Source organism: Dermacentor variabilis, unplaced genomic scaffold (assembly GCF_050947875.1).
Source record: "Dermacentor variabilis isolate Ectoservices unplaced genomic scaffold, ASM5094787v1 scaffold_20, whole genome shotgun sequence".
Taxonomy (NCBI): Eukaryota; Metazoa; Arthropoda; class Arachnida; order Ixodida; family Ixodidae; genus Dermacentor; species Dermacentor variabilis.
In genome coordinates this window covers 2,674,257-2,736,287 of record NW_027460368.1, presented here as the reverse complement: position 1 = coordinate 2,736,287, position 62,031 = coordinate 2,674,257, and the positions used below count along the sequence as shown (strand labels likewise).

Below are 62,031 nucleotides of genomic sequence, written 5' to 3'. Positions count from 1 at the left end.
TTGTTCCCGCACAATTTTTCCTGCTACCATGAGATATGCTAAAGCACATTATTTGTAATCAATTCTGTATTTTGTTCTGTAACCATTCTTTTCTTGTTGGTTGTATACTTCCTTATTATATGCTACTGTTGCTTTGAGATGTTAACTATAATAACTGTTCTTGTACAGGAGGTCTCCATACAGTCTTTGACTATGGGACCTCCTTCTGCATACTAAGTGCTTGTAATGTGACCCAACTTCTAATAACAAATTCTGATTCTGGTACTATCCATGCTGGCTGTAGCAGTGCACCTAATAAGCATGCCTGGCTGAAATACTGCAACAAATGTGCGATTCTATGTTCCACATGCCATGAGTAGATTGTACTGCATGTGCATTTTATGTGCCAGTAGACATGCACCTTGCATGAAAATGCGTGGATCCATAAGCAAAAGCCACATATGCCGTTTCCATAAGCAAATACAGCCAATAAATACCACTATCACCTCAGGTAAGCCACACTCTAAACGGGTGCATGCAGCACTAATGGCAGCAGAACTGAGTGCAAGTGCGTGGAGAGCACATATTAAGCAAGGTAAAACAGCATGCAGAAAGGCTGTTTCCCGTCTCTACACAGACGCAACCTCCCATGATGGCTCAGAGATGCCTAAGGGAGCAGTAAAAAAATTACCGACGATTACGTTACTTCCTAATGCGAAATTTGAGCGCAGCAAATAAGCTGTTTCACCTTTTCGATAGATTGAGGCAAAGAAATCGAGCAACACATGTATGCGCTATCACAGAATTTTTTTTTATTTTTCACACGTATTCCTTTAACAAAGACTCCACTAACAGTTCTTGACAGTCATGAAGGAAGCTTTGTGGTCGGAGAAATAGACTGATATATGTTCGACTTGGTACACCAATGCTTGATTCTCAAAGACGAGATCTATACAAGTGCCTCGCGAGGTTGTCACAGCCGTGGGACGCGTTACGAGCGAGAGGAACGGGATGTTCTCCCGCATAAGTGTTAGGAAATTGCTGTTTGTCTTTATGTCAAGCCGCCACCGATCTGGCTCTCTGATTGCCACCGCACAGGGCGAACGGCAGCGGCAATTTCGGCTCGGGCGGTGCACATATACAGATCCGCCGCCACCGATCTGGCTCTCTGATTGCCACCGCACAGGGGTTGCATTGGAGGAGGAGCGAAGAAAGGAATTAAGTTCGAGCCGGCGCTTTGACAACCGGAGACTCGCAGGAAGAGGGGGCAGGGGGGCGGCGTGTACACCCAGCGGCAAACGATGGGGGCAGAAGCGCGCGCAGCAAGCGGACAACACGATAAAGGGAGGAGGGAAGAGATAGCAGCGACTGACTGATGCCGCTGACGCCGATAGTGAGTCAACCCCAGCTGCGGAGTTGGTTTCAGGGAAAACGCCGCCGATGCCGACACAAACAATATGATACCCTCGCTTCCGCAGCGCTAAGAACCAGGTCTAGCCGTGGGAAGGTGGTCACGTATTCGTCGACGTGCCGGGGCCTACGTGAAATATCCGGCGCGTCGGCAACTGAAGAGCACCCTATCCGCCACACAAGAACAGGGGGGGGACCCTTTCCTCCTCTTTCTGCATGGCGGCGACGGTGTTCTATGCAGTCACGTTATCTTGACTCTCTAGCGGCGTCAGCGGCATCCAGCGGTATCAGTCGGTCGCTGCTAGCGCTGGGGGGATGAAAGGGGGGCGGAGCTGGTTACGAGGCCGACGACAACGCCGACGACGACGCGAAACCCAGGAACGGACGCCAAAGAGCTGCGCTCTAAAATGCAGTTTATTTCATGAATACAATGTGATTGAGTATCGTTGGTATGAATATGACTAATACAGTGGGCCCTCAGTAAATGCAACTTCTTTACAGAGAACTCAGAAAGCCTAATTATCAATGAAAAAAACTTGTCTTAGTTAAAATGGTAATTCAATTTTTTATAAAACTGGCATCACGAAAGCATCACTAAATGTAGTAGTCTTCATTTTCAAATAAAGCAAACAGTACAGAGAAAGAACAGGCTAAGACTTAGACAGAATTATGAGCTTAAATAACAGCAAAAGGTGCATTCACAATGCTCGCTTGAAGAAATATTTCCAGTAAACAAAAAGACTTATTCTGCCTAAATCATAGCTGCAAAAACTATGCAATTCTCAAAAAACACACATAAAACCGATTTGCGATACTTTCAAGAATTAATAATTAGAATTACAACTAAACTAAACTACCACAAAAAGCTTGTTGTGAGCCCTGGAGCCATGTTTTGATCAAGAGGCCAGGCTTGATTTTCACCCTGTAATACTTCGTTGCAATGTTCTACAGACAACTGGGACTCCCATGCAAAAAGTTGGTCAATGAGATCACAGCTACGGAACTTCCTTCTTCGTGCCACCTCAAGGAAAGATGCAGCTGCTTTCACAGGGATTGGCGGGATCAATGGTTTCTGGTATTCTGCACGAGTTAAAACAAGCCATCAACAGTGTAAAACAAATTATGCATCAAAATTATTACTCTCTTTTAAAATCAATTAATGTACCTAGGAGAAATTAATTAAGGGAGTACTGGCAAAAAAAATTTCGTGCCCCACTTTTGCACTTTGTTAGTTGACAATCCCATAATTATGACACGGAGCCACAATTCCTTGAGCAGCACAAATAATTATTAATGTTACGTCGCATTTTATGCAGCTAGGTTAAAATGTACTCCAAGTGCAGCTCTAGTTTAGACGCTGTGGGCTCAGGGCCATGGCTTCAGAGCCAGTGGCTAGTTGAGGTTCTTAGAGATGACAGAGGGGGCAAGAGCCATTCAAGGGCCAACCCGTACTCCGCGGGGCAACCTCTATTTATTGGTGGGTACTGACCACTTTACGAGGTGGGCTGACTTATATCCATTGTGTGCACTTACTTCGCGGAAAATATGGCACTGTTTCCTCGATGTCTTCTCACATTTTGGTTTCCCACCACACGTGATAACCGACAATGCCACTTAGTTCACGAGTTGCACGTGTTCTGCCTTTGGCATCAAACACAAAAAGACAACGCCATACTATCCACGGGCTAAAATAACCAAATGCATCAACAGAAACCTAAGGTCAATGCTTATGGCACATACCACCAATCATACAGAACTGGAGGCTAAGCTCTCGGAAGTGGCATTTGTGACATTTGTCAACAGAACCACTGGTTTTACACCTGCATATCTGAACTTTGGCAGGGAAATTTCATTCCCATTAGCCTATACCTTGGTACTGTCACATTCGGCCCATTCCGATAACCGCCATTTTGCGACTGCACGACGTAAGAGGCTTACAACCGCTATCACTGCTGCTCGTGAGCAATTGCACAATGCTCGGCTCGAGCAAACACGCCAATATAACTCGCACTGCCATGACGTTCAGTACGAACTAGGTGAACTAGTATTTCGTCGTACGTATTGTTTGAGCAACTCGGCTAAAGGTTTTTCGGGGCCCTTAGCACCTCGATGGGATGGTCCATTTGCTATGTCACGGAGGCTTGGTAATTTATCTTACCACTCGAAAGACACCGCAACCGGCACCTTAGTTGGACCAGTACATGACTCCGAAGCTCAAACGCTATAATTTTTCGCTCCCTTGTTAAGCCTCATGGTATGCTCGTGGCCCCCTTTGCTGGCTCATTCGACACTGAAGCTGCAAGATGTCAAGCGCGACTTATGAAGTTTCCTACTAGCAGTGCCATGCTAGTAATTTCATGCAATGCGATGCGCATATTCCAGATGTCCCGCTCTCAACGCCAGTATCCCTTGTGTCCAGAGGTCCACAACTGGTGCACCCTATACCCCCATCCTTCCCGCTGTTCACTGCCAGGTGGCCGCCACACTGTCACAACCTGGCTGGCCCTTGATCATACAAACAGTTCCGTTGGTTGGGTCTCATAGCTGCCTTGGGAGCTGCAGCCACGGCCCTCATCACGGGCTCGCCAGAGCTGGTTCCTGACCCGTTCCTGGGCCTTTTGCTCATAGAGAGCTATCCCTCCGAGCAGCCTCCAGTCTACACGCCAGAGGAAGCCAGCATACTCTGCTCCTTATGCCGCGTTTCGGAAATATCCCAGCGCGCTTATCAAGCGGGATCTCTCCGCCGGGACAGGCTCGCCGCCGCTGCACTTCGCAATCCTGGCCAATTGCAGGGGCCATGGTCTCCTCCGGTACTTGTGACCACAACTTCTTCGAGAGGAGGCCTCTGCTGTTCACCAGGAGCACCCGCTGGATGCGGAGGCATTTACTCCACCTGAGCCACAAGCACCCATGGAGGACCCCCTCGACCTAGACATGGATCTGTGATCCGCAGGGAAGGGGTTAGTATGGGGATGCCGGCTGCATGGCTGCGCCGCTTTGCCGCCATCGTCACCGTCTGGGCCTAGCTCATGTGCCTGTTCCACACGCAGCCAGCCTAGGGACAGAGCGCAAGGGGCGGCGACAGGGAGCGGTTCAGTTGGCCTGGGGCTTCGGGCAGTAAAGGTTGTCTCTTGAATGGCTCTTGCACCCTGTGTCGTCTCTGAGGACCTCAGCTGGCCACTGGCTCTGAAGCCATGACCCAAAGCCCACAATGTGAAGCAGAAGACTATTCACATCACTTAAACCATAGTTGGCATTCATGTGGTGTCACAAACAGCTCAAGCACGAGCCAGTTGGCTCAATGCAGTAGACGATGGTGACATTGACACGTGTAATTATCGTTATCGGGCGACCACGTTTGGCCGCCTAACAAATGTTATCGCACAGCGCGTTACGTGCCTGCATGTATCCGAAGTTTCTGGAAAGTTATCGATGCTTCTATCCGCTGTCTGTTGTCGCCGAACCTTATGTTATCTGATTTCATCACCTGACGCGAATGGTGTAGAACTTTGCGGAAGGCACGCGGGTCCCAACGATTAGTCTGGAGCATTCGACGATTGATGTATGAAAACCGACGCGCTTGACCCTTTGATCAGATTTTCGACGATCGCCGACCGTGTTCGCCGCTATCGTTGTGCTATAAGTGTAGCCTGTTTTGTGGGCACAGGTTCGCCCAATAAAAGTTAATTTTGTCGTTCACAGTATTGCTACTGTGTTTTTTGAAGTCACGACCACGTGAAATCTGGTGGAGGTGCTTTTCGTCCATGTACCGGACGCCCCCGACAAGCCGTGATCCAAGCCCGGACCGCAAAGAGAGCACCAATGCAGTCCTGGACCATAGAGCAAGTCGTCGTCTACAACAGCTGCCCCCGGAGCACGGACTTCTACCTGAGAAGACCAAGAAAATTCTGGCCAAGACAACCACAATGGCTGCCCCAGTGTCACCCATCGTACTTCAACAACCCAGGGAGCCCCCTACTTTCCGTGGAGCTACGTCAGAGGATCCTGCAACCTGGCTCGAAACCTTCGGAAGGATCTCGACCTTCAATAACTGGACCTCTGAGGATAAGCTACGACACGTGTACTTCTGCTTGGAAGATGCCGCGAGGACTTGGTTCGAGAACCGGGAGTCCACCCTAGAAACATGGGACCTGTTCTGCAGTAACCTCCTGAGGACGTTCACGAGCGGTGTCCGAAAAGAAAGGGCCGAAATTCTACTGGAAACCCGAGGCTAACTACCCAATGAAACCATCGCCATCTTCACAGAAGAGATGACCCGTCTTTTCCGGCACGCCGACCCGGAAATGCCCGAAGAGAAAAGTGCGTTTCTTGATTAGAGGCGTAAAGCAAGAACTTTTCGCTGGACTAATCCGAAACCCACCGAAGACCGTAGCTGAGTTCCTGACAGAGGCTACGACAATTGAGAAAACGTTAGAAATGCGCACCAGGCAATATAACCGCCAAGTACTCACGCCTCAGTGCGCCATCCAAGCGCTGGGCTCCGTTGATCTCCAGGAAACCATCAGCGCCATCGTGCGCGAAGAACCGCGCAAGGTCTTGACTTCGTCTCTGCCTCAAGTAGCCTCGATCGCTGACATCGTGAAAGAAGAAGTGCACCGATCGCTTTGAGTTCCTGAGGTGCAACCACAATTACCGCAGCCCCAGCTAGAAGCGATGACTTACGCCGCCGTCGCACGCCGTCAAGGTCCCCCTCCGCGACCGCGCCAGGGCCCTGTAACGCTGCAGTTCCGTCGTCCGCCGCCGCCAGCACGACCACCCGTCGCCCAGCGCACCTACGCGAGGAAGACGGACATTTGGCGCGCCCCCGACCACCGCCCGCTCTGCTACCACTGCGGCGAAGCCGCCCATGTGTACCGCCGATGCCCATACCGCGACCTGGGATTGCGAGGGTTCGCCGTCAACGCACCGCGCCCTCGGGTAGGTGAACGCCCTCATGACATCGCCGACTACCTGGCGGCCACTCAGTGGAGCTCTCGACGACCGTCCCGTTCGCCGTCACCAGGCCCCTACCTGTCGCCGCAGCGCCGACCATACACCGGCCCAGCCCGGGGCCGCTCTGCGAGCCCATATCCGGAAAACTAAAAGCAGCAACCGATGGAGGTGCGGTTGCTGTTCGTCGAACTGACGAAGATCCTCCGCCGCCGACGAAGACGACGAAGAGACCATCTCGACGACAGAACGACACGCCACTGTCCCGTCGAAGTCAGGAAGCCAAGACTACACCGACGAAAGACGACTTGACAACGCGACGTTCCAACTTCAGTTCAACACGACGCAGCCGTGATCCGACGCTAAGACCTAACTGCAACGCCAGACAAAGAACCACCTTCCTCGACGTGCTTCTCGACGGCCACGCAGTTACCGCCTTATTGGACACAGGGGCTGATTACTCCGTAATGAGTGGACACATCGCCGCCCAGTTGAAGAAAGTTAAAACTGCATGGGCAGGCCCTCAAATTCGAACCGCTGGAGGACACCTCATCACGCGACTGGAATCTGCACGGCAAGAATTACCGTTCATGACCGGACTTGCCCTGCCACCTTCGTTATCCTCCAACAGTGTTCACGAGTCGCCATTCTCGGCATGGACTTCCTGAACCAACAAGGCGCAATCATAGACATGAAGTCAAAATCGATAACGCTGTCGGAAGGTCAAGCGATACCGCCGAAGAGCTCTCGTAGTCACCACGCCTTGAGTGTGTTCGAATATCAAGTGAGCATCCCGCCTCGCTCGAGCATTGTTATTTCGGTCGGCACCGAATTACTCGCAGACGTAGAAGGCGTCACAGAAGGCGACCAATGTCTACTGCTCGACCGTGAAGTTTGCGTCGCTAGAGAAATCGCTCGACTGCGCGGAGGAAACACGAAAGTGTTGCTGGCAAACTTCAGCCAGGATTTCAAGCACATCAACAAGGGCACGACGATCGCATACATCGAGGAAATTCTGGGAACCAGCAATGCGTTTGTCCTCTCGGATTCTGCTGCATGTACCCCCACGACCGTAGTTCCCGAACCAGACTTCGACATAAGTCGAAGTCTCCCCATGATTAAGCAACAACAGCTGAGAAGCTTACTTCGAAGATACAAAGCGTGCTTTTCGGCGTCATCAAGGATTCGACAAACGCAAGTCGCAAAGCATCGCATAATAACCGAAGAGTGTGCTCGACCCCTGCGCCAGAGCCCTTATCGAGTTTACGCGAGAACGTGAAGCTATAAGAGAACAAGTCGACGAAATGCTGCGCGACATCATCCAGCCGTCGAAAAAAGCGCGTGGGCATCCCGTGTTGTCCTGGTGAAGAAAAAGGACGGAACCCAATGTTTCTGCGTCGATTATCGTCGTCTGAACAAGATCACGAAGAAGGACGTATACCCCCTCCCACGGATAGACGACGCATTGGATCGGCTCTGCAACGCTAAATACTTCTCCTCGATGGACCTGAAGTCTGGCTACTGGCAAATAGAAGTCGACGAAAGCGATCGCGAAAAGACGGCGTTCATCACCCCAGACGGCCTCTACAAGTTCAAGGTTATGCCATTTGGACTGTGCTCGGCGCCTGCAACGTTCCAACGCGTGATGGACATGGTTTTAGCAGGATTGAAGTGGCAGACCTGTCTCGTTTACTTGAATGACGTCGTTGTCTTCGCCGGAGATTTCTACGATCACCTTAGGCGGCTTACAACAGTACTAGAGGCCATCAAGTCATCAGGGCTTACTCTGAAGCCAGAAAAGTGCCGCTTCGCTTACGATGAGCTTCTGTTGCTAGGCCACTTCATCAGCAAGTCTGGAGTCCGCCCCGATCCCCAGAAGACAGCTGCCATTGCAAAGTTCCCGCAGCCCATGGACAAGAAGGCAGTGCGTAGATTTCTTGGCATGTGTGCCTACTGCAGGCGATTTGTCAAGGACTTTTCACGCATCGCTGAGCCGCTGACAAAGCTAACTAAATGTGACGTCGAGTTCAAGTGGGAAACGCCGCAGGCCGACGCATTTCAAGAACTCAAACGACGCATGCAGTCGCCGCCCGTACTTGCGCACTTCGACGAGCACGCCGATACCGAAATCCACACTGACACCAGTAGCCTAGGCCTCGGTGCCGTCCTAGTCCAGAGAAAAGATGGACATGAACACGTGATAGCTTACGCTAGCCGGTCGTTGTCAAAAGCGGAAGGCAATTATTCTACAACGGAAAAGGAAAGCCTCGCCATCGTTTGGGCCACAGCGAAATTTCGCCCTTATCTATATGGCAGGCCATTCAGAGTGGTCAGCGACCATCACGCGTTGTGTTGGCTAGCTAAATTAAAGGACCCTTCAGGACGTCTGGCACGGTGGAGCCTCAGACTACAAGAATACGACATCACTGTAACATACCAGTCCGGACCAAAACACTCATATGCCGATTGCCTATCACGCGCCCCCATTGACCCGCTGCAGCAATGTGACGAGGACGACGACGCCTTCCTTGGAATAATAAGCGCGGAAGACTTTGCCGAACAGCAACGAGGAGACCCGGAGCTAAAAGCCCTAGTCGAGTATTTGGAAGGGCACACCGACGTTGTCCCTAGGGCCTTTAAGCGGGGATTGTCTTCGTTCACGCTTCAAAATAACCTACTCGTGAAGAAGAACTTCTCACCATCCGCGCCAACTACCTTCTTGTTGTTCCGTCGGCGCTGCGTCCAGAAGTACTGCACGCCCTACATGACGATCCGACCGCTGGGCACCTCGGTATCTCCCGGACGCTACCGAGGATACAAGAAAGGTATTACTGGCTGCACCTAACCGCCGATGTCGCCCGTTACGTCAGGACATGCCGAGACTGTCAGCGACGCAAGACACCAACGACAAGGCCAGCGGGATTACTACAGCCGATCAAGCCTCCTTACCGACCTTTTCAGCAGATCGGGATGGACTTGTTGGGACCGTTTCCGACATCAACTTCCGGAAATAAGTGGATCGTCGTGGCGACGGACTATCTCACCCGCTTCGCTGAAACTAAAGCTCTACGGAAAGGCAGCGCAGCCGAAGTGGCGAAATTTTTCGTCAAGAACATCCTGCTGCGACATGGTGCTCCAGAAGTCCTCATCACCGACAGAGGAACGACATTTACAGCAGAGCTCACGCAAGCCATTCTGCAATACAGCCAGACAAGTCACAGGAGGACAACTGCCTACCATCCGCAGACGAATGGTCTCAAGGAGCGCCGGAACAAGACCCTCGCCGACATGGTAGCAATGTACGTCGACGTCGAGCACAAGACATGGGATGCGGTCCTGCCGTACGTCACATTCGCTTACAACACGGCGGTGCAAGAAACAACACAGATCACGCCATTTAAGCTGGTTTACGGCAGGAACCCGACAACGACGCTCGACGCCATGCTGCCGCACGTCACTGACGAGGACAATCTTGACGTCGCTACCTATCTCCAGCGCGCCGAAGAAGCCCGCCAGCTCGCCCACCTGCGGATCAAGAACCACCAGGGGACCGACAGCCGACACTATACAACCTCCGACGACGCTTCGTCGAGTACCAGCCCGGCGACCGTGTTTGGCTATGGACCCCGATACGCCGACGAGGACTCAGTGAGAAACTACTCTGACTATTTCGGACCCTACAAGGTCATCCGACGCATTGGCGCTCTGGACTATGAGGTCGTGCCAGACGGCATTTCGCATTCACAGCGGCACCGCGCACGATCTGAAGTGATCCACATTGCTACGAGTGCTTTTCTTTATTACTTTCGTTTGTTTGCAGCATCGGGTCGATGCTTTTTAAGAGGGGGGTAATCACACATGTACTTATCGTTATCGGGCGACCACGTTTGGCCGCCTAACAAATGTTATCGCACAGCGCGTGACGTGCCTGCATGTATCCGAAGTTTCTGGAAAGTTATCGATGCTTCTATCCGCTGTCTGTTGTCGCCGAACCTTATGTTATCTGATTTCATCACCTGACGCGAATGGTGTAGAACTTTGTGGAAGGCACGCGGGTCCCAACGATTAGTCTGGAGCATTCGACGATTGATGTATGAAAACCGACGCGCTTGACCCTTTGATCAGATTTTCGACGATCGCCGACCGTGTTCGCCGCTATCGTTGTGCTATAAGTGTAGCCTGTTTTGTGGGCACAGGTTCGCCCAATAAAAGTTAATTTTGTCGTTCACAGTATTGCTAGTGCGTTTTTTGAAGCCACGACCACGTGTCAATATAATGACCTTGTCGCTAAAATCCATCAAATTGACTCTTCCAAATGCACGCTTTTTCTTTTTTAAATGCAAGAGGACCCTCTGCCCTGTTATGCTGCCGAGTGTTGAATGATCTCTGTTCTTGCAGCATGGTCATAGTAGAGTGACCTTTCATAGTGCATGTGTATGCATCAGTTGTGTCCGGTACCACGAGACCGCCTCACTGAGTATTGGTGACATGAATAAACTTGAATTTCACGTCTGAAGCCGCACTACACTTCGCACACGTTTTGAGCTGTCACACTAAAAGTTCACGTATTACTAATATTTCCGTGTTATGAAAAAAGTAATAGAGGCTCCATAGCATAATCATACTGGGTTGACAGCTACCCATTCTTTGTGTAAAAGCTAGACAAAACTTTTGTGGTATACTCCTAAAAGTGCTAAGTACTCTCTCGTCAGCATAAATGGTGACAAGCAACCTTATTATCATTGTTCTGACCAATAAATGGAAGTATAGCTCACTTTCATATATGCAAGAAAACACAGCAATAATTCTATGCAATAAGGTTATAAAGTGCATTACATTTACCTTTATGTCGCAGATGACGGTCAAGCAGCAGTTTGTCAGGCGATCTGCCACTGTTTTGACAGAGTGTGACAGCATAAGTTGGGCAGTTTCTAGCAGCCTCTGAAAATCATACGTTGATCAGCTGATGCAGGTAGTACAAATGAATATTTAAATTAGGTTAGCAAAATAATAGCACATTGGCTATTAGCAGCCTTAAAGAGGGCATGACGTCCAATTTTCGATCATAAGCTGTATTGTGTGAGGTAATCTTTGTGTGTTCAAGAACACGTTGGCAAAATTTTAGCGCATTTGAACAAGCATGTAATTTGTAATTGATTTTTTTATATTATGCTCGAACGGCTAACAGTCGATCAACACTGGTACAGTACGCTTGCAGAGTAGTGCAAGCGTACTGCAGAGTATTGCAGAGTACATGCAGTTGATTGAAAAAGTGAAAAGGAACTCAGCTGTAATGAAACACAAGGCACTATGGAACTATAATAGGTACGAGGTGGTTAGAGGGGTATGGAAAGGGGTTATGGTACCTGGCCTCACATTTGGAAATTCAGTACTGTGCATGAAAATCGGAAGTTCAGGCATGCATGGAAACAAGACAGAGAAGTGTAGGCAGGTTGGCCTTAGGAGCGAACGGGAACACCCCTAATGAGGGAGTGCAGGGGGACATGGGATGGACGTCATTCGAAGGTAGAGATTCAATAAGTAAGCTGAAATATGAACAGAGACTCGCAGCACTGAGGAAAAGAAGGTGGGCGGGAGAAGTGTACAAATATCTATACATGAAATGTTTGAACACAAAGTGGACACTCAGAACTAGGAAGCTGAGGATTAGATACCTACAGCCGAGGGAGGGGGTCCAACGTGGTACTAGTGTGGGAAAGGAGGTGAAGGAGACGGAAAGAAAGATGTGGGAAGAAAGAAGAATGCTCGGAAAGCCAGCGTTAGCTATGTATAGGACGCAAAAGCAGGAGATAGAGAGCGCTTATTTGATAACTCGCGGGGCAGCTCACTATTATTCGAAGCTAGGACGGGGGTTTTGAGGACGAAAACATACAGGGCTAAATTTGAAGACGTGGACCTTTTATCCACAGCTTGCGGAGCCGAAATTGAGAGCACAGAGCATATAGTGCTGAGATGCACAGACCTTCGCCCGACTTTGGCTGAGGGAACAGTGACAGATATGGAAGGTGCATTAGGTTTTCCCGGGGAACGAGGGCAAATAGACGAGAAAAGAGTGGCAGTAACGAAGGGGAGGCTAGAGGATTGTTGGAGGAAGTCAAGGGAGAGATAATACCATGAATCGGGGAGCTAATGTTTTCTATACTATTTTAGATATTTATTTTGGGGGGGAGGAGGAGAGTGAAAACTAGTTTAAGAAGAAGGGGATATAAAAAAAAAACAGGAGGCGGAGCAAAAGGCTAGGTGGCGCCAGCCGCCGTCTGTTACAAAGGGTGTAGCCGCATGGGTGAAATGCCTTTCACCCATGCTTGGAAACAGCACCAATGCTTGGAATATAGGGACCTTCGGAATCGTCTAGATTTCTCGAATTGGGTCCTCACAAAACCTATGAGTCACCAGACTTTTTGAGCAACATCATGTGCACAGATAAAGCCAATTTCTGCAGAAATGCCCAGGTAACTTTGCATAATGCACGCTCTTCGAGTGACTCCAATCCACGCTGGGTAAAATGCACTCGGAACTAGCACCACTGCTCATTCAGTGCTTGGTGTAGAATTTATGCCAGTGCTATAATTGGTCCCATCTTCGATCACACACTGGCTGGACAGCGTTATGTGGACGAAATTCTTGAAGCAGTGGTAGATGAGTTCCTCAGCGAAGTCCCGCTGTCACGTCCTCCACCTTTGTAGTATCAGCAAGATGGGGGCGCCAGCACACAGCAGCAGCCGAGCACGAAACTGGCTGGATTAGACTTTTCATGCGCAATTGATTGGAAGACACGAGCCTTTAAATTGGCCGGCCAGGTCACCTGACCTCTCTCCACTCGGTTTCTTTCTTTGGGGTTATGTGAAGTAGCGCGCTTACATGATTGAGACGGACGTCAGATTAGTTCAAGGCAAGGATAACGGATGTATGCCGTAGAATTCCTGCGTCGGTCATCAAGAAAGCTGCAAAAGCAGACCTATTCGAGCACATCCTCTAGGCAGCAGGTGGTGTTAAACGGCTCTTACGAATACACAGATAGTAATGGCACACTGAAATCTGATGTATTTTTGTTTGTTTGTTTTTCTTTTGTGCAGATGTCCCGATTGCCAATTGGAAGTGCTACATTTACTTCATTGAACGCATTGGTTTTGCCTTTTCTCTACGCATCGGATGCTTCCTCGTCTGTTTATTTCACTTCTATTCTTTCACGAACCTGTTTTTGCAGCCAATATATATATACACTCTCATGAAAAATAAAACCATCACTTTAATTTGGCTTTGGTCCGAAGCAAGTTTCTGGCACGAAATATCGCTGCGCGCGCACTCTTTCGATATAGTGCGAGCAGAATCGGGATTTTGAAACATTCTATGTCTATTCCATTGCTATTCGTGTTTCGTGCGTGGTCAGAGAATTTGCGCTCCAGCCACGTTATCAAGGGGCTTTTGTTATCAATGTGATCAGTCAGCCTTTAAAGACAGATAATGAATGTGATGAAGAAATGAGGGGAAGGAATAGCTGCAAAGGCACAAAACCTGCTGTTGGTGCTCCTCACGTACCATTATCGAGCTGATGTGCTGTCTCTTCAGGTTTGCGACGGGTAAAGCAATTGCTTTTGATCGTCTTATTTGACGGCGCTGCTTTACGATGTGGGTGGGAGCGCAGTTACGTGGCATTTTTCTTATTTCATGGGGTTTCTTTACCAGTCGGAAAAGATTAGGACGAAATAAGTACGTCGCTGAAAATACCGCATTGAGATTTCATTTGGGGGTGCCTGCAAAAGCCTCATTGACATTTTGATAATTATGGCAGTACTTCTTGAGTTAGATAATTACAATTATCTTACTAAATCTTTGTAACAAAAAATTAATGGTGGGTACTGCATATTGTACTAGAAACAATATGCACAAGGTTTTCTTCAAGTAATGCAATTGATCTTTCTTTAAATCTTGGTCCATGACACTTGGGATGCCCTGTATGCCCTAATTCATTCAGTAACCGAAATGAGGCCACGCTGGATTTACTCAAAATCAGAATCAACAGCAGTTATACGCAGTAGCGCTTATGCTCAAACTCGCACACACACCAAAAAAAGAAGAAGAGGTTGCACTTTCTCCGAAAAGGCAAAGCAGTAATAATGATAGTGAAATATAATATAATTATGCCAAGGAAGGTTACACCACCGCGAGATGCCTGAGGCTGTGAAATTGAACTGTGTCCTACTATGAGGTCTTGTAAATACTCATATGAGGCCGTCACTCCAGTGAACAATTCTTTGAGGTCACATGAAGTTTCTTCAAGTACACGTGTTATAAAATCATATATATATATATATATATATATATATATATATATATATATATATATATATATATATATATATATATATATATATATATATATGTATGTGTGTGTGTGTGTGTGTGTGTGTGTGTGTGTGTGTGTGTGTGTGTGTGTGTGTTCGTGTGTGTATATATGCGGTTCGCGAAGCTAGTCGAGCCCCAGCTCCACGGAGGACAAATGAAAACTTTCCGCCTGTGCTTGTGACTGTACGGTGTATGTCTGCAGTATTGACCTCGTCTGGGTTCAGGACCATCGTGTTCAGGTAGACAGTCTCTATGGCATGCACATATAAAATTCCACCGATAAATGTTGGGTGCGTTGTGATGCAGACTCTGCCTCACATCTTGGCATGGACATTGGCAATGCTATGGCAGCAGATGTTTTCTGTGGCTGTCTCCATCTGCCTGTACTGGCCACAGTGACATCTGAAATATGCAATATTTTTACCAGGTAGTATACAAATCCTCCTGCCATGCCTTTCGTCAAGCTTTACTCAGTGCTTTTCTTTGTGAGCTTGCTTTCAAAAATAGATAACTTCTGTTGACCCAGGGACAAAAGTAAATGAGGCATTGTTTTTTTTTAACCTGTAAGAGAGCTTTTTTTTAAAAATCTTCTGACATACCTTTATTTTGCCTCTCCCATGTGGTCACTTAAAACGGCAGAGCCCACATGTTTGACGAAACAGCAGAAAGACGAGGAGTTCATGTAACATGCTGATATCGCAGAATTGTAGCGTGTATTCTAAAGTGACACCTGTTTCAAGGTATACATGGTATAAGTGTGTGTATGAGAGGAATGATTCTCTCAATTACTTTGGTCTTGCTCTGCACACTGCTGCTGGAGGAGAGCAACTGGAGCATTAATGCATTATGTTGCACATTTCGAGCATTCATATCTCTGGACTGATGCTATTACAAAGTTCATTGTAACTGAAGATATTATGGACTGGCTACAACTCTGCCATTGCAACATATGCCCTGTGGTTATTAGTTAAAACGGTAATTAACTCATATTTGTCAGTGACTTTCTCACTACAATTTCTCGAGCTTGTGATCTCCACTGCCTGTTGAACTAATCCAACTGAAGAGGTGAAATGGTATTGCAGCTGGCGATTTTTTTTTATTTGTAACGCCGCCGAGTCAGCTGTAGAGCGAGTATGCTCTTGGAGGCCCTCTCTTGATAATTCTTGAGGCTGCAGGCAGGTAGTGCCCCGGCTAAGCGTTATACTTGCTATTCTTTTACCGATATCGGGTGCAATAAAACAACTTCAAGTAGAGAGAGAGAGGAAAAGGGAAAAGCAAGGAGGTTAAGGTTCACCCAAAGCATACACGGGGCAAAATCCTTGCGCTGTGAACGTATGTGCGCGGGCATTTGTTTACATTTGCCGCACGCAAATACGGAGGGGGAAAAAAACGCTGGTAGGAACGTGTGGCAGTTTAACGAAATCGTACTTTTGTTGAGTGCGGATGCGAGAGACATGCATGCATAGAATGCGTGCCAGCAAACATTCTACGCGCATAAAAATTTGCATAGCGCGAAGTAGCGCCAGACTTAGTCTCCCGTGAACGGCTGGCTAAGCAGCGCTGCACGCATGAAATGGGATGAAATGAAGCTATAGTACTCACCAGTACGGAAGGGCAGCGCCAGCGTTTCGCGCAACACCAACGTCGTCATCTAGACCTTGTGCTGAGCGGTCTTCGTCGCTTGAGCTGGTGGCGATGGGGTCAAAGTCAAAACGCGCAGCGTATCCGACGCCATCGCTGCTTCTGCTGCTCGAAGGTTCGTCGCGTGCTTCACGCGAGGTTGTCGGTGTCGGAGACATGGCACGGCGATATCGAGCAAATATCGAAACAAACGGCAGCTATGCTCCGGCCTCCTGTGGTGCAGTGGCCGATTTTGTAGCAGACGACGGCTAGCAGCCAATGACGTCACACAGGGCATGGCAATATGGCGGTCGGTGCTGGAGGGCGGGGCTTAGAGCCAGATGCTTCTAGCTCGTATTTCGGAGGGAAATATGCTTTCACAGCCCAGTTTTTACATGCGTATAGCCATAACAGACCCTCTACGACAATTTCTCGCTGAAAACCACAAATTGTTGGGTGACCGTGTCATGCTCCCTTTAAGCTATACTGGCTTATGTCAAAGGTAAACATACATGTAACAGCTCACTATTCAAGAAATAAAATGCATCTTATTCAGCCTTATTTCTTGCCTCAAATTTATTGTCATTGCTTTCTCTCTGCAGCCAAATTAACCCTACATAACTTCAAGGCCACGTTCAATGACAGCTATGAATCGCTTCATCCAATGTTTTCCTCCTGCGTTGAGAAAGGTATATTGTCATAGAAACAGTGATACCCTACACAGAATTTCAAATGTCACTTCCTAGGGAAGATGGGCTCCAAAAAACAAAGAGAAAAAAATTCATATGCTACAAACAACAAAAATGGAAAAAGTTGCACACTACATTGGCTTCACACTACTCTGCGACAACACTGCAAGTGACAGCTGTGTTGACAGTCACACGAGCTAGTGTCGTGCAGAAACAGTGCAGGTCAAAGTCAAAATGAAGCCCAATTGACAGTTAAGGTATGTTACTTCAACAGATTTTAAATATAATGTATATGCATTCAATGAGAACAGTACACACAAAGGTAATTTAGAGTTCACCATGATTTACGGCTAGGTTTTTTTACATTTCAGACAAGAACATTGAAGAGAGTCACACAGTATTAAATTTCTTAACCTTGAAATTGCAAGTTTAATTTAATGTGTAAAGACAGACAGACAGACAACGAACTTTATTTAATCCTGAGGAGCTACTGTCAGGTCCTCCTAACAGGATGCCTTTTGATTTTTTTTTTGTGCACTCGAAATAGCATGCAGTGCCCGACATTTTTAAAGCACTTATCATGAAATGTTGCATATGTTTGCTTATGAGGTGCTGCTGATATTTTTACTCCCTTGTGACTTCCATTGAAACAGCATCATAAACTTCTGCTATTTACTGTCATCGTTGTAGAAAAGAGGCTGACGCTGCAGGCGGCCATCGCCTTCGGCGACCGCACTTGTTTGCTGCCTGCCGTTGGTATTATTTGCATTGCCTTCATGCCCACTAGTGTTTTTTCCCCCATTGTGGAAGGTTAGCGAATGGAGTTGAGGGGACTTTCATGCAATTTCTTTTTATTGTGGTTTCGCTTATTTTTCATCTGTAATTGCAGCCTGCGAGTGTTATGGACGCGATCATGTTTAATTACAGTGCGTAGTGATGAATATAGTATCGCAACTGCATATCGAGTCGGTAATGAAATTACACAGCTCCCGTCGTAGCCTGAAAGAGGCAAAAGGAGAAAAGAAATGTTGCTAACAAGCCTAACAAAAAAAAAAGACTTGCAATCTGAAACAGGCTGTCAATCACTGCATGAACGCGACAATCCGAAACATTAACCGACGTTCTGTACCGTTGAAATCGTGCTACATGATTTCCAGCAACGTACGAAGGAGCCCTCAATATGTAATAAAATCACTTAAAGAACAGAATTAATGCGGTGTTATTGCTGCCAAAACTCGAAAACTGTCTGGCTATTGCGAAAGCCCTAGTGTCTGCGTCGTAGTCTCTCGCGTACTTGTCGGGCACAATCGCCGCGATGAATTGTGGGTGAGGTTAGAAGAAGAGCGACCTTCCTAAACTGTTCATATATATGCAAGATCTGTAATGGTTAGGTTGTGATAAATGATGAGATGACAGCAAAAGCAGCGGCTCATAACAGAATACGTACGAACGAGGTTTGTGGGGGAATGATTCGCAAATTTATTGGATTCATGCCTACGTAAAATCTCTGGGATGGGCAGGTCGCCTTCGCTACTGTATTTGCTATGACAATCAGCGAGCGTTTAATTCTACGAAGCGTTCAAGGCTGCGGACCACGTTGCGAAGATGTACGGGCCTTGTATTTATCTAGATCGGTCAAATAAATGGCCGAGTAAAGATTACTAAAGACCCACTTATTGGCCGCGTTACTGATACTGCTATGGGCCCTTTTCTTGCACTGACTTTTCCGGACGTTCATGTGCATTGATAGTAATATGAGTCCATCCGAACCTTTGCAGAGCTTTTCTTCAAATAATTATAAAGTAAAAAAATATGTCACTGAATAGTCTTGGCGTAGCTAAAGCCCTCTGTCACTCGTTTCTGCACAAGATGGTAAGACATAGGCTAATCCACAGGTACCCAATCTTTTAGGGCAGGTTACGCCTTAATGAAAAAATTAATTATGGGGTTTTACGTGCCAAAACCACTTTCTGATTATGAGGCACGCCGTAGTGAAGGACTCCGGAAATTTTGACCACCTGCGGTTCTTTAACGGGCACCTAAACCTAAGTACCATAGGTGTTTTGGCATTTCGCCCCCACCGAAATGCGGCCGCCGTGGCCGGGATTCGATTCCGCGACCGCGTGCTCAGCAGCTCAACACCATAGCCACTGATGAACCACGGCGGGTGCGCCTTAATCAGAAGCAAGCCTCCTTGTTGCCGTCGACCGCGCGAACGCTTGAAAAGATATATCACATCGAGCACGTACAAGGTAAGAGGAAGCATGATTGAAGTTGTAAGTATACCTTATATTCATTTTCTGTCTTACGCATATTTAAAAAGTGTGCAGCCTACACGGAGTCAACGTTGTCTTTACTGCTGGCCACAGGGTATGAAAGGTACGCGCGACCACGCAGCGAAAAAAAAAAAGACGAGCAGAGCGGACAAATACCTGGATTTGGTTATACGTAAGGCATAATGAGTTTGTAGAATTCCGTGTCAGAGCAGCCTTTGATTTGCGCTCTAGATGCTAGCCCCAAGGTTTGCTGGAGTAATTTTTGCCGGCAGCCCCATGCAGTCAATAGCGCAAGACAGCAGGAGCCAGTAACCAGAAGGCAGCACGAAGTGTCGTCATCCACACCCACGCAGGGAGGCGGGAGACAATGATAGCTTGTAAATGTGTTTAAGAGTGGACGCGAAATTCATGCTAACTGCTGACGCTTTGGAACCCCGCTCTTCGTGCACGTACGTGACAAGCAGCCGATTGTGGTGATCTATTATTGGAATTCGTTACGAGGGGTTTTTGTTCCGGCGAGAGTGCAATGCCGGGACGACCCGCATTTTCCATTTCGCCCACATCGAAATGCGGCCGCCGAGGCCGGGATTTCATCATCATCATCATCATCATCATCATCAGCCTGGTTACGCCCACTGCAGGGCAAAGGCCTCTCCCATGCTTCTCCAACAACCCCGGTCATGTACTAATTGTGCCCATGCCGTCCCTGCAAACTTCTTAATCTCATCCGCCCACCTAACTTTCTGCCGCCCCCTGCTACGCTTCCCTTCCCTTGGGATCCAGTCCGTAACCCTTAATGACCATCGGTTATCTTCCCTCCTCATTACATGTCCTGCCCATGCCCATTTCTTTTTCTTGATTTCAACTAAGATGTCATTAACTCGCGTTTGTTCCCTCACCCAATCTGCTCTTTTCTTATCCCTTAACGTTACACCTATCATTCTTCTTTCCATAGCTCGTTGTGTCGTCCTCAATTTGAGTAGAACCCTTTTAGTAAGCCTCCAGGTTTCTGCCCCGTAGGTGAGTACTGGTAAGACACAGCTATTATATACTTTTCTCTTGAGGGATAATGGCAACCTGCTGTTCATGATTTGGGAATGCCTGCCAAACGCACCCCAGCCCATTCTTATTCTTCTGATTATTTCCGTCTCATGATCCGGATCCGCCGTCACTACCTGCCCTAAGTAGATGTATTCCCTTACGACTTCCAGTGCGTCGCTGCCTATTGTAAATTGCTGTTCTCTCCCGAGACTGTTAAGCATTACTTTAGTTTTCTGCAGATTAATTTTTAGACCCACTCTTCTGCTTTGCCTCTCCAGGTCAGTGAGCATGCATTGCAATTGGTCCCCTGAGTTACTAAGCAAGGCAATATCATCAGCGAATCGCAAGTTACTAAGGTATTCTCCATTAACTTTTATCCCCAATTCTTCCCAATCCAGGTCTCTGAATACCTCCTGTAAACACGCTGTGAATAGCATTGGAGATATCGTATCTCCCGGCCTGACGCCTTTCTGTATTGGGATTTTGTTGCTTGCTTTATGGAGGACTACGGTGGCTGTGGAGCCGCTATAGATATCTTCCAGTATTTTTACATATGGCTCATCTACACCCTGATTCCGTAATGCCTCCATGACTGCTGAGGTTTCGACTGAATCAAACGCTTTCTCGTAATCAATGAAAGCTATATATAAGGGTTGGTTATATTCTGCACATTTCTCTATCACTTGATTGATAGTGTGAATATGGTCTATTGTTGTGTAGCCTTTACGGAATCCTGCCTGGTCCTTTGGTTGACAGAAGTCTAAGGTGTTCCTGATTCTATTTGCAATTACCTTAGTAAATACTTTGTAGGCAACGGACAGTAAGCTGATCGGGATTTGATCGACCGCAACACCATAGCCGCTAAGCCCCTAGAGAGAGGTCTATGGGACGACGGCAACATGATGACGATGGCATGATGTTTCTGAAGGGATGAGGATGGTAAAATGATAGCGTGATGATGATGGCATGACGACGTTTGTATGACGACGACAGTGCGATGACGATGGCATGACAAGAGTCGAATGGCGAAGTTAGAGTGATGAGGTTAGAACGACGGCCTCGCGAGAGAGGCATGAGAATCAATACATGACATCTGTGTGACTACGAAGTCGCGACGACAACGGCAAGACGAGAGTCTAATGACAAAGCTTGAAAGACGACGATGCAAAGAGCATGACCGCATCACGAACGCGATCCGAGTGGCACAAACTATCAGACAACTTGGTATCTTGAGTCAGCGTAGAGGGCGCGACGATGACGGCACGACGACAATCATAGGTTGAAATGGGACAACAAGCATGGAATGACCACGACTGCCTTACGACCACGAGCACATACCCATGTGGCCCGATCTGACAGAAAACTTGTGCGCCTGGGTCGGCGTAAGTGACTAGATAGATCGAGAGCCTCACCGGAGCATTCTCACAGCTGCGAATCTACCTGCCTGCTGTCGCTAACTACGTTTCACAATTTGGGCAGTGAGAACAGACGGGACCCCTACTTGCGATACCTCTTTTTCCGGATGACTTCTGAGACACATTCCCCTTCTCTGCGTATGTTTGTGCTGCAGGATGGCGTCTTGTACAGCTACAATATGCACCCTGACAGTCCTCAACTAATTTTGATTATTCCCACATAATGCATCAAACTATTGTCGCACAGCTACAAGATATGTTCCTATACCGCAGGTCACCTCGCAGTCTCTAGAACGTATTACCGTGTTCGGCATCGCTTCTTTTGGCCCGGTAATTGCCGTTCCGTCTGCCATAATGCCGCTTTCTGTGAACAATGCCAGCGCCACAAGAAACAAACAGTGCTACCAGATGGCTGCCTTCAACCCTTTAAAGTTCCATTGGATTCGTTGTTTAGGCTTGGTCTTCACATTTATGGCTCTTTCCCGCTATCTGCCTGCGGAAATAAGTGTATAGCAGTCGCTACCGACTGCACGACCCGGTACACGTTCACTTGGGCTCTCCCGAGCAACCGTGCAACCGACGTCGCCTGCTTCCTCCTCAAAGACATTATGCTCAACCACGGAGCTCCTCGGCAGTTCCCCACAGACAGGGGCCGCTATTTCACATCAAAGGTTGTCCAGGACCTCTTGCACTCCTGCGCTACAAAGCGCAATTTGACAACGGCGTGCCGCCTTAAGACCAATGGCCTTACAGAGCATCTAATACAACTATTCAAGACATGCTTTCTATTTATGCATCTACCGACCATCATTACTAGGACGTCGCTCTGCCCTTCGTGACATTTGCCTATAATGCCTCCCAACATGGCTGTGTGTGTTTTTCTCCGTTTTATCTTTTGTACGAAAGAAACCCCACGCTGCCATGTGACACGCTCCTACCCGCCGTTCTTGACAAGTCGTCAGAATGCACCCCACACGTGACGCCATCTTCGGGGCTGTAGAAGCACGCCAGATTGCCTGCCTGCGCCTCACCGCTTCGCAGGAAAAGCAACGACGCTTCCACAATGACCGTCACCGTGATGCCCACTTCAACCGTGGAGAAATGGTTCTTCTTTGGACACCGTCACGGCGAGTTTGCCTTTGCGAGAAGTTGATTTCTCCTTACTGTGGCCCGTACCTTGCCTTGCGCAAAGTGGCCGACGTCGCATGTGAAATCACGCCTCTCGATTCCACCATATCTCGACCTTCCACCGATGTCATGCACGTGACCCGCATCAAGCGATAATACTCGGACGATCTAGCGAGCGCCGGGACGGCGCCTTCGCCGCCGGGGTTCATGTGACCAAGCACAGCGGCCAGGGAGAAGCTGCGGCAGTACAGGAGATGGCGACGGCTGATGTCGTGCGGACTGGCTGAATGCCAGTGAGTGCTTTGTAAATACCCTTTAAATACATTTTAAACCTCTCTTGTCCCCGTACCAACATGCATTCTCCCAGTCTTCCGCATACAATGTTCTTAAGGCATGCGCGCGGCTAATGCAATAATACATGCAGCACAGTTGTCATGATCTTCCATTGTTCATGGTACCTTGTGTGTTCTAATTTATGCATCTTACAATTTCACCTTTAAGTTCTCATGTGTCTGCTACTTTTCTCTGCGCTGTTATTGCTTACAGATTTCTAGCAATATCGTAATCACCGAAACGGCATCCTCATGCAGGTGAGCTAACGACGCCAAGCATTGGAATTTTATTAAGGGCTGTCCAACTTTATAACACTGCTAAACATACCTGAGGACGCAGCAGTTGAGCATGTCCCTTAACATCGCGGCTTCCCGACGTCGCTACAGCACAGCGCCCCATCGTCGCACAGGCCGAGCAATTGTCATACTGCGAAGTTACCTCTTGTTTTCATTCAAGCTGTACGCTGTATACGACAAGCTAAAATGTATAGCAAACCCGCGTTCAGTTTAGTACATTGTAAAAGGCACCCGTCACCGAGGGCAGAGACCTCGACACCCGCTGTTACACACGATGGTGGCCACGGGATAGAATCGGCGACGGAATGTGTGATGCGTATCTGGACACCATCTATTGATGCGCGTTTTCCGATGGGAAATTTACAATTGTGGGAAATCGTTTATGCACTTGTGCGAGTATAGGCCCGAAGTCCCATGGTGGAAAAAAACAAATTTTTCTTTGATCAGTTTCTTTTTGTGTACGTGTCGTGATTTTCGCGCTCTTTTTTCCACTCAGAACTATAACTACAAAGAAAATTGAAAGAACATCCAACACTTACTCTGCATTCTGCACTAATGACACGGATGATTTAAATGCAGCCACGAAGACACCATCTACTGAGTGCCCATAAAGTGAAAATCATGCGTTAGATTGTGCTGTTTAAAACTGGACCACACTTTACCTGCGTCATCATTCGGTAATCATTTACGCTTCCGCACATGTACGGTAACTGCCCTAAAATGGCCTAATCACGTATTTCTACATATACAATGTAGAACGATCAATTGGAGCTTGTTTGTAAGTTAGACCTTTATATGATCCCTATTGTAAACTAGCGGGCCGGTCTCGTTACCCACACAGCTTTCCTTCCATTGGCCTCCCGCCTTGAGTCCTGGGAATAGAAAGAAAAAGCTTGCACGGAAAAAGACGCCCCGCTCTTGTGTCCCGGATTTTGGGCCTTTATCCGTCCTTATTCATTGCGCTTAGCACACTGAAAGCATATTTCTCTTTCCAATGCCCTGATACACCAATCTCGTGTTCTTTCATAGGTCATTCCTATGCTCACTTAATGCGTCAATTACTACATTTTTATTTACGGATGCGCAGTATCTATTTCATTTGATTGTGTTTGACTTGAACTTCAGTTATTGTAAGCACCCTTCTTGTATTTGACTATGTGCTTCATTAACTTTGTGTAATATGATGTCTGCCACTGCTATGTTGCCATATTGTAATATTTACTATATTCTTAATCTACTATTAGGTGGTCCCCATGGCTGTTGTTGTCACTCCGCGACTAATGTACTAATGATAAATGATGAAATAAATGCACCGATAACAACTTGCCCACTTATTGTGGTCGCAAATGAAATTTTAAAATCGCCCGTTTTCGAGCGCGCGCCTTTCCCTTCGGGACAGTTCGGTTCTTCATCGTTTTCGGTTCCGTCGCGCAGTCAACCTCGCGTCTCGCGAAGGAATCGCGAGAGGGCGTGCCACGGGCAAGGCGTGCCCACAGAATCGCGCAGATGCTAGTTCGAACCACCCGACCCAAGTTCCAGCTCCGTTCCAGGGATTTCGTCCAGCGCTGCATCTACACCTAGATTCGGCTCAGCTACGCGGTGGATGAAGCCGAAGGGCCTGACGCGACGGCAAAGGTCCAACGACAGCGTAAGACCTTTACTTCGCTCTCTGCTTCGTCACTCAGTGTGGTTTACGAAAAGCTTTCTCACACGCCGTGGAGGCTTAGTGGCTGTATCGCGCTTTCCTTTGAGCGCGAGGTCGGGGATTCGATTCTACCTCGAGGTACACCCGTACTATAATGCTAGCTGCATTACTACTGTCCTAGACGCGGGAGACATTTCGGAATAAATGCAAGTGCGAGCAAGAGAAAATAATCGGAAAGCCATTTATGCTGTATAGCCAGACTTTTAGCATGCTGTCGACCTGCGGTCCAAGAATTAGGGTTCTGTTAAATAGGCATGTGAAGCTGCAAACAGAAGTACGTAGCCTAGTACCTTTCGATTTGTTCGCGTTTGAATTTACGCTGTTAGTATCTAAGAACATAGCTATGGCTTACGCGAAGAACGTATCATGTTCCAGCAGGACATGGAAGAAGACAGAAATATAACGCTTGTGGTGATCTTCTTTTCTTTTTTTAACGTCACATACACCAGTGCAGTGGAGGCTTCGAGGCGTTCTCTGACACTTCAAACTGCCTAAGAGACGGAGTAGACAAAGCTTTGACATTTTAGGACACACTGCATGATTTCAGTCGCATCCGCGTGCTTCCCGCACCTCATTTGCGTAACGCCAGTGGTGCTTTCATCGCAATGCCTCGCTACCATAATATGCAGTATCTAAGTAGAGAAGCAGCACATCGTCACCTCACGAGTAGCCCGCCGGCTGCCGTCACTTTCAGTAGTGGCAAGTCATTTTTCAACAAACAGTACACACGCTTTCTGTAAATATGAGATTAATGTTAGGCTAGATTTGTATTGTTACTTGGCGATGCTTAATCTTAAAATAGGCACAAACCAAGCCTTAGCTATGTGCTACGTGAACATAGAATGGAGTGCGAGCAGGACAGGTGTTTGACCGCAGGTCTGCATGAAAGGACCACGGAGCGGCCGCCTACGAGAGTCTGCTGCGTGCCTGGTCAGCAGCTGTCCCAGCGTGTGCCGGTCGGTCAACCAGCTCTTCTCCAACACTCGCTGCGTGCGGAGCATCTTGAGCCATCACCAGGAGGACCTCGACAAGTCATGCACGGCCAGTGGAACCGACGGGTGCTTCAACCTTGCGGAGCTGTCCCCATGGAACAACTTCCTGTGGCTTGTCATCGAGCTACGCGAAACACGGCTGGCCCTGGCTTCCATGTGGAGACGCGTGGTTGCTCTGGATTCCAACAAGCAGCGCAGGTGCCCGTTCATTCTGGTTCATTGTCCGCTGATGGAGCACCTCTCCATCGAGTTCCTGGAGCTGCGCGAATGGCGGATGTCACCAAAGCAGTTCCAGTTCACCGACAACCTTATCCACGCCAGGCTCCACTAGCACCTGTTGGACTACCCGAGCAGGAGCCTGGTGGACGCGCTCCGCTCTACAGCGACCACGTTCGACAAGCTGGAGATCGTGAGCGTGCACTTCTCGAGCGCGGGCGTGAGCATGCTGTGCTACCTGTTGGACAGGTGCGACGCCATGCGCACGCTCGTCTACCCAGAGATCTGGATCGACGCGCCCGTGGCTCAGGCGATAAAGTGCGGTGCTACGCGGCAATGCCAGATCCGCGTCGCCGAGCTGTTCTCGACTGTCCACTGCTGGCCGACATGGTGTCCTGCACAGCAGCCATCGAGGAGCTCGTATTCAGCGGCTGTGCGACAGGCACGTACGGGACGCTGTACCGTCTCGCACCGTTGCTCATCGTCGTCGCCGGTCGGTGCGCGACGCTCGACACAACGGAGGACTGCAAATCTGAAATGTCCGTGGTGAACATCGGAGTCTACTCAATCGTGTTGGGCCAATCGCTCGGTTGCGAGGTGCATTTGGCCGTTTTTTCAGCTCAGCGCGAGGTTCTTCTGAATTTCCGTTTATATATATATTAAAGTGCTCTGATTCGTTAATTTGGCCCCTTTGGATGGTTGAATTCTGCCACACAATAAACGATGGGACATGCACAGTGAATCAAATTGTCTGCTATCTTCGGCCATTAGTAATGTGCTGGCTGAAGACTTTGCAAGCAGACTACCTGTGCCACTGGGTATATACCCGAATGAGACTTGTACATAACACATTACAGGTTATTAATTACCTACATTCAGTTGAATTTTTTACTCGGCAACCCTTACTCTACTTCAATTATTTTTTACAGTAACTAATTACATTCTACCAGTTATTACGAGGCAAATTTCTATTGGCGACGCATGTTTAAGCGCATAGAATTTTGCGGGAACTACATTAGAAGGCCTAAGGTCGGGGGTACGCTGTAGCCTCCCGGGCATTCGTGTTCTAGACTGGCAGACCCACGCGATCAGTATTTGTTTCCTATCATGAAGCTGCGCAAGATGTTCGCCAACGATTTGCACCAGTCTTTATATATGCTCGATAGCCATGACCACTTAGGACGATGATGCCTAGGGAAGCTTTTCAGACTCTTCTTTGGCCCCGTGGGGATCACCCGTTTTCTATCACCAGCAACAATGTAGTGCTCTGCTTCACAGAGGACTCTGACGCCAGTTCTGGAGCATGGAGTAACAACAATCATGTGCGGAAGATTCGTTTGTTACAACATTAGTCTTTGTCTCAGCGCGCACGTAAGAGATCATTTATTAGAACGGCAGAAAGCTGAACTAGTTGGTAAGGATTCATTATGCAAAAAAGAGGTGAGGGGTGCATCGAAGCCGTAGCTAAACTTTCAATCCAAGCATTCCAAAGTAGTAAAAGCGGTATTGCCATGTCGTGCCTTAAGTCTTCTTTTACCAGATCCTGTATGCACAAAATGCGCGCCATCTTTAATTTGAAGGTCCGGCGCCGTTTAGAAGCAGGTTATCCTAGTGTAGCAGTGGCCACTGTGGCTGAGCGCCTAAAGAAGTCGGTTTCGAGGGGGACGGACGTGATTACAGAAAGCAGTAATAGCAAAGAAAGAGTAGTGCATGTCTATTCCGTACATTCAGTCAGTGTCGCACAGGCTTAAAAAGGTTGCAAGTAGATATGATGTTAATGTTGTTTTCACTGCTCCCAATAAGCTAGGTAAGATATGCGCTGCCGTACAGAGGAAAAAGGAGCTGGTAAAAGGCAAGAAAAAAAAGAACAGATATTAGTGTAGTGAAGCACAATAAGAACAACAGTTTTACTGACTGTCGTATGGGTGTGGTTTATAAGATTCCCCTTAGCTGTGGCCAGTTCTACGTAGGGCAAACGGGACGGTGTATCAATCAAAGGCTAATGGAACATAAAATGTCGTTAACCGGTGGATCGCCTTCTAATCTTACCCTACATTGCCAAGATTGTAACTGCACGCCAGAGTTAGATGAATGCGCGATATTGTACAGGCATAAGAATGAAGATGCGCGCCTTATGGTAGAGGCATGGCATATCTATAATGGTGGAAGTGCGTGCGTGAGTCAGCCTTCGATTACATTACATAAGGAAGAGATTAACGGCCTTAACAGTTATCTCTCACGTAGACCGGCACATGTATCGGACTGACACGTGGTGATACCATTCCTGAGCTTGCGCAGATGAGTTTTGTGTCTTCTTGCTTTTTTCGCTTCAGCTGATAGTCGGCCTTCGTGTTGTCCACTTCTCTATTCTTGTGTCATGTCTTCACGCCTCACCTCTTTTTTTTGCATAATGATCATTTATTGTCGCTGCCGGCGTCCTCAAGTGAAAGCTAGGGATGGTTGCCGACAAAAATTTCGAAAAGCAGTTGTTAGAGAAGGCAAAACTCGTGAGGGCTACAGAGGACACACTCAAAGCACAATACCAGCTCGCTGAATTTACTACGTTTGAGCAATCTATATAAAGAGTGACACGAGAGTAACGTAAATGTGATCGATTAGGTTTCAGTAATTACTCGATTACTTTAAAGTTGTTGTAATTGATCCCTGTATCAAATTTCATTTTGGAAGGAGAAATTCGTGATTGCTATCGCTTATTATTATTTTTCTGAACCCGCCGTGGTTGCTCAGTGGCTATGGTGTTGGGCTGCTGAGCACGAGGTCGCGGGATCGAATCCCGGCCTCGGCGGCCGCATTTCGATGGGGGCGAAATGCGAAAACACCCGTGTGCTTAGATTTAGGTGCACGTTAAAGAACCCCAGGTGGTCAAAATTTCCGGAGTCCTCCACTACGGCGTGCCTCATAATCAGAAAGTGGTTTTGGCACGTAAAACCCAAAAAAAAAAATATTTTTCTGTGACGTGTCCAAGCCGCGCCCGAATAGAACTCTTCCTGCTGGCGGCTGTCTCGCCTAGTACAACACTTGGTTCACTGGGTATGTGGCAATGGGTGTGTTTCTGCATAGACACCTTCGGCAGTACGTGTGCAATATCGGAACGTGTCTATTCTCGGCCAATCCGTTGTAATGGATGTGGCAAGGTTAACCGAGCGGTATTTACCCTCAACTATATTAAAATGATATCGCCCCATCCGCAACTGACACCTCCACGTCGAGCTGGATCCCTTCATGGATAACCATTGTGACAAAGTTGGAGCCAGGTTACTAGGGATAGTGGGAGTTCCTGCGGAGTTTCAATCGGGGTGCAGTGTTTAATACATGATACACTCTAGTGTATCATTAGGCATGGCAGCTGGCAGTAAGATTGCCACTGCTGATGTGATCCAAGGTTTCGTGATTTACGAATGGCAATGGGATGTGCAGCAGACTACACGATAAACCTCTCATGGCTTCGGCCACAATTGTTTCTAACTCTTCCGCAACTCTCCGCCATGAGGGAAGTGTGTTTTTCACTCCGACAGGGCGGATAACCAAATAAATGCGATCACAGACGGTAGACACAAAGCCATATTAGTACCTGCACCTAACTTGGAACACTGGAGGCTATACTGGCTTTAATGAATTATTGCCGAAGGCTATTGCGAACATAAAAAATACGATACGATTTGCTTCCTTTATTATTCTCAATATATTTATTTTTTCGAGACGCATAAAAAGGAATTCGGCGAGTAGTTAGTTTAGTGTTCGCATTGCGCTACCTGGGGTGTTGATTCCACATTCTGGAATTCTGACATATTGTCCTCTTCGTCCACGCTTCCGTTTCTAGCCGGTCAGTCTAGGTGTATTCACCCTGTAAGCAAATGTGACGTAAGAAGAAGGCGAATTCCAGGTAAAAGAAGGCGAATTCCAGAATATGGCGTAACCTGACTGTATGACAGCACCGCATGGTTCCCTGAAGGATGACGGAGATATGAAAAATCCGAGCGAAAGAATTATTCAACCTGAGCACCTTATGGTAGCTTTCTCCAGAATGCATGGGAGTAATACTTGGTTTAACTGTTCACGACAGCGTTGTCTCGCGCCTATATCATAGGTATTTTGAACAGTGCATTAAAAAAAAGCTTTTCAGTTATCTTTTAACGCATTTCCGAATGCACTCCTATAACTACGAACATCGAAGTGACCTATTCACTGTTCACCTCAGGTCAATGCATTGCCTCAATGACTCATTGGGAGGACAGCTACTGATCTTTAGCAGCCTATCTTATGTCCAGTGCTGGACGAAGGCTTCATCCATTGATTTCCAATAACTCTGGTTCTGCATTATCTGCACCCACCTTATGACAGCAAATGTTCTCATCACCTCTTCTAATCATTTACAACCACTTAATGCATTTTCTGTCCCACGAAATACGTTCTCTTGCTGTGAATAATGCCCCTCCGGACAACCACACCTGCGGATGTATCATGGACTCGTGTTTTATCCTCTAATCCACAACGATGTCTTCCTGTCGAATGACCTCAAGTCTATCAGTTCTCGTGCCACCACTTCTTTCACGATATTTACCGCCTTCTCGAAATCATTCGATATCCTGCAATTCAGGCACCTTTGATGACCGCATACGGACGGTGCAGCACTCAACTGCGACTATAAATGTTTCGTGCTAGTTGTCCGAAGTTAGCAGTACTGCGATATATATATATATATATATATATATATATATATATATATATATATATATATATATATAGTCACGTGGTAGTGACGGTGAAGAAAGGAGGAATACGCCGGAATACAAAACTATCTTTTATTGGGCGAACCTGTGCCACAAAAACAGGCTACACTTATAGCACAACGATAGCGGCGAACACGGTCGGCGATCGTCGGAAATCTGATCAGCGGGTCAAGCGCGTCGGCTTTTATAGAGCAGTTGTCGAATGTTCCAGGCTAATCGTTCGGACCCGCGTGCCTTCCACAAAGTTCTACACCATTCGCGTCAGGTGATGAAATCAGATAACATAAGGTTCAGCGACAACAGACAGCGGATAGAAGCATCGATAACTTTCTAGAAACTTCGGATACATGCAGGCGCGTCCCACGCTGTGCGATTACATTTGTTAGGCGCCGAAACGTGGTTGCCCGATAAAGATAAGTACACGTGTCAATACTCCCCTCTTAAATAGCATCATCCCGATGCTACAAATATAAGAGAGCGAAACACAAAAGGACACTTATTAAACATAAGTAACAAAACAACGAAAAGAAACAAAGTCCAAAGGTCATTTACGCGAAGCCCCAAAGTTCATTAACGCTGGTAGTACGGCTTGAGTCGCACAACGTGGACTATTTCATGTCGTGAGGGGCGCCGCTGTGATAGCGAAATGCCGTCTGGCACGATCTCATAGTCCAGTGCGCCAATACGTCGGATGATCTTGTACGGCCAGAAATAGCGACGCAAAAGCTTCTCGCTCAGTCCTCGTCGGCATATAGGGGTCCAAACCCAAACACGGTCACCGGGCTGGTACTCGATGAAGCGTCGTCGGAGGTTGTAGTGTCGGCTGTCGGTCCTCTGCTGGTTCTTGATTCGCAGGCGGGCGAGCTGTCGGGCTTCTTCGGCGCGCTGGAGATAGGTAGCGACGTCAAGATTTTCCTCGTCAGTGACGTGCGGAAGCATGGCGTCGAGCGTCGTCATCGGGTTCCTGCCGTAAACCAGCTTAAATGGCGTGATCTGTGTTGTTTGTTGCACCGCAGTTTTGTAAGCGAATGTTACGTACGGCAGGACCGCATCCCACGTCTTGTGCTCGACGTCGACGTACATTGCTAGCATGTCGGCGAGGCCCTTGTTCAGGCGCTCCGTGAGACCATTCGTCTGCGGATGGTAGGCAGTTGTCCTCCTGTGACTTGTCTGGCTGTATTGCAGAATGGCTTGCGTGAGCTCTGCTGTAAAAGCCGTTCCTCTGTCGGTGATGAGGACTTCTGAAGCGCCATGTCGCAGCAGGATGTTCTCGACGAAAAATTTCGCCACTTCGGCTGCGCTGCCTTTCGGTAGAGCTTTAGTTTCAGCGAAGCGGGTGACATAGTCCGTCGCCACGACGATCCACTTATTTCCGGATGTTGATGTCGGAAACGGTCCTAACAAGGCCATACCGATCTGCTGGAAAGGTCGGTAAGGAGGCTTGATCGGCTGTAGTAATCCCGCTGGCCTTATCGGTGGTGTCCTGCGTCGCTGACAGTCTCGGCATGTCTTGAAGTAACGGGCGACATCGGCGGTTAGGTGCGCCCAGTAATACCTTTCTTGTATCCTCGATAGCGTCCGGGAGAAACCGAGGTGCCCAGCGGTCGGATAGTCATGTAGGACGTGCAGTACTTCTGGACGCTAGTTGGCGCGGACTGGTGAGAAGTTCTTCTTCACGAGTAGGTTGTTTTGAAGCGTGAACGAAGATAATCCACGCTTAAATGCCCTAGGGACAACGTCGGTGTGCCCTTCCAAATACTCGACTAGGGCTTTTAAATCCGGGTCCCCTCGTTGTTGTTCGGCGAAGTGTTCCGCGCTTATTATGCCAAGGAAGGCGTCGTCATCCTCGTCACCTTGCGGCGGCGGGTCAATGGGGGCGCGTGATAGGCAATCGGCATCTGAGTGTTTTCGTCCGGATTTGTATGTTACAGTGATGTCGTATTCTTGTAGTCTGAGGCTCCACCGTGCCAGCCGTCCTGAAGGGTCCTTTAATTTAGCTAGCCAACACAACGCGTTATGGTCGCTGACCACTTTGAATGGCCTGCCATAGAGGTATATAAGGCCGAAATTTCGCTGTAGCCCAAACGATGGCGAGGCATTCCTTTTCGGTTGTAGAATAATTGCCTTCCGCTTTTGACAACGACCGGCTAGCGTAAGCTATCACGAGTTCATGTCCATCTTTTCTCTGGACTAGGACGGCACCGAGGCCTAGGCTACTGGCGTCAGTGTGTACTTCGGTATCGGCGTGCTCGTCGAAGTGCGCAAGTACGGGCGGCGACTGCATGCGTCGTTTGAGTTCTTGAAATGCGTCGGCCTGCGGCGTTTCCCACTTGAACTCGACGTCACGTTTAGTTAGCTTTGTCAGCGGCTCAGCGATGCGTGAAAAGTCCTTGACAAATCGCCTGTAGAAGGCACACATGCCAAGAAATCTACGCACTGCCTTCTTGTCGATGGGCTGCGGGAACTTTGCAATGGCAGCTGTCTTCTGCGGGTCGGGGCAGACTCCAGACTTGCTGATGACGTGCCCTAAGAACGGAAGCTCATCGTAAGCGAAGGGGCACTTTTCTGGCTTCAGAGTAAGCCCTGATGACTTGATGGCCTCTAGTACTGTTGCAAGCCGCCTAAGGTGATCGTCGAAATTTCCGGCGAAGACAACGACGTCATCCAAGTAAACGAGACAGGTCTGCCACTTCAATCCTGCTAAAACCGTGCCCATCACGCGTTCGAACGTTGCAGGCGCCGAGCACAGTCCAAATGGCATAACCTTGAACTCGTAGAGGCCGTCTGGGGTGATGAAGGCGGTCTTTTCGCGATCTCTTTCGTCGACTTCTATTTTCCAATAGCCAGACTTCAGGTCCATCGAGGAGAAGTATTTAGCGTTGCAGAGCCGATCCAATGCGTCGTCTATCCGTGGGAGGGGGTATACGTCCTTCTTCGTGATCTTGTTCAGACGACGATAATCGACGCAGAAACATAGGGTTCCGTCCTTTTTCTTCACCAGGAGAACACGGGATGCCCACGGGCTTTTTTCGACGGCTGGATGATGTCGTCGCGCAGCATTTCGTCGACTTGTTCTCTTATAGCTTCACGTTCTCGCGGCGAAACTCGGTAAGGGCTCTGGCGGAGTGGTCGAGCGCACTCCTCGGTGATTATGCGATGCTTTGCGACTGGTGTTTGTCGAATCCTCGATGACGTCGAAAAGCAGCCTTTGTATCGTCGGAGCAGACTTCTGAGCTGCTGTTGCTTAATCACGGGGAGACTTGGATTAATGTCGTAGTCTGGTTCGGGAACCATGGTCGTCGGGGTAGATGCGGCGGAATCCGAGAGAACAAACTCGTTACTGGTTTCCAGAATTTCCTCGATGTATGCGATCGTCGTGCCCTTGTTGATGTGCTTGTACTCGCGGCTGAAGTTTGTCAGCATCACTTCAGTTTTCCCTCCATGCAGTCGAGCGATGCCTCTTGCGACGCAAATTTCACGGTCTAGCAGTAGACGTTGGTCGCCTTCGATGACGCCTTCTACGTCAGCTTCGGTGCCGACCGAAATAACAATGCTGGAGCGAGGTGGGATGCCCACTTGATCTTCGAGCACACTCATTGCGTGGTGACTACGAGGGCTCTGCGGCGGCGTTGCTTTATCTTCCGGCAGCGTTATTGACTTCGACTTCAGGTCGATGATTGCGCCGTGTTGGTCCAGGAAGTCCATACCGAGAATGACGTCTCGTGAATACTGTTGGAGAATAACGAAGGTGGCAAGGTAAGTCCGGTCATGAATGGTTATTCTTGCCGTGCAGATTCCAGTCGGCGTGATGAGGTGTCCTCCAGCGGTCCGAATTTGACGGCCTTCCCATGCCGTTTTAACTTTCTTCAACTGCGTGGCGATGGGTCCACTCATGAAGGAGTAATCGGCTCCTGTGTCCACTAAAGCGGTGACTGCGTGGCCATAGAGAAGCACGTCGAAGTCGGTGGTTCTTTGTCTGGCATTGCAATTAGGTCTTGGCGTCGGATCACGGCTGCGTCGTGCTGAACTGAAGCTGGAACGTCGCGTCGTCAAGTCGTCTTTCGTCGGTGTAGTCTTGGCTTCCTGACTTCGTCGGGACGGTGGCGTGTCGTTCTGTCGTCGAGATGGTCTCTTCGTCGTCTTCGTCGGCGGCGGATGATCTTCGCAGTTCTACGAACAGCAACCGCACCTCCATCGGTTGCTGCTTTTAGTTTTCCGGATATGTGCTCGCTGACCGCCCCCGGGCTGGGCCAGTGTGGTCTGCGCTGCGGCCACAGGTAGCGGCCTGGTGACGGTGAACGGGATGGTCGTCGAGGGCTCCACTGAGTGGCGGCGATGTAGTCGGCGATGTCACGAGGGCGCGGTGCATCGACGGCGAACCCTCGCAATCCGAGGTCGCGGTATGGGCATCGGCGGTACACATGGCCGGCTTCGCCGCAGTGGTAGCAGAGCGGGCGGTGGTCGGGGGCTCGCCAAATGTCCGTCTTCCTCGCTTAGCCTGGCTGGGCGACGGGTGGGCGTGCTGGCGGCGGCGGCGGTGGACGACGGAATTGCGGCGTTACAGGGCCCTGGCGTTGTCGCGGAGGGGGACCTTGACGGCGGGCGACGGCTACGTAGGTCATCGCTTCCGGTTGAGGTCGCGGTGATTGTGGTTGCACCTGAGGGACTCCAAGCGATCGCCGAACCTCTTCTTTGACGATTTCAACGATTGGATCCACTTGGGACTGCGTCCTTGGGTAGAATTCTGCAACTCCTCTCGTACGACCGCTCTGATAGTCTCGCGTAGATCGTCGGTAGCCAGTGAGTGAACCCCGGCGTAGTTTGTAGAGTTCGTGCGGCGATCGAATTGCCGGTTTCGAATTTTGAGTGACTTCTCAATGTTCGTCGCCTCACGAAGAAACTCTTCGACGGTCTTCGGTTGGCTTCTTACCATTCCGGCGAAAAGTTCCTCCTTTACACCACGCATCAGTAGGCGGACTTTCTTCTCCTCGGCCATATCCGGGTCGGCGTGGCGGAACAAATGGCTCATTTCTTCCGTAAAGATGGTAACGTTCTCGTTTGGTAGCTGCACTTGGGCGTCCAGCATAGCTTCGGCCCTTTCCTTGCGCACGACGCTTGTAAAGGTGCGCAGGAAGCCGCTACCAAACAGGTCCCACGTTGTCAAGGTCGACTCCCTGTTCTCAAACCACGTTCTGGCGGCGTCTTCTAAGGCGAAGTAGACATGCCGCAGCTTGTCGTCGGAGTCCCAGTTGTTGAATGTCGCGATTCGTTCGTAGGTCTCCAGCCATGATTCCGGGTCTTGAGTCGCTGCTCCATGGAGGGTTGGTGGGTCCCGAGGTTGCTGTAGGATAACAGGGGACGCTGGGGCAGCCATTGGGGTTGTCTAGACCACGATCTTCTTTGTCATCTCAGGTAGAAGTCCGTGTTCTGGGGGCAGTCCTTGCAGTCTGCGGCTAGCACGCTGGTCTTGAGCGATGTTGGTTCTGTCCTCGGGCTTCGGGCTTGGATCGCGGCTTTGCGGGCGCGTTCGGTACATGAATGCACTAGCACCTCCACCAGATCTCACGTGGTAGTGAAGGTGAAGAAAGCAGCAATACGGCGGAATGCAAAACTAGCTTTTATTGGGCGAACATGTACCCACAAAAACAGGCTACACTTATAGAACAACGATAGCGTCGAACACGGTCGGCGATCGTTGGAAATCTGATCAGCGGGTCAAGCGCGTCGGCTTTTATAGAGCAGTCGTCGAATGTTCCAGACTAATCGTTCGGACCTGCGTGCGTTCCACAATGTTCTACACCATTCGCGTCAGGTGATGAAATCAGATAACATAAGGTTCAGCGACAACAGACAGCGGATAGAACCATCGATAACTTTCCAGAAACTTCGGATACATGCAGGCGCGTCCCACGCTGTGCGATTACATTTGTTAGGCTGCGAAACGTGGTTGCCCGATAAAGATAAGTACACGTGTCAATACCCCCCTCTTAAAAAGCATTGTCCCGATGCTACAAATATAAGAGAGCGAAACACAAAAGGACACTTATTAAACATAAGTAAGATAAGTAACAAAACAACGAAAAGAAACATAGTCCACAGGTCAGGTATATATATATATATATATATATATATATATATATATATATATATATATATATATATATATATATATATATATATATATATATATATATATATATCTTGCTTCGGGGATGTTGGCAGTATAGAAAGACTGTATTTACAATGTACATACAAGATGAGTCATAGTAGTTTAAACGACTGACCACCAACGACTCGCCGCTGCCACCGTCTAGCGATCTTCTTCTTCCTCTCTTTTTTCATCCTTCCGTAAAAGGACCGCGGGTGGTGAAGCGCCGTCTCGGCGCAATGTAGGCGAAGAATTGCGAGCGAAGTGTGGCTTCAGCCGCAAAATGTGCACGACGTCAACAGGCGTCAAACTTGAAGATGTATTAAACTGTAGCGGCGAAATCTAGGCGAAATCTCGTAATTTACGTCGTTAACTTGCCGTAGGACTCCATAGCGCCCTGTGTAGCGAGAGAGAAGGTTCTGGGAGAGGCCAACCCGACGACATGGTGACCAAAGGAGCACCCTAGCACCTAGCGTGAACTTAACATCGCGATGGCACCGGTCGTAACACTGTTTTTGCATACGCTGCGAGGCTAATAAACGAGATCGGGTGACTTGACGTGCCATGTAAGCGCGATCGATGTCTTCACGAGCGTACTCAATTGCAACACGTGCACAGAAGGGAGGTGTCTAACGGCAATTAGGGGTCGCGACCGTGCACACAAAAGATAAAAGGGTGAATATCCTGTGGTGTCATCTCGGGACGAGTTATACGCGAACGTCACGTAGGCCAGCTTGGCGTCCCAGTCAATGTGATCGTTGGAGACGTGCATCGACAGCATCTCTGTGTTTGTACGGTTGTGAGGTTCCGTTAGACCGTTCGTTTGTGGCTGGTAGGCGGTAGACAGCTTGTGCTCAGTGGAACAAGAGCAGAGGAGGTCGAGCGGGCACGGTCTGTGAGTAACTGTCGAGGTGCACCGTGGTGGAGAATCTAGTCTTATACGATGCATTTGCTCTTCGCTTGCTCAAAATTGCAGTTCCTGCAAAGCAGGAGGTTGAACGCATCGTCCGCGATGCCCTTCAATATGTGTCCAACCTTATCGGCCTCCAGCATGTCTGCGTCCGCTTTATAACAGAGAGCCGGAACCGCTTGAATATACTCGACGTACCAGTCGATTAACGTGTGGGCACGAGGCGCTAGTTCTTGCTTGACGTCCCACAGGTCTCCCGAAAAGATCGCGTAGCTTTTCTTTGCAGGCGTCCCAGCTTCAAATGTCGGCTTCATGCCTCTCGAACGATACCTTCGCGGCTCCTCCCTAGTAAAAGACCAGGTTCGCCAGCAAAAGTGTGGCATCCCACTTGTTGTGCTTACCGACGCGCTCATTCGACGTCATCCAGCCTTCGACGTCGACCTTGCCAGTGCCGATGAAGATTTCCTGGTTACGTAGCTGGGTTAGCATTATTTCCGCTGGTGTCTGAGCGGCGGAGGCAGCGTCAGTAGCCATAACAGCAGAACCTATGTGACGCGCGCTGCGAAAATCCATGGCCGGCTTGTGGCGAGTTTACCCCGCACTTCCACCAAAATGTTACGGGGAGAAAATATATATGTTTACAAAGTATACAGTTACAAGGTTGTAGCTCAGTGGCCAGCCAGGGCGGCACCATCTACCGATCTTCGAAACACTTCAACCTGCTCTTCACTTCACAACGTCCTTGTGTCCACAGCGGCACAAACTCGTACGTGACAATATATAAAAAAAGAGATAGCTAGGGCATTCCCAAAATAAGAACGAGAACTTGCTGGCGCAAACCACCGCCCAATTTACAAAGGTGCGCTCATAGCATCCACCGATGCATCCAACTAGAGGTATGCAGATCCCTACAAAATCGTTGTTCTCTTCAACTGAGCCTTTAATTGGCACGAAATAAACAAGCAGTGCAACTTTTCTAGAATGATATTTTAAAAGTTCACGTTGACTTGTTATTTGCCTTTATATCGCTTTAGAGAGGCCCCTTGCCACTTTTTATCGAAGTGGAGAAATGCATTTAAAGTTAAATTAGCCTCTTTAAGAAATACTTTGCCACAAAAACTACCTCACTGCGTCCCGCAAAAGCGGAATTGTTAGCGATCGAACCCTCTTCGCGGTGCTGCCGTTCCTTTTTCAATGCCTTGCACTGGGACGGCTAAGAAGAAGCCGGGCATGCCTACAACGCTCCGCCTACCCAACCTCACCATTGCGCGCAGTTCTAATTTTACTTTGGATGTTCAGGTAGACTCCACAATTTCTGATTTTCGCGCCAACGACGCTCCAAACATGCAAAACGTAGTTGTCCTCAGCGAGATGAGACGTTCACTACAGGAATAGCCCTATACGTTTGTGCGCAGGCATGACTAAAATTGGAGGCAAAACAGAGAATCTGGGGGCTTTTTCTCCTGGAATATCTGATTTTGCTTAGGTACGACGGAGTAGAAGTTTCTCTGGTCGTTTTGTTTGCGTTTGTCCCTAGGCGTGCCGGCATTGCAGAGTGAGGTCGTGTCTCTTTGGATGTTGATGGGCGCTGTACGATGGCGTGGGGGACTGTCGGTGCGATTGCTTGCGCTGACCATGCCCAAGCGCAAGTTTATTTACGCTCCCACGCTGGGGGCTGGTGTGGTGAACCAGGTGAAGCAGTGTGCACTCACGCCACATTGGGTGATTGCTGTGCCTGAAGTTACGTCGGAAAGACCTTCTCGCGCCTGGGGCGCTCGTGCTGAACCAGTCAGGCCAGATTATGTCTCTCTCGTGCCTCATGGCGCCTTACCTGCAAAACAACATAACTGAATTTCCCGGGAGAGCAATAGGGGCTGTACCAGAGGCCGGGCCTGCTGTCCTCGAGCAGTATCTTATCTCGTGCCAGGCTTTTCGTGTGCTCTTCTCCGTCACCTATGAAAATCATTTTTTAACGGTCCCCATCGAGTAAAATAAACGTCCTTCTACAAAAGTCTGCCCAAAAATCGGTAGACGGGAGTCGCACAGCTGGCGAAACAGAAACAACGCAGGTATGTCCGAGTTATATTTAGCCTGGCACGAGCGAAGATACTGCTTCAAGACAGCAGGCCCTCTCTATACTACGGGCCCTATGCACCCCCGTGAAGATCAGTGGTGTCGTTTTTGAGGAACAAGTCTGTTCGACGAAGCTTTAGCTTTGGGATTCACGTACGTACGACGTACCATTAGAGACAGCGATCACATAATTTTTCTATGTTTAATTCCTATGCGGACGGTCGCGGCCAAGCGTGATCAGATAGTAGTCTTCTTCCGAAAGTACACGTAATTAGTATTAGCCTGTTTATAAACTCCGTCAATAGGTGTAAACATAACAGTAAAAGGAAGCGAACTGATCCAAATACCCTTCTTTATTGATTGATGTCAACTATTGCCCATTAGGAGCTGGGGATCGGAATCCGCTATATTGCGAAATAAAGCGTCTAGAAAACTGAGGAGGAAGTTTCTGTTGTAGAAAGAGCGTCTGAGAAAAAGCAATTCACTCATGTGTTTGCTACCTTTCTCTGCGCCGTTATTCCTCATAAAAATCTAGCAATATTGTGATTACCGAAGCGGCATCCTCATGCAGATGAGAAGACGACGCGCACTTAAGCATTCGCATTTTATTAAGCGCTGCCCAACTTTATAACACTGCAAAACATATCTGAGGACGCAGCAATTGAGCATATCCCTCAAAATCGTGGCTTTCCACTGTCGCTACAGCGCAGCGCCTCATGATCCCGGAGGCCAAGCAATTGCCGTACTGCGAAGTTTCCTCTTGCTTTCAGTCAAGCTGTAAGTTCTACGCACATGTTATCATCTACAGAAAACCTGCGTTCAATTTACTACAAAGTGAAAGGCCCCGGTCGCCAAGGGTAGAGACTACAACACCCTCTATTGCCAGCACACGATGGTGACAACTCTATAGAATCGGCGACGGGATGTGGAATGTGTATCCGGACACCATCTATTGATGCGTCCTTTCTGATGGTAGATTCGCAATCGTGGGAAATTCGTCATGCAATTGAGCGAATATAGGCCTCAATTGTATAAAAAATGCCTTTCAATTTCATAAGTGTCTTTTCGGGCACGTGTCGTAATTCTTGCACTGTTTTTTTTTTCATTCTGAAGCATCCCAACAATTAAAACAACATTCAACACAAATTTTGCATTCACATTTCGATGAAAAAAATACAAATATTTGGCAATGGTGCAGTAGGGGATTTAAGTGAACACGCAGTGACAGCATCTGCTGAGTTCCTGAAAAGTGAAAGCCGCGCGTTATATTGTGCTTTCTAAAAGTGGGCCACAAGGTGCCTGCGTCAACATTTGGTGCTCGTTTACGCTACCGCACATGTACGGAGGCTGCCCTCAAAGGGCCAAATTGTGCGTTTATTGAGATACAAGGTGTTATCCTAACGTTAGGAATATCACTTCGCGCTTGTTTGAAAGTCGGGCCTTGATATGATCACCATCGTAAACGATTGGCCAAACTTGTTAACCATACAGCCTTCTTTCGCTTAGCGTCCCCCGCTGTTCCCTGTAAAAAAAAGAAAAAAAAAGCAAGATTCGCATCACACATAATTAAGAACAGTACAAAAAGAAGGGTTGAAAGAGACAGGCTGCTCTTGTGTTTCGTATCTTGCGCCATTCTACGTCCCTGTTCATTGCGCTGTTGCTAATTATGCACTGATAAGAAATTGCCCACTTACAATTCCAGGAAGTGACATTTCTAAAATCGCGCGTTTTGCATCGTCCGCCTTGATTTCGCGGCAATTCGATTCTTCATCGTTTTCGGTTCCGTCGCGCTGTCAACCTCGCGTCTCGCGAATGAATCCCGAGACACCGTGCCACGGGCAAAGCGTGCCCACAGGATCGTGCAGATGCTCGTGCGAAACACGCGACCCAAGATCGAGCTAGGCTCCAGGGATTTTGTCCAGCACTGCGTTCACACCAAGAGGCAGCCCAGCTACGCCGTGGATGACCCCGAAGGACTTGACGCGATCGCGAGGCTCCAACGAAAGCGTAAGACGCTTGTTTCGCCCTCTGCATGCTTCGTTGCTCAATGCGGTTACGAAAAGTTCTCACACGCCGTGGTGGCTTAGTGGCTATATCGCGCTATCGTTCTTAGCACGAGGTCGCGGATTCGATTCTCCCCAACTATAGCCGTACTATAATGCAAGCCGCCTTGCTTATGTCCTAGACGCGGGAGACATTTCCGAACAAATATTATGTGATGTTGTTCCGTATAGACAGCCTTTGCGCATGCTGTCGACAGAAATTCACTTTGCTGTGCATGAATTAGGTCGTTGTTGAACATGCAATTTAACCAGAAAAGGCTATAACGTAGCGTTGTACCTTTCGATTTGTTCGTGTTTGAATTTATGTTAGTACCTAAGAATAAAGGCACATCTGGCGCGAACATATGTCGCAGCAGGACATGGGTAAACAGGGAACCCTAACGCGCCTAGTGATTTTTTCTTTGTGTGTGTTTCAGACTTAACATGCACATGGTGTACATGCATATACAAAGTAGCGCTATCTATTCGCTTATTGAAAGGCTTCACAGACGTTGTGTTGCTTCCTCAATACATCAGGTATATTCACGTCTAGAACATAAGGCGGCAGCTTTACTTGCCTGTTTCATTCGCTGTTGACAATGTTCAGTCACATAGAAAAATGCAGCTAAAGTTTTGCTTTGGGAAAGGACATTTTCGTTGTGCGTAACGACATGAACCTTGCTGATATCCCTACGCTGGGTTTCACAATTGTATGGCAGTGAGGTGGAGGCTAGTCAGCGTTCTCTCGCACTTGAACGGTCCTCCGGGAAGGAAAAGACAACGCTTTCGTATTCTGGGGCACATTCCGCAATTTCACTCGCATTGGTGTGGTTCTTGGTCCTCATTTCGCGAACGCCAGTGGTAGTTCCTATGGCATTCTTTAGGAAACTTCACACATGTTAACTTTCTGTAAATATGAGATGAATATTAGGCTAGTTTTGTAAGGCTACTTGGCGATGTTTACTTTTCAAAATGGTAGAAACGATGCATTAGCGATTAGCTATATCAACAACAGAATGGAGTGCGAGCACGACAGATGTTTGACTGCAGGTCTGCAAGGAGGGACCACGGAGCGGCCGCCTACGAGAGTCGGCTGCATGCCTGGTCGGCAGCTGTCCCAGCGTGTGCCGGTCGGTCAACCAGCTCTTCTTCAACGTTCGCTGCGTGCGGAGCATCTCGGGCCATCACCAGGAGGACGTCGACAAGCCATGCACTGCCAGCGCAGCCGATCGGTGCCTCCACCTTGCGGAGCTGTCTCTATGGAACAACTTCCTGTGGGTCATCATCATCAAGCTACGCGAAGGACGGCTGGGCCTGGCTTGCCTGCGCGCACGCGTGGTTCCTTTGGCCTTCAACGTGCGGCGCAGGCGGTGGTTCATTCTGGTTCACTGGCCGCTGATGCAGCACCACTCCATCGAGTACCTGGAGCTGCTCGAGTCACGGATGTCACCAAAGCAGTTCCATTTACGGGACGGCCTCGAACTTAGCGAACACCTGAGGTACGCCAGGCCCTGCTGCCGCCTGTTGGACTGTCTGACCATAGACCCGATGGAAGCGGTCCGCTCCACAGTGACCACACTGGACACGCTGGAGATCCTGAGCGTGCTCTTCTCTAGCATGGGCGTGAGCATGCCGTGTGAGGTGCTCGACAGGTGCGACGTCATGCGCAAGCTCGTATTCCTCGAGCACTGGACCGACGTGCCCGACGCTCAGGCGTTTATGCGCTGAGGCGCCCTGCTACGCGCAGCGCCAGATCCATGCCGACGCGCTCTTCCCGACGAATCACTCTCGCTGCGTGCTGGCCGACCATCTGTCCTGTACCGCAGTTATCCAGGAGCTCGTCTTCAACGGCTGTGCTTCAGACACGTACGGGATGCTGGACCGCTTCGCAGCGCTGTGCGTCCTCGTGGCCAGTCGGCGCGCGACTCTATGAGTGGCGAGGCCCCTTTGACTGTAGTTTCAGCTCATCGCGACGTTCTTCTGCATTTCAGTGTATATTAAAGCGTTTTCGTTAGCTACTTTGGTCACTTTGAATGGTTGAATGATGTAACACAGACAAGGGGACATACACAGTGGCTAAAGTTGCCTAGTAGCTTGGGCCATTAGGCATGTGCTGCCCACTGTCTTTGCAAGCAGACTAGCTTTGCCATTAGGTATATGCCCGAATGAGCCTTGTACGTAACACATTACACGTTAAGTTCCAGCATTCAGAATAAGTGTTCACTCGGCAGCGCTCCCTCCACTTCAATTACTTTTTACAGTAACCAATTGCTTGTAACCAGTTACTACGAGGCAAGCTTCCGTATAAACGCAGGTTTAAGCGCACAGAATTTTCCGGGAAATACATTAGGAGGCACACGGTCGGTGGCACGCAGTAGCCTCTCGGGCATTGGCATGCAGACTGGCAGACGCACGCGATTAGTATTTGTTTCCTATTATGAATCTGCACCAGATGTTCGCCGACGATTTGCACCGGCCTTTCTATATGCTCGATAGCGATGACCGCTTAGGACTGTGACGCCAGGAAATTACCCAGCGAAGCTTTTTAACTCTTCTTTGGCCCTATGGGGATCGCCCCCTTTTCTTTTACCAGCAACAACGTAATGCTCTGTTTCGCAGAGGACGCGGACGCCACTTTTGGAACATTGAGTAAGAATAATCGTGTGCGGAAGTTATTCGTACATTAAAACATTGGTCTTTATCTCAGCGCGCACATGAGAGAGTATTTATTTTCGCTGCTGGCGTCCTCATGTAGGAACTAGGGAAGCTGGCCGGCGAAAATTTGAAAAGTAGTTGTTCGAGAAGGCAACTCGCGAAGGGCTACAGAGAACACACTGAAAGCACCAAACAAGTTCGTTGAGTTTACTATGTTTGAGCAATATTTATAAAGATTGAGAGGAGAGTAACGTAAATGTACTCGATTACATTTCCAAAAATGCTCTATTAATTTCATCGTGACCGCAAAAAAAAAAAGAAGAACAATTTTGGAGCAGAAAGTTCTTAATGCTATCGGTTAATTACCTTTTTTTTTATTTCTGTAACGTGTCCAACCCGGTCCCGAATAGACAACTTGCTGCTTGCTACAGTCTCGCCTAGTAGACAGCTTAGGTCACTCGATATGTGCCACTGGGTGTGTTCCTGAACAGACACCTTCGGCAGTACGTGTGCAATATAGGAATGTGCCCATTCTCGGCCAATCACCTGCTATGGATGTGCAAAGGAGAATCAATCGCTATGTAGGCACTGCAAATGCACTTCTATAACTACGATCATCGAATTGACCTATTCACATTTCACCTCAGCTCACTTCATTGCCTCAATGACTCATTGGGAGGATAGCTGCTTGTCTTTAGCAGCCAATCTTATATGCGATGCTGGACCAAGGTTTCCACCGGTGATTTCCAATTACTCGCGTTCTGCATTAGCCGCATCCACATTTATCAGCAAATTTGCTCATCTCGTCACCCCTCCTAATCATTTGCAGCAATTTCCCGTATTTTCTTTCCCACGAAACACATTCTGTTGTTGTGAATAATGCACCCCCGGATAACCACATCTTACGTGACTCGCCACATCTTCTTTTTATACTCATGAGCGGATGTATCATGGACTCTTGTTTTATCCTTTAATCCACAACGCTGTCTTCGTGTCCCATGATCTCAAGCTTATAAATTTGCGTGCCACCGCTCCTTGGCCGATATTTACCGCCGCCATGAAATCCTCCAATATCGTGCAAGTCAGGCACCTTTGATGACCGCATACATAGAGTGCAGCACTGATTCGGGACACACACATATATATATATATATATATATATATATATATATATATATATATATATATATATATATATATATATATATATAATTGACGGTAAAGTTCTGTAGGTCCGGTGCATAGGTAGTTGAAGAAACGAAGGAGCACACTTACGAAAATTGCATGTTCAATGTTTTAACGCTTAGGCCGTGCCACGGCGTTAAAACAATAAAAATGCAATTTTCGTAAGTGTGCTCCTACGTTTCTTCAACTTTACATATATATATATATATATATATATGTATATATATATATATATATATATATATATATATATATATATATATATATATATATATATATATATATATATATATATATATATATTGTAATATGGAGGATTTATTGTAAGACACTAGGCACAGTCTGGTTGCACCGGCTGTACACAAACGCTGATCGTGCGCACAGCCGAAACCAGAGCGCTTTCTTCGTCTTCCTCTTCACTACAATGGCTCTCGGGAGAGAAGAGGAGCCATCCTGGCGACTTACGGCGTAGGTAGGATGAGGGGGTCATAGTACGGCTTAAGTCGGTTTACATGAACAGTGTCCCGCCCGCGATGCCTGAGGTCGGGTGATGGCGTCACAGGTTCTACAACGTAGGTGACAGTGGAGGTACGGTCTATGACGCGGTAGGGGCCATCATAGCGTGCAAGGAGTTTAGGTGCAAGGCCAGGGCTGTGAGGCGGGACCCACAACCAAACAAGGGAACCAGTTGATAAAAGTGCTGTAAGCGCGTCACTCTCACGCCACACCTTTTGGCGACCTTGAGCAGCGGTCGTAAGGGTTCGCGCGAGCTACCTACAGTCTTCGACGTATTTGGTGGCTTCAGACACAGGCGTGCATTCGGAAGCGTCGGGTCGGTATGGGAGCAGTGTGTCCATAGTACACGAGGGCTCTCGTCCATACAGCAGATAAAAGGGTGAAAAGGCAGTGCTAGCTTGCGTGGCCGTATTATAGGGATACTTGACGATCGGCGATACAGTGCCCCAGTTACTGTGGTCCGAGGCGACGTACATAATCTACATGTCACCGCGTGTGTGGTTGAACCTCTCTGTGAAGCCTTTCGTTTGCGGGTGGTAGGCTGTACCCTTGCGGTGAACGATGCTCCATGCAGCAAGAAGGGCTTGGATGACTTTGCACAGGAAGACACGTCCCCTGTCGCTGAGCAGTTCGCGTGGCGCGTCATGTCGAAGAACGAAGTTCCGCAAGATGAAAAACGCAACTTCGCGCTGCTGCCATGAGTGAGGCACTCTTGGCGTAGCACGTCAAGTGGTCGACACCTATAATCATCCATCGGTTACCCTCGAAGCTGCTGGGAAGTGGCCCTTATAGATCTATGCCGACGCTTTCCCACAGCTTGCGATCTCACTCTGACACAGTTCCGCAAGGCACAAACTCCACCACAACCACATTATTTAGAAATTGTTCGCACTAGAGGAAAAATACAGCAGTTTCAGGGACCTTTTTTACTGATGGTTCGACAACGACAACCATGTTGGAGGGCAGTTGTCCAAGGGAATTGGGAAGAAACAGTACGACTTCCGCAGTATACATCTGTCTTCACTGCTGAATGTTACGCCATTTCTATAGCCATAGAGAAAATAGTAAAGGAAAAACTCGCTAATAGTATTAAATACACAGACACCCTAAGTGTATTCACAGCTCTTCACGCGAGAAATGCAGTCACAGCCACTACTGGGGGACATAATACAAAATTTAATAAAACCCACCACACAAGGGCAGAACGTTAAATTAAACTGGGTTCCGAACCGTGTCGGAATTAGTGGCAATGAGAGAGCAGATGTGTGCGCGGCACAAACCAGGCACAAAAAAAGCACGAAAATAAACATACCTCCTAACGACTGCATAAAGTGAATACAATCTAAACTAAGAGAAAAATGGCAGTCTGATTGGAACAATGGAGTAAACAACAAACTACGCTTTTTAAAGCCCGTGTTAGGCGAATGGAAATCTTGCACACATCAGGAACGTTTCAAAAAAGTAATTCTTTGCCGTCTTCGCCCCCCCCCCCCATAGGACACACACACCTCACACGCAACAACTTCATTCTCCCAAAGCAAGACAAACCCAAAAGTGAAACATGTGGAGATGAACGAACAGGAAACCACGTCTTCTTTTCATGCAGAAAGCTTGAACCACTCAGGAAGGAACTTTTTACCTCATTTTACAATAAACACATTCCTCTTCACCCAGCTTTGAAGCAAATATGAGTTTGTTGACATATCATATGTTTCTAAGCTTTTTAAAGGAAGCAGGTGTTCTCATATAACTTTAAAGCCTCACTAATTGCTTCACTACATATTACAGAACACCTAATCCACCTTCTCATCTATGAGGAGAAGGTCGAGGTCTTTGGTTAAATTGTTGGGACTCTCCGGGCTCTTGTCCAGACAAGGACTCACAGAGGTGTCCCTGCTTTTTAAAGAATTTATATCTAGTGTTTCGTGCATATTAAGCTTAGCTGCTTATGTGCCATTAAACTCAACTCAACTCTGTTTCATTTGTGAACATCATGTGCGTTATGCAAATTTATCAGTGAGAAAAACTATTTTGTTTCAACGCAAGGAAAGAAAACCGAAACAAGGACATGCGTAATGCGGGTCCAAAATGATCCAAAGCAGAAGCCATCAAAAGCATAGCGCCATTTTGCAGTTATGTAATATAAGTAGAGGTGTGCGGCGTGTCGGTTTCGACCGGCGGTGGCGTGGCGGTCGTTTTTCGTCTTCGGCTGAGTGGAAACCGAAAACACAAATTTAAAAAGCCGCTTTGCTACATCCTTCTTTGCTCAACTGGCTGAAATTCTGGCCTTTTCATACTAAGCGCTGAGAGGACAGAATAGAGAGGTGTTGAAGGCGAGAGAAAAACAAACGTTTTGTAAGTCTTTTGCTCTTCAGCCGACATATTTAAAAAAATAAGTTGGGCACATATCTAAAAGCGTCTGTGTTTATTGTGTTTACATATTCCTTTCTCCACGAATATGCAGAGCCTCGCTGTTGCGTCGTACTCGCAATTGATTTGTTTTTTTGCTATGCATCGTCTTAGATGAGACATTTTTCCGCAAAGAGTCAAAGAGTCAGTGAATTTGTCTAGAATTGCTGAGCCAGCACCGACGCCCGTGACAATCTCCAGATATGTTAACCTTCCTTCCACTTGTTGTGATTGAGATTGTGTTTATACAACATGCTTTACGTAGAAAAAAAAATCAGACCTCTTCTATGAGCAACTCTTGCTGCATTCAGTCCTTAAGCTGTTAGCCGATGTTATAACGCGCCTTTCCGACTGGACAATAAGTGAAATCACTTGTTCTGTATATTAATCTGCTTTGTTGCTCATGTCACTATTCTTATAACGTCCTTTTTCCCTGAACAAATAGGAATCAAAATACTTCTTTTCTGCGGCAGCTGAACATTTTTTTTCAGCTAAGATATGTTATGATGCGGTAGAAAACAAATTCGCTCAATTTATTAACTCGACATTACCAGGTTGAATGAAGGAAGCGTGGATTACTAGAAAAGCAGACATTGCTCGGATGCACACTTTCTTCAGAAAAAAAAGTTCTTTTTTAACCTGCACGTCGAAAATGTTTTATAGATCAGTGATTTTTTCACATGTAGAAATGTAAAAAAACTCCTTCTAATGCAACAGCCGGAATAATGCGAAAACTTCAAACCGGCACCATACTCACAGTTGCATCTGTCGCGTTGATGCTGCTGTCAGACATGTCGCCGATTGTACCCACAACTACAGCGCCCACGAACCTCAAGCCGTGATTATGACGTTTCGAAGTCGCTGTCTCTTCTCGCTGCGCCATATTACGCTTTAGAAGCAGAAGTTTCGGAATGCCACGTTGCGCTGGCTTGGGACGACACGCATGCGCAGATGCGTGGAGAGCAGGGTTACTTTTGTTTGTATTGTGTTGTTCATTGCTCCCCTGCTTGACAAGATTCTATTCTTGAGACAGGCAAAAGAACTAAACAAGAAAATACAAGATCTCAAACGAAGCTGGGTTGACTTAAAGAATCACCAACCCTTCCCCTACCGGAAAACGGGGGCGAGCGCAGCTTCACCTGCGTGCACCTGACCTTCGTCGCGATTAAGTATCCCACAGGTAATGATGCCGGATGGCTTCGGCCTCCCGCTCCCTCAGCTCAGGATCTTCACAGACGTTTCGAAGGCGTGCGCTCACGGATGCACGCGAATGTTCTACTGGCAGACGGAGGCCTGAGGAAAGCATTTGAACTGATAACACAGATGTACTGTCAGGAGAAACGGCGTTCTTACCGATCCTAGTGACGAACGGCATGTCCCATTGAAAAATTCGCACTGATATTCAAGTGAAGAGAAAATAGGAGCACCAGTGTGACATTCGCTGCTGATGACACGTCGTTAAAAACATTGAAGGCAGCTTGTGTATTTTGAGGATTGGCTAGCGTTTCAGGTATATTACCAAGAATAATTTAACTACTACAATGCTGTACGGAGTGTCGGGCGATGTGGCACCACAGATATTTTCGTAGCGGTAAAGCGGATGCATGCACAAACGTGAAAGGCACAACGCTTTAAGCGATGAAGCAACATACATTTATCGTGTATTCGGCTGCCAGTCAGAAACACATTGGTTAGCAATCGAAGGTGATATGTGTATTATTTTTCGCGTAATCTTTATTTTCACTCTAGCTGCTACACAAAGGCATGAATTTGCTGCAACATTTACATAGTAAAACCTACCAGGTTTACAAAACCTGGGCGTGTTTTGTAGTGAATTCGTAGTATTATTACTGAATTTTCTATATTGTGTCTTGTGTTTTATAGGAAAAGGGGTCCTTTCATTTGTATATTTATGTTAGCGCTTACATTTGGCAAGCAGAAATGAATTCATTTCAGAGTCGTTCCTCCCAATGAGTTGCATATGAACCCAAGCTAATCCAGCATTGGATATTGTAATGTGCGTATAATAATTTTAAGTAAATACAGCTGTCGTTGGCTTAATTGCTGTAGGATATTTTGTTGCAATAGTTGTGGGGTTCGCACCCGTGCTCTTGGGACAAAGGAACCACAACACAATAGCGCAAACAATCACAAGGGTATTTATTGCGCCTTTCATAGATGAATGCCTGCTAGCCTAGTTGCCATCCACAAAATATACCGATGGGCGCGCGGCAAATCGCGGAAGTCTGACTCACCGCGACCAGATAACGAGCGAATATGTTCGCCCCATGCTGGACACCAACGCCTGTTCGTTCGCGCGTACGGTCACGCGAACAGTGGCGCGTTCGAACGATCGTGTTCGTCCATTCCGGGGTTGGCCTCGCGAGATGGTCTCGCAGAAGCATGGATCGGCGCACGAGCAGAACGTCCGTGCCGCTTTCCGAACCCGAGCCAAAGAGGAAGAACCTTCTCCTTTTTGCTCCCAAGTAACCCCGCCGTTAGGTGGCGTTAGCAGAGCAACGTTCGCGCCATCTCTCGTACTACCCTGCAAGCATACCGACTGCCGCAGTAAACCACGCGGCGAAGCCGGGTTACAGGAGACGAAAGCTATGCGAGAAAACAACATATCAGGGGACGCATGAGAGTCGCGCATCCCCACATTCCCCAACCTAAAATCACTACATATTCCAGCGAAACATGTCACACGGTCTAACATCAACGCGTGGTTCGCGAACAAGGTAGTACATGCAACAATGGCCGCGCCAAGGAAATGCCTACACGCTGTCCATAATATGCGAGCTGACATTGTCCCTGGGGTACACCGCTAGCGTCCGCTGGTCGCAGCAGCAGCTCTACAGACTCGACCGCATGATTCCAGGCCAGGACTCTGGAAACGGTGACGCAGTAGTCGGTACGAGCAAGCCTCGCTCGCGCCGACGCACCCTGCTGGCGAGAGCCGCAGTAGCTGTTGGTGACCACGGGCTCTTTTCTCTGTCGCCGAAGGTTGCGAGCCGGATACGGGCGTCCGAAGTCACTGCGCAGAACTGGCCACAGCATCACCATTGCCCGGGGTGGCTCGATCGTAGTCCGAGACTGCAGCGCAGACGATGTGCAGGTGACAGCAAACCAAAGGTGGCTCCGCTCACGATGCATACACTAACACACTCGGCAAACACTAAATCAGTGCAAGGGAGAGGAACTCTGCATGCGCATCGCCCGCGTGGTATGATGTTCAACTCGGCTAGCAAAAGATCGGGCGGCTACTGCTAAGTTCACATGAACGAAGCTCGCTTCCTTGAATCGAACAAGTAATTTCAATTGGCGCGAGGCTAACTAGAATGAGGAAAGCGCAGTGCAACACCTCAACGCCACGGTCCACCAGGCTGTGTTCCTCCTCATGCGACAGGCAGCTTCGTAAAACCTTAGGCCTAAAGCGTCGCTACCCTGACAACCACTGGCATCCAAAAAAACAACACCCAAAATGGGCGCAAAACAGGTAGCCGCGAGGAGACGTCAGCTCTGTTAGGTGGTCCTACACCGCTCGGTGCACACAGCATCCGCGAGTTGACGACCCATTGGTGCTCGTCAGAAAGAAGGATGACAGTAGCCGTTTCTGTGTCGACTATCGCTATCTCGACAAAGTAACACACACACAAAAAACAAAACGTGCATCCGCTGCCGCGGATAGATGACGTCCTCGATTATTTATATGGTGCAAAATATCTTTCCTCGATATACCTTCGCTCCGGTTACTGGCAGATTGCAGTTGGTGACATGAACCGTAAGAATGCTTTTATTGCACCTTATGGCCTCAATCAGTTTGAACAGATACTGTTCGGGATATGTAAGGCTCTGGCTACATTTGAACATGTGATGGACGCTCTCCTTCACGGCTTGAAGGGGCGAATCTGCCTGTGCTAACTCGATAACGTTATTGTATTTTCACCAACTTTTGCCAGGCACCTCGATCGCCAATCGACAATTCTGTTTTCCGCAATGCTGGCCTTCAGCTGAATTCGATTCTTCCGGCATCCGTCCTGATCTCGAGAAATCTCGCGCCCTCAAGAATTTCCCCGTGCCGACTTGTGCCAATGACATTCGAAGCTTTATGGGCTTCTCCTCAAACTTTCGCTGCTTCGTACGCAATTTCGCTAAAGTTGCACGTCCTCTCACAAAACTTTTCAAGAAAGACGCGGCTTTTGTCTGGGGTGCACAACAAGCTAATGGGTTCGCTGAGCTCACCGTGCGGCTCACTTCACCACCAGTTCAAGCCTATTTTGATGTGACCGCACCAACAGAAGTTCCCACCGATGCTGGCGGTCATGGAATTGGCGCTGTTATGACTCAGTGCCAACAACGTTGCAACCGCGTTATTGCGTACGCTAGCCGTCTTCTATCCCAAGCGGAGCGCAATTACTCCACTACTAGACTCTAGTGCCTTGTCATCGTTCTTCCAGTGGGTAAATTTCGCCTTACTTATAAGGCCGACCATTCACAATTATCACCGACCATTATGCCTTACGCTAGCTCTCACCCATAAGGGATCCTACTGAGCGTCTCGGTCGGCGAGCTCTACGACTCCAGGAGTACTCATACGCAGTTGTGAATAAAAGTGGCCGACTGCACGAAGACACTGACTGCTTGTCGCGCCATCCTGTAGACTCACCGGAACATTCTGACAGCTGCGAATCTACCTGCGTGCAGTCGCTAACTACGTTTCACAACATGTGCAGGGAGCAATGACGTGCGAGACCTATTTGCGAGACCTCATTCTCCGGATGACTTCTGAGACGCCTTCCCCTTTCTCTGCGTATGTTTGTGCGGTAGGATGGCGTCTTCTACAGCTACAATATGCACCCTGAGCATCCTGAACTGCTTTTAGTTATTGCCACATAATGCATCAAACTATCCTCGCATAGCTACAAGATGTTCCTACTGCAGGTCACCTCGGAGTCTCTATATATGACTATGTTCGGCATCGCTTCTTTTGGCCCGGTACTTGCCGTTCCGTCTGCCGTAATGTCGCATTCTGTGAACAATGCCAGCGCCACAAGCAACAAACAGTGCTACCAGATGGCTGCCTTGAACCCCTTGATGTTCTATCGGAGTCATTGTTTAGGGTTGGTCTTCACATGTGTGACTCTTTCCCGCTATCTGCCTGGGGAAATAAGTGTATAGCAGTCGCTACCGACTGCACGACCCGGTACACGATCACTTGGGCTCTACCGAGCATATGTGCAACCGACGTCGCCTGCTTCCTCCTCAAATACAGTATGCTCAACCACGGAGCTCCTCGGCAGCTCTCCACAGACAGGGGCCACTATTTCACATCAAAGGTTGTCCAGGACCTCTTGCACTCCTGCGCTACAAAGCGGAATTTTACAACGGCGTACCGCCTTAAGACCAATGGCCTTACAGAGCATATAATACAACTATTCAAGACATGCTTTCTATTTATGCATTTACCGACCATCATTACTAGGGCGTCGCTCTGCCCTTCGTGACATTTCCCTATAATTCCTCCCGATATGACTGTGCGGGGTTTTCTCCGTTTCATCTCTCGTACGAAAGAAACCCCACGCTGCCATGTGACGCGCTACTACCCGTCGTTCTTGACAAGTCGTCAGAATCTACCCATGACGCCATCTTCGGAGCTGTAGAAGCACGCCAGATTGCCTGCCTGCGCCTTACCGCTTTGCAGGAAAAGCAACGACGCTCCTATAATGCCCGTCACCGCGATGCCCGCTTCAACCGTGGAGAAATGGTTCTTCTTTGGACACCGTCACGGCGAGTTTGCTTTTGCGAGAAGTTGATTTCTCCTTACTGCGACCCGTACCGTGTCTTGCGATAAGTGACCGACGTCACATGTGAAATCACGCCTCTCGATTCCACCATATCTCGGCCTTCCACCGATGTCATGCACGTGACCCGCATCAAGCGATAATACTCGGACGATCGAGCGAGCCTCGGGACGGCGCCTTCGCCGCCGGGTGTCATGTGACCAAGCACAGCGGCCAGGGAGAAGCTGCGGCACTACATGAGATGGCGGCGGCTGATGTCGCGCGGACTAGCTTAATGGCAGTGAGTGCTTTGTAAATATCCTTTAAATATATTTTAAACCTCTCTTCTCCCCGTACCAACATGCATTCTCCCAGTCCTCCGCATACAATGTTCTTAAGGCATGCGCGCGGCTAATGCAATAATACATGCGGCGCAGTCGTCATAATCTTCCATTGTTCATGGTACCTTGTGTGTTCTACTTTATGCATCTTACAATTTCGCCTTTAAGTTCTCATGTGTCTGCTACTTTCCTCTGCGCTGTTATTGCTTATAGAATTCTAGCAATTTCGTGATCACCGAAGCGGCATCCTCATGCATGTGAGCAAAGGGCGCCAAGCACTGGCATTTTATTTAGCGCTGTCCAACTTTATAACACTGCTAAACATACCTGAGGACGCAGCAGTTGAGCATGTCCCTTAACATCGCGGCTTCCCGACGTCGCTACAGCACAGCGCCCCTTCGTCGCACAGGCCGAGCAATTGTCATACTGCGAAGTTACCTCTTGTTTTCATTCTAGCTGTACGCTGTATACGACAAGCTAAAATGCATAGTAAACCCGCGTTCAGTTTAGTACATTGTAAAAGGCACCCGTCGCCGAGGGCAGAGACCTCGACACCCGCTGTTACACACGATGGCGGCCACGGGATAGAATCGGCGACGGAATGTGTGATGTGTATCTGGACACCATCTATTGATGCGCGTTTTCTGATGGGAAATTTGCAATTGTGGGAAATCGTTTATGCACTTGCGCGAATATAGGCCCGAAGTCATGGTGGAAAAAAACAAGAACTTTTTCTTTCAGCAGTTTCTTTTTGTGTACGTGTCGTGATTTTTGCGCTCATTTTTCCACTCTGAACTATAACTACAAATAAAATTGAAACAACATCCAACACTTATTCTGCATTCATCTTTTGGCTAAAAAAATATTCTGCACTAACGACACGGATGATTTAAATGCAGCCACGAAGACACCATCTACTGAGTGCCCGAAAAGGGAAAATCGTGCGTTATATTGTGCTGTTTAAAAGTGGACCACACTTTACCTGCGTCATCATTCGGTAATCATTTACGCTTCCGCACATGTACGGTGACTGCCCTAAAATGGCCTAATCAGGTATTTCTACAAATACAATGCAGAACGATCAATTCGCGCTTGTTTGGAGGTTAGACCTTTATATGATCACTATTGTAAACTAGCGGGCCAGTCTCGTTACCCACACAGCCGTCCTTCCATTGGCGTCCCGTGTTGAGTCCTGGGAATAGAAAAAAAAAAGCAGGCACGGAAAAAGACGCCCCGCTCTTGTGTCCCGCATTTTCGGCCTTTCTCCGTCCTTATTCATAGTGCTTAGCACATTGAAAGCATATTTCTCTTTCGAATTATCTGATACAACAACCTCGCGTTCTTTCATAGGTCATTCCTATGCTCACTTAATGCGTCAATTACTACATTTTCGTTTACGGATGCGCAGTATCTATTTCATTTGCTTGTGTTTGACTTGAACTTCAGTTATTGTAAGCACCCTTCTTGTATTTGACTATGTGCTTCATTAACTTTGTGTAATATGATGCCTGCCACGGCTATGTTGCCCCATAATGTAATATTTACTATATTCTTAAGCTACTATTAGGCGGTCCCCATGACCGTTGTTGTCACTCCGTGACTTCGCCCTGTACTAATGATAAATGATGAAATAAATGCACCGATCACTACTTGCCCACTTATTGTTCTCGCAAATGAAATTTTAAGACCGCGCGTTTTCTAGCGCGCGCCTTTCACTTCGCGGCAGTTCGGTTCTTCATCGTTTTCGGTTCCGTCGCGCAGACAACCTCGCCTCTCGCGAAGGAATCGCGAGAGGGCGGGCCACGGGCAAGGCGTGCCCACAGAATCGCGCAGATGCTCGTGCGAACCACGCGACCCAAGATCCAGCTCCGTTCCAGGGATTTCGTCCAGCACTGCATCTACACCTAGATGCGGCTCAGCTACGCGGTGGATGAAGCCGAAGGAACTGGCGCGTCGGGAAAGCTCCAACGAAAGCGTAAGACCTTTACTTCGCTCTCTGCTTCGTCACTCAGTGCGGTTTACGAAAAGCTTTCTCACACGCCGTGGTGGCTTAGTGGCTGTATCGCGCTCTCCTTCTTAGCGCGAGGTCGGGGATTCGATTCTCCCTCGAGGTACACCCGTACTATAATGCTAGCTCCATTACTACTGTCCTACACTCTTAGGCAAAGTTACACCCCTTGGCTTGCCCCTTCTGCCACACAACAATAATCGTTATCTGCCTTGATGCGTTTCCTTTCTTTAACGCTGCGAGGCCGGAACTTTCCAGTAACGAATGGCACGCGCGTTATCAGAAGGGGCACTCCAAAGGGTGTAAACTGTTCTATGCTGATAACGCGCGTGCCCTTCGTTACTGGAAAGTACCGGGCTCGCAGCGTTAAAGGAAACGCATCAAGGCAGATAACGATTATTGTTGTGTGGCAGAAGGGGCAAGCCAAAGGGTGTAACTTTGCCTACACTCTTAGGCAAAGTTACACCTTTTGGCTTGCCCCTTCTGCCACACAACAATAATCGTTATCTGCCTTGATGCGTTTCCTTTCTTTAACGCTGCGAAGCCGGAACTTTCCAGTAACGAACGGCACGCGCGTTATCAGAAGGGGCACTCCAAAGGGTGTAAACTGTTCTATGCTGATAACGCGCGTGCCGTTCGTTACTGGAAAGTACCGGGCTCGCAGCGTTAAACATAGGAAACGCATCAAGGCAGATAACGATTATTGTTGTGTGGCAGAAGGGGCATGCCAAAGGGTGTAACTTTGCCTAAGAGTGTAAGAGTGTAGACGCGGAAGACATTTCGGAATAAATGCAAGTGCGAGCAAGAGAATATCTGCTATATCTGCTGTATAGCCAGTCTTTAAGCATGCTGTCGACCCAGGTCCGCACTGCGGTCCAGGAATTAGTGTTCTGTTAAACAGGCATGTGAAGCTGCAAACGCGACTACACAGCCTAGTATCTTTCGATTTTTTCGCGTTTGAATTTACGCTGTTAGCACCTAAGAACGTAGTCATGCCTGACGCGAAGAACGTATCATGTTCCAGCAGGACATGGAAGAAGACAGAAATATAACGCTTGTGGTGATCTTCTTTTCTCTTTTTAACGTCACATACACCAGTGCAGTGGAGGCGTCGAGGCGTTCTCTGACACTTCAAACTGCCGAAGAGACGGAGTAGACAAAGCTTTGACATTCTAGGACACACTGCACGGTTTCAGTCGCATCCGCGTGCTTCCCGCACCTCATTTGGGTAACGCCAGTGGTGGTTTCATCGCAATGCCTCGCTACCATAATATGCAGTATCTAAGCAGAGATGCTGCACATCGTCACCTCACGAGTAGCCCGCCGGCTGCCATCAGTTTCAGTAGTGGCAAGTCATTTTTCAACAAACAGTACACACGCTTTCTGTAAATATGAGATTAATGTTAGGCTAGTTTTGTATTGTTACTTGGCGATGCTTAATGTTAAAATATGCACTAACCAAGCCGCAGCAATGTGCTACGTGAACATAGAATGGAGTACGAGCACGACAGGTGTTTGACCGCAGGTCTGCAAGAAAGGGCCACGGATTGGCCGCCTACGAGAGTCTGCTGCGTGCCTGGTCAACAGCTGTCCCAGCGTGTGCCGGTCGGTGAACAAGCTCATCTCCAACCTTGCTGCGTGCGGAGCATCTTCAGCCATCACCAGGAGGACCTCGACAAGTCATGCACGGCCAGCGGAACCGACGTGTGCTTGCACCTTGCGGAGCTGTCCCCATGCAACAACTTCCTGTGGGTTATTATCGAGCTACGCGAAACACGGCTGGCCCTGGGTTCCTTGCGGGGACGCGTGGTTGCTCTGGATTCAAACAAGCAGCGCCGGTGCCCGTTCATTCTGGTTCATTGTCCGCTCATGGAGCACCGGTCCATCGAGTTCTTGGAGCTGCGCGAATCACGGATGTCACCAAAGCAGTTCCAGTTAACCGACAACCTTATCCACGCCAGGCTCCACTAGCACCTGTTGGACTACCCGAGCAGGGACCTGATGGACGCGCTCCGCTCCACAGCGACCACGCTCGACGAGCTGGAGATCGTGAGCATGCACTTCTCGAGCGCGGGCGTGAGCAGGCTGTGCTACGTGTTGGACTGGTGCGACGCCATTCGCACGCTCGTTTACCCAGAGATCTGGATCGACGTGCCCGTGGCTCAGGCGATAATGCGCGGTGCTACGCGGCAACGCCAGATCCGCGTCGCCGATATGTTCCCGACTGTCCACTGCTGGCCGATATGGCGTCCTGCACAGCAGCCATCGAGGAGCTCGTATTGAGCGGCTGTGCGACAGGCACGTACGGGACGCTGTTGCTCGTCCTCGTCGCCGATAGGTGGGCGACGCTTGGCACAGTGGAAAACTGCAAATATGAAGTGACCGAGGTGAACTTCGGAGTCTTCTCAATCGTGTTGAGCCAATGGGTCGGTGGCGAGGCGCATTCGGCTGTTTTTTCAGCTCAGCGCGAGGTTCGCGTAAATTTCAGTGTATATATATATTAAAGCGCTCTCATTCGTTACTTTGGCCCCTTTGCATGGTTGAATTCTGCCACACAATAAACAATGGTGCACAGTGACTCAAGTTGTCTACTGCCTTCGCCCATTAGGTATGGGCTGGCTGAAGACTTTGCAAGCAGACTACCTGTGCCACTGGGTATATACCCGAATGAGATTGCACCTAACACATTACAGGTTATTATTTACCTGCGTTCAGTTGAATTTTTTACTCGGCAACCCTTACTCTACTTCAAATAATTTTTACAGTAACCAATTACATTCTACCATTTATTACGAGGCAAATTTCTATTGGCGACGCATGTTTAAGCGCATAAAATTTTGCGGGAACTACATTAGAAAGCCTAAGGTCGGGGGTACGCAGTAGCCTCCCGGGCATTCGTGTTCTAGACTGGCAGACCCACGCGATCAGTATTTGTTTCCTATCATGAAGCTGCGCAAGATGTTCGCCGACGATTTGCACCGGTATTTATACATGCTCAATAGCGATGACCACTTAGGACGATGATGCCAGGAAATTGCCTAGGGAAGCTTTTTCGACTCTTCTTTGGCCCCATGCGGATCACTCCTTTTCTATCACCAGCAACAATGTAGTGCTCTGCTTCACAGAGGACTCTGACGCCAGTTTTGGAGCATGGAGTAACAACAATCATGTGCGGAAGATATTCGTATGGTACAACATTGGTCATTGTCTCAGCGCGCTACGTAAGAGAGAGAAATAAACTTTTTTGTGAGACCAGGCTTCTTGAGTCCAAAGGTGGGTGGCCTCCTCAGTCCAGGTAGCCGTGGCTCGCTGCCGCCGCTCGAGCCCTGTTCACCAACCGCAGCTGGCTGTCAGGCTCTTGCGTCACCAGCAGAGCCTCCCACTGGTCTTCCAATTCTTCTTCTGAATCCGCCTCTTTCTGCATGTTATCGCCTGGTGGTGATGATGATGGTGGTGCTTCTCGATTATTCCTGCATCCAAGCACCATATGGCGCAAGGTGTTGGGCGTGTCCGGCGGGCAGAACTTGCAGTCTCGCCCGTAGATGCCGGGGTACATGGCGTGCAGCAGTGTTCCGTGTGGGTAGGTTCCAGCCTGTAGTCTTCTCCAGGTTACTGCTCGGTCCCTACTCATCGACTTATGCGCGGGCGGGTAGCGACGCCTCTGCTTCCTGTAGTGCGCCAAGATATCCGATTACTTCTTGGATATCCGTTCATCATCCTCGTCACAGTCGTTGGTACGTGTTCTCTGCGCGTCGCAGATGGCTCGGCGTGCGCCGGCTGGTTCCCCGTGAGAGACTCGTGTCCCGGTGTCCAGAGAATTTGTGGTGCTTCTTTCTTGGTGTTGTTCAAGACCTGAAGTGCTGCCTTTCCAATCCTTCCATTCATATACCTTCTGCATGCTTCTTTCGAGTCCGTCACCACGGTAACCATGGCCTTCTTGCACGTTGCGATGGCCAGGGCTATGCCCACCTCTTCCGCTGTGCTCGCGTCCTCGGCACGTATGGATGTGGCTGTAAGTTATTCGCCCTTCTCGCCTACCACGCTGATTGCGAATCGGTCGTTGGTACTGTACGCAGCTGCATCCGTATATCTAACGTTTCCTTCTTTGCTGTTGGTGCGTTCGAGTATGCGCTTGAGCGCCTGTATTCTCGCCTGTCTCCTTTCCTTGTCGTACTCGGGATGCATGTTTCCGGGAATGGTACTCATGTGTAGCTTGTCTCTGATCTCGTGTGGGATACGCTGAGGTAGGTGCCTTTCATCCTTGACTTGGTAGCCCAGATCTTGCAGCAGGGCTCTTCCCGTCTTTGTCAGCTTTAGTCTCTCCAGTTGGTTGACGTTGTGCGCTTCCACGAGCTCTTCCCACGTGTTGTGGACTCCCATTTTGAGTAATCTCGCTGTGGACGTGGAGGGGGACAGGCCCAAGGCGATTTTGTGTGATTTTCTAATGAGGGCGTTTCCTTGGTCTCGTTGACTGTTCTTCATGTCAACGTATGGGTTCCCGTACAAGACGATGCTCGTGAGCAGCGATTGTATCATTTTCGTGCAGTTTTCTTCCTTGAGTCCGTGGCCTTTGCTCGTCACTGTTTTGATAAGGTGGGTTATTTGTTGCACGGTTCTCTGAATTTTTTCCAACTCTGCTCCCCCGGACCTGTCCTTTTGAATCAGGAGTCCGAGGATGCGGAGCGTCGTAACCTGCGGAATCATGATGCCTCCCACCTTTACTACCGGGTCTGGTATCTGCTGCGGTTGTCGGCCTCTTGTGCGCTTTCTTAGCACCAAGAGCTCCGATTTTTCAG

At 48.5% G+C, this 62,031-nt stretch overlaps 3 protein-coding genes across 3 annotated transcripts; all 3 read left to right on the top strand.

The window, feature by feature from the left end:
- The first annotated feature begins 25,032 nt into the window (after nucleotides 1-25,032).
- On the top strand, nucleotides 25,033-26,532 carry LOC142568534 (uncharacterized). Its single transcript, XM_075678442.1, has 2 exons — nucleotides 25,033-25,152; nucleotides 26,086-26,532. Exons 1-2 carry the CDS (start codon nucleotides 25,108-25,110, stop codon nucleotides 26,530-26,532), a joined length of 492 nt encoding a protein of 163 aa, XP_075534557.1. The 5' UTR covers nucleotides 25,033-25,107.
- A 15,654-nt stretch (nucleotides 26,533-42,186) lies between these two features.
- LOC142568512 (uncharacterized) lies at nucleotides 42,187-44,328 on the top strand. Its single transcript, XM_075678426.1, has 2 exons — nucleotides 42,187-42,306; nucleotides 43,392-44,328. Exons 1-2 carry the CDS (start codon nucleotides 42,262-42,264, stop codon nucleotides 44,067-44,069), a joined length of 723 nt encoding a protein of 240 aa, XP_075534541.1. The 5' UTR covers nucleotides 42,187-42,261; the 3' UTR covers nucleotides 44,070-44,328.
- A 12,744-nt stretch (nucleotides 44,329-57,072) lies between these two features.
- On the top strand, nucleotides 57,073-59,778 carry LOC142568518 (uncharacterized). The gene is made up of 2 exons (XM_075678430.1): nucleotides 57,073-57,202; nucleotides 58,761-59,778. The coding sequence occupies exons 1-2, from the start codon at nucleotides 57,136-57,138 to the stop codon at nucleotides 59,204-59,206; spliced, it is 513 nt and encodes a 170-aa protein (XP_075534545.1). The 5' UTR covers nucleotides 57,073-57,135; the 3' UTR covers nucleotides 59,207-59,778.
- Nucleotides 59,779-62,031: the final 2,253 nt, after the last annotated feature.

Bases quoted from the DNA above. Each gene is read 5' to 3' on its own strand.
- LOC142568534 (XM_075678442.1), top strand. From the start codon at position 25,108: ATGAAGCCGAAGGGCCTGACGCGACGGCAAAGGTCCAACGACAGC. The intron at 25,153-26,085 runs GTAAGACCTTTA...GTTTGACCGCAG, and splicing joins GGCAAAGGTCCAACGACAGC to GTCTGCATGAAAGGACCACG.
- LOC142568512 (XM_075678426.1), top strand. From the start codon at position 42,262: ATGACCCCGAAGGACTTGACGCGATCGCGAGGCTCCAACGAAAGC. The intron at 42,307-43,391 runs GTAAGACGCTTG...GTTTGACTGCAG, and splicing joins CGCGAGGCTCCAACGAAAGC to GTCTGCAAGGAGGGACCACG.
- LOC142568518 (XM_075678430.1), top strand. From the start codon at position 57,136: ATGCGGCTCAGCTACGCGGTGGATGAAGCCGAAGGAACTGGCGCGTCG. The intron at 57,203-58,760 runs GTAAGACCTTTA...GTTTGACCGCAG, and splicing joins GGGAAAGCTCCAACGAAAGC to GTCTGCAAGAAAGGGCCACG.